This window comes from Stegastes partitus, unplaced genomic scaffold, assembly GCF_000690725.1.
Source record: "Stegastes partitus isolate 25-593 unplaced genomic scaffold, Stegastes_partitus-1.0.2 Scaffold550, whole genome shotgun sequence".
In the NCBI taxonomy this organism is placed as follows: Eukaryota; Metazoa; Chordata; class Actinopteri; family Pomacentridae; genus Stegastes; species Stegastes partitus.
Genome location: NW_007578281.1, coordinates 246080 through 318168, shown reverse-complemented (window position 1 = coordinate 318168; position 72089 = coordinate 246080). Strand labels below are relative to the sequence as shown.

The following is a 72089-nucleotide window of genomic DNA, read 5'->3' as shown; positions in this document are numbered from 1 at the left end:
TGTTGTATAACTAATGTAAAGATTTTAAGATAAGAGTAATGTTTGCTCTCTGTTTACTTTCCATCAGAACAAGTGCTCCCTCATTCTGTATGAGCTGTAACTGTCCACTAGCTTTCTACGTTACACACACTAGACAGGTTGTAATAGTCCAACCTGCTTGAGATAAAAGCGTTTATGACTTTATTGTTTCTGCCAAGGAGAGAAATGGTCAGACTGGTAATAATTCTTAAATGACTGAAGGACATTCACATATAGTAATGTTTATTTTAAAGTTTAGGTCAGATTCAATGATAATGTCACCACTTTTTACCATTCCTTTTGTGTTAAACGCAAATTATTTGAGGTGGTCAGACAGTTCTTTTTTAGTTTAGCAATATAACGGCATTCATTAACTTTGGTCAGAAATACATTTAGTCAAGTAGTTCAAGAGCTTTTAGAGATATATATATATAACTGTGTGTTGTCTGCATAAATATGGAAAATAATGTTCCATTGCCAAAATAAGGATATACAGACTAAAAGGAATTGGCAGAGGCCTGTGAGATACCACATATCAGGCTTGTTTTTTCAGAGTAGTTATTGTTGGTCAGTGAACCTTTAGGGTTCTACAAACAGTAAACAGGGAGTTATTCAGCAGCAAACTCTCCTAATTTGAATCAGGTGGTTCTTTGTTACAATTTGAGTGCAGCTGAATTTGTAGAGATATATTTTTTTTAAATAAAGCATTAATTTTCATGTTTAACATTAGCAGCCTGTGTCGTGAGACTCACACTGACCGATGCTCTTAAATATTTGTTATATTACAAACTGTACACATCTCTTTGTATGATCTGTGTGTGTGTGTGTGTGTGTGTGTGTGTGTGTTTACATGTGTGTGTCTGAGTTCATGTGTATATGTTCCCATAACTTTTATCTACATGCATTCCTGTGTGTGTATATATATGTCTATATCTATATATATATATATACATGCTGCTTACACATAAAAGATGTGTGTGTGTGTGTGTGTGTGTGTGTGTGTGTGTGTGTGTGTGTGTGTTGATGTGTGATGGTCAGAGGGGATGACTGTTTATCTGAGTGGGGTCCCACACTGAAAGCCTTGTCTGAGAGCTGATGGATGCTTCTTGCCACGGTTCAGGTCACTAATACACTCTGATCCGACAGAGCATTTCTGCAGGAGAGTCAGCAGACAGACTTGAATTTAATTTGTTCTTTGTCATATTTAATGTTTTGGTTTTTTTTTTTACAAGTATTTTCTGTAAGAACTATATTTCCTTCTTTGCATTGCACGTAGGCCCGCAGTATTTATGTGATTAAGTAATGCGTATCAGTTTGGATTGCTGATTAACTGTTTCACTGTGATTTTAGCCTCTAAAATGCGAACATTTACTAATATATGAGGCTTTTGTCACAGTATACTGAATACGTTTAGGTTATCGATTGTTGTACTGACAAAACAAGCAGCTTAGCGAAATCACCTCGGTATTGTTGATTTTCTTGTAGCTTTTAAACTTCTAAACGATTCTTCCATTGTTATTATTAGTTTATTAGTGATTTGTTTGAAAATAGATTGAAGTGATTATTCAACCTGTAAACAGTTTCTCAGTTTTATTTAACGAGAAATCTGCCGTATCACGTTGAACAATTTAGATTTATTTTTATTGTGACAGAATATTTTACCAATATATGGCCACTGTGAGTGGACTAGAGAGCAGAAGTATTTCTAGTGAATGTATTGTCAAAGTTCCTAGTAGATTTTTTTTACTGATAGGAGATTCTGAAGGGCAACAATAATGTAATGTCGCTGTAACATTCATGTAAGTCACTTTCTAACAAGCCCAGTCCATAAACTACTGGTATTTCTATCAGCCTTTAAAGAAAAACAAAATACATTTGTCGTACCCTGTTGCAAAGCAGAGCAGCATCATGGCGCTCTGTGTTTACTTCTGTCCCATTAGCTAGTGCCGGCCGGTGCCCCGCCACTTCCAAACACTGCAGGATTGATGAGGGCCGTGGCGCTAAAACCTTCCCGTAGTCATCAGTCTCCTTCGGGGGGGGAGATCTGAAGAGAGATGCCTGTTGCGTACACAGACAAAGTGCCGTGAACACACAATCGCAGCCACATGAGGCACTAAAGCCTGTAAGCTAGAGGCGACTGTATTTGCGACTCCATGCAGCAGTTCTGAGATGCGATTGGAGGTTTACATCTGCAATAGCAACAGAGGAAAAGCTGTTGTTTTACCTCAGAGAATTCAGTGAAGGTGAGACTTAATAAGGTTTTTATTTGTTTGTTTGTTTATTTATTTATCAGGGACAGTGCATTCATACATAGTACCAAAACCTTCCAGTGGGTTTTAGTATGATAGCATCTTTTAAAAAATCTCCCACATTCTGCCATTTATGAGAGACAGAAACTGGAAAAGTCCTTGGATTTTCAATTTTCTAATGGTCCCTGAACTACTGATTCATGGCATGTTGTTCCATCAATAAAATGAACCAAATCAAAGCAAAAAATCACAATATTTAATGAATATTACATTATTATGCATGTTTCATTGAAAAAAAATTACAAAATACAGTGTGCACCACCAGATTCTGTAAAACCTGAGAATTACACTGAATTATTAGCTATCAGTGATTCATCTGCGACCAACTCCACCGTCGAAAACTCAAGGACCTTTCGGCTGAATTGCAGGCTGTGTACTACTACGAGTATTACTTTGTATTGCGTAGAAGCCATTTTTTAGTTCTGTGTACTTCTAGCCACTCTTAAGCTGTTTTGATAGATGTTGCAGGACTTTATTTTATGGAGAAAAATGAGCCCACAGTGAGTAGAAATGTGACGGGAACAAAAAAATGCCCAGAAACTGATGGACTGATTTACTGATGGACTGATGGACAGATGGTTAAACTAAGAGGTGTTTGTGGAAAAGAGTGATATTTTCTTTTACAATGTATCCTGCATAAAGAATCGACGTAATGACGTATTATATATAGTGTAAAAACAAAAAATTCATACACATGGCACATACTTTGACAACAAAGAGTCTGTTTATACATGACTGATAATGTTGTTTGCTAAAGGGCTTAATCAAATGAACTGGCCTTTTGGCAAACCCCTGTTAAACGTTTGTCCTAGCACAGTTCAAAATGTCTGTATTAACTGTGGCAGACACTTGAAACAATGGGTCCTTGATTTCAGACAGAAGTCTGTATTTCGTAAGCACACCGTGCCATTGGCTCAAATGACGGCTATCTGATTTACATGTGGATGTTGGGCTGTTATGTGCAGGTCGCTTTCATAGCTTGTTTGTTGGTGGTTGCTAAGGAATTATCAACCGTTGCTGACGTGTTAGTAGGTTGGAGCTAGGTGATTACGGGTGTTTGCCAAGGTACCACAAAATTTTGGGTGATCACCAGTAGCTGCTAAGGTGTTAGCTGATGGTTGCTTCACAGAATAACATCAAGTTTTTTGCAACAGAAAAGTGTGTTCCTATTTATTTATTTATTTATTTATTTTGGGTCTTCCGCATGACATTCTTGCTTTTTGGAAGGTGTGTGTGTATATAATTATTGACATAAATCAGGGCCTTCTGTTTTGTATTTTGGCTTTCTTTTTTCTTCTTTTTTTTTTTTACAAATTCAAAAACATAAGGAGCACTTGTTGTGGCAGTGCTAGTTAGTTTCTTATTAGGTTGTTGAAATGGATTTGGAATGTACTAATAAAATGATTATGCTGGTATTCATAGGTCTTTGCTGGGGTTTTGTCAGGTGCCTCTAGGCTGTCTTTGATGGTTGCTGGTGTTTATTAAGAGGTTGTGTAGTAGTTGTGAGGAAGTACAACTTCCAAAAAATTGTATCAGCACTTCTCTGACACTTTGTCAACACAAAATGGCCATTGTAAGTGTGAGGAAGATAAGATTTAACATTTTTTTGGTTTGCATTAGATTGTCAAGTAATAGTTTGTGCACCACCTACGCACATTTTCAGAGCTTCCTACATCTTTACACACTTCCTCAGGTTAGACCCTCCCTGAGTACATAGTCATAATCACTGAGTTGATAACAGAATTTTAATTAAAGGTGTGTCTCCTGCGGAGGAAATATACTCGAGTATGATGAAATAAAACATGGTATCAGGTCTTGTGCAAATATTGTCAGTCTTTGGCTTGTGTGTGCGTTTGCGTACACTCATGAATCTGGTTCTGCTGTTTGTAATCTAATCCTAAAATGTGTTAGTTCTCAAGGGCTTTTGTCAAGATCAGCACACACTTTAAGGGTGTGTTCTACACAGTCAGAGAGGACAGTGTGTGTTGTCGTCTCATGAATGCAGATGTGGTAACCATTGGTAACGGACCAAACAGAGTAGTTTGTCAGCGGTGCCTATCACCGTGAGGTGTCTGCATCACACATGGAAACACATCCTCATGTTCTAGTGGCACTCATCACAGCTGTAGATGGGGTTTAACATGGTGCCATCCATCTTAGTGGTCAGAGAGGAGGCCTCGCCACACACAGACACACGCAAGCGTGTATTTCCATCTTGGTCACATTAGCCACTTACGCTAACCTTCTTCATCACAGCTCAATGCCGGACACCACCCCCCAAACTAAACCTAACTCTACTCTCAACATCCCTTTGACGTTTTGTTCACACTGTCCTCACTACAGTAGGTTTAAAAAAAAAAAAAGAAAGATGCACACATTTCATCAGAGCTCTCCATTCTGTGTTTTGTATCATAATATTTTGAGAAACTAGTAAGCTTATGCTTCTTGGATGAATGTTATTACTTTGTTTAGCACCATAGATTAAAAGCTGGATGTTGAAACATTAAATATGCTCATAATGTACCAATAGCATGTAACCATTTTTTCTTAGATATATGCTCGTATGAATAAGATTGTTATTTGAAAACTGGCCTCAACAGAAGCTATTTGGAGTCAGATTGGGCTTCAACGTGGATTCAGTTTGGGCTTCCAGTTTGCATGTAGGCAGTCAATCACCCAGCTCAGTTAGGTAAGGACATTAGTTTATATACATCTCAGCAGTGTTGTCTAGAAGATGCTTTTGCGGTGGTATAAGATATAAATGTGTGCAACACAAAAAAGCTTTTTTTTGTTTTGTTTTGTTTTGTTTTTTTGTTTGTTTTTTTTAAAATTATAATTCTTACAAGTAACAGGCAAGAACATTTCAAATATGGTCAAATAATCAAAGCTGACAGTCAGTATCACTCAAGTGAGAAAAAAAAAAACAGCTTTCTTTGATAATGTTATATAAAGACAAATGCGGCATGTCTCTCATTTTGTGAACGTGCGCATTAAAAAGCATTGTTTTTTTTCCCCCAGTGGGCCTTTATGATAAGAGCTGGCAAAATATTCCAGTTATTCCACTAAAACACAGACTTGATCTTTGCAGTTAAGTGGGGGGGAAAATGGCTATTTATTGGTAATCAGCTAAAACAAGTTGTTGTATCCAGCAGCATACTGGATATCAGCAAAACTAAAATCTTGTGAACCTTAAATGCAGTTTTTGTTCATCATATGAAGAAGACAATACTCGCTTTCATGTGTGAAATTGTGCTTGATTAGCATTTATTACACTATATAGTAATATATCATCTATCTGATGAGCACCAATATAATATCTCTGTCACTTTACCTTTGTTTGTACCAGTTTGTTTTTTCATAGACATTTATGTTCTGAACTGTTTACATCATGGCTCTGAAGTATTGTATTTTCTCATCTTTATTATACTAAATATTTTGTGTAGAAACAATGACAATAAAAGACAATACATGTTATCTTGCTGCTGGAAGATGCAATGTTGTGAATTAAGATAATATGGTGAATGTTCAAATAGTGTTTCTCTTAATTGTCATTATATTTAGAAAAAGATGAATTTAAAAAGACACTCCTGCAGTCTTTCTTTCTCATGTAAGGTGAAGCCTCGGAGCATTTCATCAGCATCTTTTTTCTGATTGTTTGAATGATGCTGTAAACGTCTTGTGTGTTTCCTTCTTGTGTGTCTTTACAGGATTTTCCCCAGGGAATACCTGCTACAGCACATTCACCTGTACTCCATGGCTGATCTGCAGCAGGTACACACACATTATGACACACATGCCTAGGCCACTTCCCACTTCTTCAGATTATCTGTTTTAATTAGGAGGAGTTTGGGTAAAGATTTATGGTTTGATATAAGAGAAAGGCTAGGTTAAGGCAAACAATGTCTGGTGTTGTGCTGCCATCTTCATAGTAGCAGATGTTGTCGGGAGAACCGTTTAATACACATTTCGTAGGGCAGGTATTGTGCTGTCTTCAGTTTTCCCTTTCTTTGTTTCTCTTCCTATTGTCACCACGTACTTGCTCAAAGGCACCCCAAAAGAAACTTCAGTTTTGTTGGGTTTCTCTGTATAAATTTTGTACGGTCTTCTACTGAACTTAGTGTATTGCATAGCTTTTTTGTGCATGTTAAAGGGCTGCAAAATTGCAAAACCCAAAATCCACACTAAAGGGAGTTATTCCTTCCCGTAGAAAATTCCTTACCTGCCTGAAACGCCTCGTTCTCCGTTATTTATCTACGTTGTATTACATTTAAATTACATTTTCACATTTCAAACAGAGGGTGAGAAGAGTTGCTGCAACAGTGTACAGTATGAGGAAAAATAATGTGTTTATTAAACATTAAAGCACGCAAACATTTTCTTGTAGACACCAAAAATATAAATATAAACCTGCAAATGTGCACAATATGGACTCTTTAACCTCATTCACTTTACTGGTAAGAGTGAAGAGCTTACGTTGCATATTTGAAGACATTTGCTAGCATAAGTGGCCAGAATCCTTGTTTTGTTACAGTGATCTCTCATTGTTATTCCATGTAAGAAAACATTAGAAACATGAGAAAATAGACAGTAGTAGACAGTAGCTCTTCTAATTTACGTATCTAGCTCAGCCATAGGCACCTCTGTTGTCTAAAAACTATGAATGAGCCACACAAGTGCACAGGGTTACATGCCCTTTCATTACCGAAAACACACACATTGCAGTTCATTTTGACTCAGGCTGCAGGGAAATTAGCGAAAGCACCAAATGTGTCTTAATCCACCACTAAAACTAGTCCCCAACAAATGCTACAAATGCTAGCAGTTTAAAATGAGCTGTGTTTGTGCTTTTGAACCAGTGTGGTTGCAGCTGAGAGCAACAAACAGGGCAGTAAAGACGACTAACACAACTGTTAGTTTTGGTCTTTTCATGGAATTTGTTGACAAAAAGCAACCTATAGAATAATGCCGGCCTTATCCTTAATGGTAAACACAACCTCTCCTTTGTTTCTTTGGCAACTGTCCATGTCATAACAGTGATAAGAGTGGGTAATACCCTCTAACAGCTCATTTGAAACAGGGTTTAGCACTTTCAAGTGTCCTGATCCAGGAAAACAATGGATACAGTGGAAAGAATTTATATCTTGCATTGTGAAAACTCTGCCTTGTCTATTATATTCTGATATCAGGACACCTCAGTGTTGTTTAATCTGCAAATTTCCTTATCAAATTACAAACTGTCGTATCTCTAAATGCGTGCCTGCGATTAATACTCCACCCACCTCTGTTTTAATTCATTTTAAATGTTTTTAGTTTCGCGTTTTTTAGCAGAGATCATAAGAAAAAGAAACACTCTCCAGCCTTTCAGCGGTTCAGTGTCGAGTCGTCGCAGTGAGTTGGGGGGTCACAGGAAAGCGACCACAAATGGCTGAAAAGTTCTTTTGTTTGTCATTATGTTCATTATGTTGTACTCTGCCCCATTTTTTTTTTCCCTCTTTCATCCCGCTCTGACTCAGAGCTCGGCCACAGACTCTCACGGTGAAAGAGACTGAACCCCCGTCTTCTCCTCCTCCTCCACTCCCACACTGTGTCTCTCTGCTTCACTAATTGGTCACATTCAGAATCAACAGGCAGAAAAACAAAGCGTGACATCCCTCCATTCTTCCCAACATCCCCTCGGCCTCACACACGCTCAGCGCACATGTGTGTCATGCATGTGTGTGTGTTATTCCCGGCTGAAACTCTACCATTTACTCACAAAACCTCCAAACTGGTGGTTTCGGTACTGATTTCAACAATAGCAGTCTTTTGGTAGAGTCTGCACAGCTTCCCCCCGCCTCTCTCGGAGGTTCTCAAGCACTCTGCCTCTTAATTGGTTTTCCATATTAACAAGCTTGTTTCTTTTGATTCGCCTCCTGAATAAAATGACGCTCTTAATCAACATGGCTTTTTTTGTTCCAGCTCAGAGGTCAGTGAAGGCTAAACTCCCCCGGCTAAAGCCTGGACCACACTAGTCTTTTCACCTCACGACAAATAGCCTCCACCCATATCCCCTATTAGTCCCCGGTTCGTTTTTTAGAAGCCATATGTGTTTGTCTAAGGACGCTCTGCCCTTTTTCCTCTCGCTGGCCTTAAGGATGGTTTCTGGGGTTTTGTGTGAGCGCTGAAGGAGTAGCAAAGTGTTTGTGTGTGCGCATGCAGCAGGCTTCCCACACTGACACCCTGGCATTCCCTGTATGCCTGGCATGCCTCTCCACTCACACTTGTCCAGACACACAGAGGCCTCTTAAGTAAATGTTGGATGTTCTCAGAAAGATTTGCAGTTTCTCCTCATGGCTTTGAGTGCAGGAGGAGTTTTAAATGCCGAACACTGTATTATATGATAAGAAACAAACAATATATATATTAATGAGCTAAAAAATGTATCGAAACTCATTTGTTTTTTGTGTTTAAGGGTCACACCATGCCATTGGAGGCCACAGTTGTAGATTCTCAATAGAGCTAGCAATTGCCTGTTAATTGTTTCCCAATTATTTGATTAGTTGTTCAATCTATAAAATGGTGGAAAACATCAAAGGCCAAGATGATCCTCAAATGTCTTGTTTTGACCTCAATTGATAGAGAGTCCATTTGCTTATTCACCCTACCGAGTCAATCGATGGGACTTTGAAGTTAGCTGAACCCAAATGATGTTGGAGAACGCTGGGTTTAAATGTGTTTTACCCTTGATAGAGTTGTGTGCATATTTCGATTGTTTGTTCGCCATTTGTTTAATTGTTTTCTGAGCTGTCTTTAAGAAGCAAAGAAACCAGAAAATATCCCGATTTGAGAAGTAGGAATCACAGAATTTTTTTTGATACATAAGAAATATTTTAACTCAGTATTCAATTATCAAAATAGTCTGTGATTTATTTAATAGTTGACACTTCGTCAACTATTAAATAATAATTCGCAGCTCCAATTCTGACATGCAAGGCCTTTAAAATGTAACATGAGGCCTCCTTATAAGTCAGTGTTAGATCTTCATAGAAAGATTTACAGTTTCTCCTCATGACTTTGAGTGCAGGTGGAGCTTTCAATGCTAAACACTAAATATGATAAAGAACAAACACAGTGCTGCATAATAACCAACTAAAAGGTATCAAGATGAGTTTATATTTTTGTTTTAATGGGTTGCACTGTGCCAGTAGAGTTGTAGATTCTGACCTAGACTGTTTTCGTTTCATTGTTGATTGTTTTCTCAATGATCTAAATGGTTGTTTGGTCTATAAAATGGTAAAAAAAAATATCCATCAGTGTTTTCCAAAGCTGGAAGATGTTGATTTGTCTTGATGATGTGTGTGTCTTGATTTGTCCCCAAGTGAAAGATAGTCAGTTTACAGTCATAGAGGACGAAAGGAAATTATTAAAAAATCTTCAAGTATAAGAAACTGGAATCAGAGATGGTTAATCAATGAGTTGACAACTATCAGTTATCATTGCAGCACTAATTCTGACATGCAAGGCCTTAAAAATGTAACATTAGACTCTGGCTGCTTGTGTTTCCTCCCACATCTATGATGCTGATAGAGAGCATCGAATGTAAAGATGGCAAAAAGCACATTAAAAAAAAGATGCATAATTAAGACAACATTTCTATCAGATTAATGTTTGAGACTCTGAGCTGCTAGTCAGAATCAACCTCATAGATATCTGCAACTGAACTACTAAACTCTCAATTCAACCATAAGTCTGACTTTAACTGGTTAATATCCCTTTTAAATAAAACTAAACCACATAAACGTAATGTCCAGATACATCAGTGTGCATGTTGGCTGAGAAGTAGAAAGAAACTGTAGTGCAGGAAAGCCAAATAAACTCAAAAGTAGTAAAGAAATTACATCATGTTTGTCCACCAGAGAGCAGAAGTTAATTTATCAACTGTAAATGTCATCAAGTTTAGTGTGTCTCTTGGTCAAAATATTTAAAAAAAAAAGGGACACATCTAAGACAAAAACAAATTGTTCATTTAACTGTCTTTAAAGTGCTTCAGATATAGATGTAGTGCAGATTTTGTGTTCAGAAAAGCTGAGGTTGGATGAAATGAAGAAATATTTAATGTTAATAACTGCTTTCAGAATTCATCCATCCATCCATCAATTATCTATACACCACTTAATCCTCATTAGGGTCGCGGGGGGCGCCAGTCTATCACAGGGCTACACTTAGAGACAGACAACCAAGCACACTCACATTCACACCTACGGACAATTTAGAATCACCAATTAACCTCAACATGTTTTTGGACTGTGTGGGAGGAAGCCGGAGAACCCGGAGAGAACCCACTAGACATGCAAACTCCACGCACAAAGATCCCAGTGCCCCCACCAGGATGCGAACTGGTGACCTTCTTGCTATGAGACAACAGTGCTATTAACTGCGCCACCTTGCAGCCCCCTTTCAGGATTCATATTTGGTTAAATGTGTGTACTTCTGTTATGAGACACGTTTAAGTAAAATTGTGCAAAATGCCATAGTTCTTTACAAACCTGACGCACAACCAATCAGTGAAGGTTCACTCACAGCAGCATCCCAACTACACAACAACATCGGCGTTAATAGAAAACATTTAATCAGAGTGAGGCAGCAAAACATGTCACAAACCAGTTGGACTTCATGTCTGTTTAGGGGGTTAATAGTTACTAAAAGCATCACAGCCAAAAATAAGAAAAGGCACCTAGTTTAGAAAGTATTACCTTGTGTTATAAAAGCTTTATAAAGAAGCAAGTCAGATTTTTCCAGGTGAATTTTGATAAATTGGTGGATGTTTGTTGTATTGTTTACATGTTTTATGTATTCAGATTTTTATATTTAGTAGGTGTTGTCTCAGAACTATTCTTATGGTACTTTTCTTACCTTGCAGGTCTTTTGTTTTGATTTCTTTTCTGTAACGAGGCCTTAGTAGAAGAACATTTGTAGTATTAGTGTATTTTCCAGATTTTGTCTTTAGGTCGACCTCTTTTTCCAAAACACACCAAGTTTGAATTGTTTTTGTTGCTTTTTTTTTGCGAGAATCCCTAATCATACTGAGCTGTTTTGATCATATATCATAAAGTATAGTTTCATCCTAATATCATGAGCTACTAATTTTAATATTGGCCTGAACCTTTTAAATATTTTAAACCACATGTCTAATTTATATGCATAAGTGTAGCTCCTCTTCAAGCTATTTGATATATTCAACTTTAACCATGTCAATATAACGCAGAAATTCATGGCAAGGATTGTAGTTTTGGCTCCTTATAACTATTTGTGTTTCATATTTGTTCCAAAGTTCACACGTTTCTAGCCAACATTGTTGACATGTAACCATATTTGTTGGTTTTTGGGTTTATACAGTGACACCGGTTGTGTAGTTCACCATCAGATCTGCCTGTCTGCAAAAGAAAAAAGGAACAACGCAAATCTTTTTATTAATCTCAAACGAGGATGTGCCTCAGAGTCGTTTCAGGCAGCAGGGACAACAGCGTATCATTACTGCGCCTTTATTTTGTCTTGCACGGAGTTTCAGTATTAAAAGGGATTTTATGGCTTTTCGTTTTGGAATTTCCAAAGCAGACAGTTTAATTAAATTTCGCTTCTTTTATCTCGTCCCCCTTTATTGATGTACACAACGTCCAGATTTCGTGGGACTCTTTGTTTGACTTCTGCATTTATCACTTGTCAGGGACGCGTGTTTTAAGGTTTATTTGTTAATCTGCAAAGAAAAGAAAAGCGTGTCTCTGCTGCGTACATGTGCTCACCTGGTAGGTGGCTGCGAAATTTGGGGAACCCCCCTGAGAAGGCAGACTTCACCGTGGAAATACTGACATCCAACATACATCAGGTTTTCTGTGTGTCTAAGAGAGAGACAGTGTTATCCAAACAGAGCTCACCCTGGTCTTTCCAGCCATGTAATCCCAGCTGGCTTTCTAGTTTCTCAATGGAGCCGTGTGTGTGTGTGTGTGTGTGCACGTGGGTGTGTGTGTGTGCGTGTGTGTGTGTGCGTGTGTGCGTGTGTGTGTCGGAGAAAGGCAGGCAGGCGAGCGGCTGTTAAACAGCAGTTTTAGGGGATTAGGAGGTTTTGGAGCACAAAGACTCTGCGTGGAGCAGAGAGGGAGGCTGAGCTGGAGGGGAGGAGTTTAGGAGGATGGATGGAGGGAAGTGTGTAAAGTGTGTATATGTTTTGGGAGGGTTTTTGGAGGGAAAGAGGGTCAAATAGGTGAACTTATCTGGAGGGTTGTACTGCAGGCTCAAATGAATACATTCTACTTGCACTGTGCAAATTCTATTTTGTTTCTGGGTCTTTAAACTGATACTGCTGTTGTGCTGGAATATTTAGATTTTCTTTTTTGTGTTATATGTAGTACAGTGTTTCTGAAGTTACAGTAAGAAGGACACTAGCTTTGTTTTCATCTCAAGCGAATTTAAAGCAAACTTTTGGAAACAGAGCAAAAAATAATAATAATAAAAGATTATGTTTGTTTATATTTACTGCTTTGGAGCAAATAAACCAGACTTTGTACTTTTGTCAGAAGATGGCGTGACGAAAATAGAAAAAGTGTAACGCAAAACCAATTATTTAACAGCTGCTGAAAAAACCTAAAAGAAGAAGAAAGAAACAAAACAGAAAAGTTAAGAGAAAGGTGTATTTATTATTTCGTATCAGCTGGTTTTAGTTTCATGCTGTCTGGAGGTGAAGACAACAAGAGAAGCAGAAACAGCTGATCAGACAACGAGTTAAATGTTCGCAAAGTCAGAACTTTTTCGTAAAGGGCGTTCCATCTCTATTATGTATTTTAACAGTTTTTCAAAAAAGTTAAAAAAAACAAGCAAGCGTGAAAGTTTTATTTGTAGAATTAGGAATCTGTGTGGAATTTTGCTGTTGACGTTAACTTTTTGTAGTGCACTACTATAAAACGTGTGTTATGGGAACACGCCTACTGTTCTCACTAGTAATCCCAATGTGATTAGTAGCAAAAAATGTGTACTTGTCGCAGATCTCGTTTTTCTTACCTCCATTTTTCATGATTGTGGCAGGGCAGCTAAAAGCAGATACTGAAATGTGTAGTTTATAAAGCAGTTGTTCTGTTAAAGTTTCACTGTGAAATGTTCAGAAACCCCTTGTTTTTAATGACACAAGTGGCAGTTAAATGAACTGCAGTCAACATGCTGTGGCTCACATTAGATCTTTATTGCTCAGACTATAGATTATTCAATTTTACAGCACTGGCACAGCACTAAAACAAAGTATAGAGGTAGTCCTGGCATTGGCTATAGTTTTACTAATGTTTTTTTTCGTTTTCTGTTTTGTCCCTCCAAGGGTCGAATGCTCTACAGATGTTGACCCTAGTTTTCTTCAGTCGTACTCCTGTTTCGTGGAAGTTTCCCTTTCTAAACTAACGTTAGCTAGTTTTGCATACTGTTGATGCTGTTGGGAAGAGGAAGAGAAGGATTAAGAAAAGGTACTCCTGAGTGAGAATACACACTACATCATTCAGATTTTCCCCAAAAATGTGTCCTGAATTCGTTAGAAATCTGTTTAGAAGCAGTTATAGGCAACCCAGAAAGTCAGCAAAGACAACATTTTTTAAGTTGCGTGAAAATTGCTTCACATTCCTACGCATATTACAGTCGTCCTCAAATTTATTCATATCTCCCATTGAAGAAAGAAAAAAACAGCTGTCACTGAAATACGTTGAAATTGACAAAAGTAATAATGAATAAAAATGTAATGAAAGTCATGACATTGCTTTTAAATTGTGGTTCAACAGAAATATTAAAAATCAACAATAACAACAACAAAAACCCAAGCAAACAAGCATGATGGGACCCGTATACTAATATTTTGTTGAACAACCCTTTGAGCCAATCACTGCAATCAAGTGTTTTCTGTAACTCTCAATCAGACTTCTGCACCTGTTGACAGGTATTTAGATTTTGGCCCACTGCTCATCAGCAAAGTGCTCTCATTTGTCAGAGACAGTTTTGTTTGTTTGTTTTTTAATTATTCTTTTCAACCACAATTCAAAAGCAATATCTTATTTCACTAAATTATAGTTTAGCAAATTTTTGTTTATTATGCTTTTTTACAGTTTCTAGTTATTTGAGTGACTATTTTAAAATTTGCCTTTTCTTTAAGGGAAGGGTATGAACACATTTGAGGGCCGTACCTTTAAAAGGAGCTTTGTCCAATGCAGTCCCTCATTACAGTTTATATTTGTGTCTGATTTGAGAGCTGAACTGATTCAGACTAATTTTACTTTCTCTGGTTGTTTTATTTAAAGATAAGAGATTGTAGGGCGACATATATTTCATATTTGATATCTTTGATGCACTCTGATTATATTAAAATCAGAGTGCCTTTGATAGTTTCTGGACTGCTGACCAGTACTGAGGCCTCCATTCCTTTTTATCTTTACTGACTCCTGGCTCCATCTGTTAACACCTGATATTGTATTTTCTGCGTTTTATTCTACTTATATGACAACAAATTCTTATTCTGGAGTCACTCTCTGACTGACGTACTGTTTGGCCCAGACTCTCAGGACAACCATCAATATGTGGCTGTATTGTTCAGGTTGGAAGTAGTCGACTGAATTATCGTCCCCGTGTGACCCTGCTGGCCTGCACTGCTTCAGTAAAGCTAATAAAATGCTCACTGAATATTTATAGCAAGCAGTAACAGCTGGGATGTAGGAATTTTAAGAAAATGGGGGACATTTATGGAACTAAATGCAATAATATCAGCAGTTTTTCTGAGCAATTCAGTGTTTATAATGAAAATTTGCATCTCAGCTTTAGACACATGAAGGAAGCTGGATTTAATTTACTTGTAGTGTTCTTTATTTGGCCCTGTCCCCCTTTTCACCCATTTACTTCTGTCACTCGCCATCCATCCATCTTCCTCCTACGTTCCCATCGTCCCTCCAGAGAACCAGTCAGCCACCAGAGCTGCACTGCCAGTCGTTTGATTCTGCCCAGTCCAATTATAGCGGGCCTTAATTACTGAGCCTGTCAGCCTCCATCAGCAGAGCCATTCGTCATGTGGACTGGGCTGGACCGGACTGAGCAGGCCTGCTTAGGGTTTGGTGTGGGCTGTTCTGGGCGGAGGGGGACTCGTATATCCGTCTACCTGTCTGTCTGTCTGTCTGGAAACATTTATTATGTCTAACTGGACTCAGGTTGTTCATTCACAGAAGAACATTAAATTAGTGACACTTGTGGGTGCACTGTGGAGTTTTTACAGTTTAGCAGGGGCCTCTTTATTAAATTGTGCATACAACAACTTCAGACACACTGGAAGCGTTTTATTTTTTATATACCACAAACAAAAAAAAGACAAGTTATACAGATGTTAATGTTGCTAGCTGTAAATGTGTGTGTTTGTGTTCTTTGTTCTCAAAATGTACTTTGAATTTTTGTTTTTTTGTACTTTCTCCACTCGTGACTAAACATTTTTTAAGTGGACTCGTAATTTGAGAATAAATTCAATTTTTTTCTTTGTTTACTCAAGTTTGAGCATCTTTAAAGGTCATCAGTGATTCTATTCTAGTACTTCTGTCAAAGACGTGCTGCTGTTTCAGTTTTAAAAGGTGCTACAGAAATAAGAGCCAGAGGGACAGTATCTAAATATGTTAACTAGCTAAATATCAAAGTCTTTCTCCCGACTCCACTTGTAATTTAAGTGGGCTATTCTTTGACTCACTTTGTGCTGCTTAGGTTGAATCCTTCCAGTGTCTTTGCTACTTTTAAAGTCAAAAGTGTTTCAGCTGGGTTTTTAGGGCAACATCTACACTAATGGGTTTTTATTTTGGAATGCATAACTTCTGCTGCTTATACAGTCAAGCCTGAAATTATTCATACACCTGGCAATTTTTGACTTATAGTTACTTTTATTCAACCAGCAAGTTTCTTTGTCAATGACACAGGCGTCTCCCAAAAGATAATAAGACGATGTACAAGAGGCATCATTGTGGAGAAAAAAAAATCTTAGCTTTCATTTACATTTGGACAAAAAGTGGCATTTCCTTCAATAATAAAAAAGCCTTTATTGGCTATTATAGCAATCAAACACTTCCTATAATTACTGACCAGTTTTTAGTAGTACACTAATGTAACTCTATTTTAGTTTGACAACTGTTGGGGTTACGTTTTAGTCTGAACAGGCAGAAATAGAGACTTTTGGTAATGATGGCGCAGACGTCCATGTTCACTTTCTTATTGGACCTTACTGTCACCAGCTTTGTTCCCTGATTTGTCAAATTCTTATATAATGTTTTCCAGAAGAAAATAACAATATCAGCCTTTGCTACAGTGGTTAATTCATACACAGATAACGAAGTAGGTTGTACACGCTGCCAAACTTTTTGTTAGCGGCTGTGGTGCAGTGTTCATCAGTGTGTCTTTGATCTTACTTGTGGCTACAGCCGTTCATCTTCTGTAGTGTTTACAGAAGATGTATGCTATCTGAAGGTCATTAAGCCTCACAGAAGACTTTGTCACCGTGCCTACCTGCTCTGTTCACTAAAGTAAGAGTTGAGACAGGAGGAGATATTGTCCCATTGTTATTTAACTTCACTGCCCATTTAACGGCTCATTTGCTTTGGCCTAAATTGTATTTTTAGGCTTTAAGTGTGTTTTTCTCATGTATTGGCATCTAAGCACTTCACCTGTATTCAGCCTTGTACTTGCAGGCCTCTTGTTTAGACACATAGGCAGAGCATTTGCTGTTGTTTGTGCTAAGCTTTCTGTGTAGACATGCTGGGTTTTCACTGGTTAAGAACGGACCTTTGAGGGGTCTGTATTGCCTTATTTGACAGAAATCTATGCATTTTCCTGTCATTTCTGATCATTTCTAAACCAAAATATCTGTTGATTAAATGAAACCCCAATTAACAATCTTTAATTTACCTTGAGAAATCTTATTTAGGAGCTTCTGGAGAGGTTCTGTAGAATGTGATGAAGTGTTTCAAGAATGCTGACTTGTTTTTCTGAGTGTACCAAAAAGCACCTGCATAAATAAACATGTGGTACTTTTATAGTGTCTGACGGCACTGACTAGAATAGATCCTGTTATTAGTGAGACGTTGGTCCAGAACACCAGCCTCTTGTTGGTCTGAAACTGATCATATGGTATCATATCGTGTACATAAGTGCCCAGTATGGTTGATAATTAACCCATCCATCTCAGTGTGAAGTGCAGCACTGTTTGGATCTGCTGTATGACTGCAAACAGTATAGCTCAGTGTTTCCTCTGTGTCTGTGTGTGTGTGGTTTCTTCCTCCTCTCTCCATCTCACGTCCTCTTGTCCTCTCGTCCTCATCGTCTAACAAACAGCATGAAGGAGGTTATAATTGGGAGGTCCAGAGCTCTGCCAGGTGGAACCACTTGTATCTGAATACAGGCTCTCGCTCTCTCTCAAGATCTCTCTTGTTTATTGTATCTCTGCCACTCTTTCTCTTACTTTCTACCATGTCTTTCTCTCTTACTTTCTCTCTCTCCGTCTTTTCGAGCTCGTAGCTCCATTCGCGTTTTTTAACTCGATGCCACGAAGCTCCGCAGCCATATCGCGTTTTAACATCTGTACGATTCTGCGCAGCTTTTCTGTGCAGTCATCCACCGTCTATTCACAATGCAGCTCCACCCCTGGTTGCCAGAACCCCCCAACCCTCAGTCTTAAAGGAGCTCGCTGAGCGTTACCATCAGATGACGTCAGTTACCGTCTTCCTTCCTTCCTGTCTTTCCTCAAAGCCGCAGAAAATTCTACTTTAGGTCATTTTCAAGCATTTATTTCTTGATCCTTCAATGTCCTCTAATTTCTTTTTACACTTTTGTGGTGTTTTCTACAGTTTCAGTCTTTGCATTGATTAACAAAGTGAATCTATGCGTTTACAGAGAGAACCAACATCATCACACTAGATTGTACTTACCGTCTTAAACTGGCTGCTTGAATGTCAGATCTTTCTCTTGCCTTGCAGACAGCTGCAGTGGTGTGTTGGTCACAAATTTTGCTCATAGATGCTGGTTTTCTGTATTGGCTACCCGTTAGCAATGTTATATGAGACCATGGGGTCTTCTTGCAAGCCTTGTGTGTGTTGTTGATATGTTTGGTGTGTGCTGTCTTTTAGTGTAGTCTTTCCAGGTTGGTTGGAGCTGAGGCAGCTGGCCTCCGTCTCCAGGTTACATATGAGCAGGTAGTCTGGAGGGTCCCTCTCTCCGGTTTGTAACAGGCTATTTTGATAACGCTGACTTTTTACATATAGAAATTCATCCTTGGGGAATAAAATTTTTTTTGCATGCTTCCCCGGTTTGCTGTGATCACAGAGCTGATTCATAACAAACTGTGGGCTTGTTTAATTTGATAATCAGAAATGTTTAATGGAGAACTTTTGTCTTGATAAGTCAGAGGGATTTGTTATAATCTGACACTTTCAATAGATGTCAGCAGGGAGGATGATGGTTCAGGTGTTTGCTTGATTTTAAAATCTAAAAGCAGGCTTGATATAAACTGCTATTAAAGTGGAATTCCATTCAGTAGTTTTTTCAAGCACCAGTTCTCATTACTGGTGTCAAAATTTAGATCAACTCAAGCACCAACACAAAGCTTAATTGAAATGTTTTAGTTTATTTGTGTTTTACTTATTTTTAATTTAAGAGAGCCCTTTTCAACATCGATCCGTCAGTGCTGATTGGCTGTTAGTTGTCATGTGTAATTAATCAGACAACGGTGTGGGTGGGACATTGCTCATTGCAGAGGCAGCTGCATTAGAACCCATGAAGCACATCTATAAATGTATTTATTTTTTGTGAATCTTAAAAAACAAAAACAAACAAACAAACAAAACAGATTATCGGTCGACTCAGATTTTGCATTCTGTGTCACTGTCACGTTTGATAAAATGGCTAAATATTATTTATAGTAAAAATTGTCATTGTTCTTATAATTAGTTGCTTTCTAGATGAATTATATTTAGTTGAATAACGTCACTTAACATGTCAATTATGATCTTTGGTCAAACTGTATCTGGATTTTCTGACCTTGTCATACTTAAGTATCTTGCAGCTTGTAGCATTTAATCGTTACTAATTCTACTGGTCGCCCTCAGGATGGAAAAGTTGCTGTTAAAACTCAGACAAATCTATCAAAATAAATAAATAAATAAATAAAAGAGGAACTAATGTTGCTGTGAAAACACAACAGTTTTCACACAGGTCTCTAATGGAATTGTCACATTTCATCAGTTTGCGTATTAATCTATAACTTTCTTCCTCTCTTTTCGTCCTCTTTCAGGTGATTGATGGAAAACTGGCTCCCTTCCTGTCCAAGGTGATTAAGTTTGCCAGCTCCCACGTTTTCAGCTGCAGTTTGTGTCGAGAGAAAGGCTTCATCTGTGAGCTCTGCCACAACGGACAGGTCATCTACCCCTTCCAGGAGAACGCCACCCGCAGGTACAGAGCCTCACATCTGAACTTTACTCAGCCAAAAAAATCTGAGCCGGTTTTCAATTATACATGTAGCTGATTTAGGTTTTATTTGATCTGATGAGATTTGATTCAGCGGAAAAGATCAAACTAAAGATCTTGTGGCAGCCAGTTAAACCGTCATGTTTCATTTGCTGCTCAGTGGAGGCAGAAGTAGGGGCCTAAATATAGTTCCTCTTTTTCTTTGTATTGAAACAAGAATTTTTAAAAGTCAAATCATGAAATTGGCTGATGTTTTTTCTCCTAATGAGAGCAGTGGAAATCAGTAAATTAACTGTAAAGCTCTGTAAATCTGAGAGAAGCTGAAGGTTCATGTGATTTTCTGTCATGTCTTACACGAGATATCGGCTTCTACAAAGTTATTTTTTTTACAAAAAAAAAAGTCAAATTCTTAGCAAATTTGTAAGAGTCTGGAGGCCTGACCAACTAGAAAAAAATGGAGGAAGTCTGGTGCTGTAGAACCTAGAGTTTTACACCTAACAAAGTAGTACACAAACTAAATTAGAAAACAAAAACCATAAAGACTAGACTGTCAGACCTCCATCCTCGAAAGGAAGAGCAACAGATACACAGAGGACTAAGACCACTTCTGAAGAGATCATGTAAAAGTTAAATTTTGATTGAACTTATTGGTTCCTAAACAAATGTCGCTTGCACTTGTTTATAAAAAGTCCTGCAAACCCCTAATATAGAACCTAAATTTAGCAGATGCTGCTACAAAACAATTTTCAAGGATGAGATTGGATGTCACTGTTGTTACAGTAAATAGCCAAAGTAAACACAATAATCAACCAGCCATTGCCAACAGTAGCACCTGAGAGAGAGAGAGAGAGGGAGGAAAATAAAACAACAGAAGAGTTTCACGTGTTTCTGTCACTCAAAGTACAGAAAAGAAATTGAAATCCGTCAAACGATCTGGTTACTTTGGATAATGCACAGAACAAGCTTTAAACTTTCTTCCAAAGGCAGTGAGGTCAGTGGATTATCAGTGTTGTTGTTTCTGTAAGAAGTTATAACCTAAATCCCATCATCTTTTGTCATATTTGGATGGAGACAGAGGTTTAAGGGCTAATGCTGATGGTTCACAACCTGGACAAATAAAACCAAAACTACCCTCAAGAACAAGCTCTCTCAGTGGCAGCAAGATGAACTGAACCTTCACAATCTGGAAATGAGATACAAAATATGTATGTGATTCTTTAAGCAGCAAAACTGATCCTGCTGTTTGTTAGTGACACTGTTGGCTGAAGAGAATTTCCCAACAAAGTCCAGAGCCTCGACTTCATCACTGAGCTGTGGGCGAACACACCCCGACTTGTTGAGGTGTGTTTTATGACTTGTGAGGGAAGTGTTAAGTGTTAACTGATAACAGCTGTATCTGCTGTACTTACTGGAACTGAGCTGTAAAGATTCACCAAGCCATTGACTCAGACAGTGAAACTGCAGGAAATGAGCAGTAGCCAGACCTGAACAGGCTCCTAATGGATTATTCAGATGCATTCCAGTCAAGTCTGGATGCAGTTCTGACCAGTAATCTTATCAGTTACTAATAATAACTTTGTACTTACCAGCTTATTTGTTGCAAAGACAGGTGAAAACAACCTGTTACTTTATCAAAAACTACTGAAACTACTCAAATTAGAGCTCAAACTGAATGCAAACAACTAAAATGTGAATAATAATCCTTCTTTGAAAAAAAGGCAGGATGTCAGTCTTTGAGCTGTGATATTTAGGTTAAAGCCAATTCATGCTTTGTGCAAAAGGTACACATGAAATAAATGTTGTCATTCAACCAAATCCACAGGAGTTCCTGCTTGCACCTGTTGCATGTAGTTGTTTGTGCGCAATAGGAACACAAATAGAACTTTCTGATTGCACCTTGTAGTGATGGCCAAACCCATGAAACTGGTTCCAATTATTTAGTCCTGAAAGTGAAAGCATGGTTCAAAGCCCTGGAACTTCTTAGTTTGTGTTGCCCTGTCATATGCTTTACTTTCCTTCAGATCCATTTCATCAGTTTGTGTGTTGGTCCAGTTCATTTATAACGCACTACCATGTTCATTTATAAAGCTCTGCAGGTACTACAGAAAGGAGACGTCAAACTGTACATGACACATTTATTGCTCATTATTCCGTTTAAAAGGCCAAACTCCAACAGCATCCAGCTGCTGGTTGTGAACACAGCTGCAGCTGCTCTGCCTGCTGCAATGGTAAAGATGTGGCTGGATATATGGTTATTGTTTGGACTTTGGTTGCTGCTGTGCACATGTCCACCTGTCACTGTTTGAGCCTGTGGTGCAGACTTGTTGAGCTGCCACAGAGGAGGATGCAGACTTAAACCTGTATGGGATGTACACTGATTCAGTATTGTGTAGCCTGTAGAGGGAGAGAGTGCACCCTCAGCTGTGTCTCTCAAGCTTAAGTCTGTACCATTGGATTCAGAAGAAAAAAACTAGAGACGCTGGTTCACCAGATCTCTCACTAAATGCTACCAGAACAAACTTACTGTTCGGATTATGGCTGCGACGTATTTGTTTTTAATTTGTTGGAATTCAAATGGAAGTATTGGTGCAGTTGTAGGTTTTATGGCTGAGCGCTGTTTTCTTAAATAATCTGTCGTAGAAACACTGCATGTTCAAATTGTAACAGCTGGATATATCCAGAGTGCCACAGACTGAACCGAAGCCCAAACAATAACCAGCCTGCATCCTTCACCATCACAGCCAGACAAAGCAGCTGTAGCTGGGCTCACAACCAGCAGATGGATGCTGTCAGAAATCGGCCTTTTGAAATGAATAATGAGCAATAAATGCATTGTGGGAAGCGTCACAACTTATCTTCTGTCTGAAGAGTGTTTCCTTAAGCTTGCAGTACGTTACAGCTGAACTGGACCCACACACCAGCTGCTCATATAGGTCATAATTAACACAAAGAAAACCTCAAGTCGGCTCTGTAGTATCGCAGCTATATCGCAACTGTATTTGGAGTAAATTTGGTTATTTTCTTTTTTGAAGAAAATTAGGTGGGAGCATTGGTTATCACTCTTATATTTAAACAGCAAATATCAATCTACAACCAGCCATTAAATAGAGCAAGCTGAGGTGGACAAATCACATTTTAGTAAAAGATCAGACTGTAAAAAGTATTTCAGAAAGTCACATTACAGGTTGGTTATTTTTTTGAGCAGTGTATAATACTCAGAGTTATTTCTCATCCACAGTGTCAGAAGTTTTAAGAGTCATTGTCTATGTCTTCTTCAGACTCAACAACATCATGACTGCAATTTCTGTATGTAGTGCCTTTACAGATTCTTCAGGCCCAGATGCACGTGACCCCATTCGTCTTGCAGCTGGAGATGTCCATGTACTCATCCATGTCCCCTGCACATGTTTTGTGCAAGGGACATGGATGAGTACATGGACATCTTCCTTGACATAGAAGCCACCAAGGAGGCAGTGATTCAGGCTGGTACTGTGATTTTCCAGCACATTTATCACGGAGCAGATACTACATTGGGTGAAATTTGGTACAACATGTTCTCAAGGAGGGCTGCAAGGTGGCTCGGTAGTTAGTACTGTCGCCCTGCAGCTAGAACGTCGCCGGTTTGCATCCTGGTGAGGACACCCGGGATCTTTCTGTGTGGAGTCTCCATGTTCTCCCCGTGCAGCGTGGGTTTTCTCCAGGTTCTCCGGCTTCCTCCCACAGTCCAAAAACATCCATCCATCCATCCATCCATCCATCCATCCATCCATCCATCCATCCATTGTCTTCCACTTATCCAGGGTCGGGTCGCGGGGGCAGTAGGCGGAGCAGGTCGTCCCAGACCTCCCTCCCCCCGGCAACGCTTTCCAGTTCTCCCTGGGGGATCCCGAGGCATTCCCAGGCCAGCCAAGAGATATAATCCCTCCAGCAGGTTCTGGGTCTGCTCCGGGGTCTCCTCCCAGGTGGATTTGAAACCTCCAGAGGAAGCCTCCCCGGAGGCATCCGAACCAGATGTCCATACCACCTCAACTGGCTCCTTTCGATGCGAAGGAGCAGTGGCTCTACTTCGAGCTCCCTCCGGATGTCCGAGCTCCTCACCCTATCTCTAAGGCTGAGCCCAGCCACCCTGCAGAGGAAGCTCATTTCGGCCGCTTGTATCCGCGATCTCGTTCTTTCGGTCACGACCCAAAGCTCGTGACCATAGGTGAGGGTTGGGATGGAGCTGGACTGGTAAATCTCTTCACCACGACGGTCAGGTACAACACCCACATTACTGCTGACACTGCACCGAGCCGCCTGTCCATCTCACGCTCCACTTTCCCATCACTTGTGAACAAGATCCCGAAATACTTAAACTCACTCGTTTGAGGAAGCAACTCCCCCCCCGGAGGTGGCAATCCACCGGTTTGCGGCCGAGAACCATGGCCTTGGACTTGGAGGTACTGATCCGCATCCCTGCCGCGTCTCACTCGGCTGCAAACCGCTCCAGTGAGTGCTGAAGGTCACGGTCTGATGGAGCCAACAGTACCACGTCATCTGCAAAAAGCAGCCTCCTCTCCCTGACTGCGCCTTGAGATCCTGTCCATGAAAACCACAAACAGGATCAGTGACAAGGGGCAGCCCTGGCGGAGTCCAACACCCACTGGGAACGTGTCCGACTTATTGCCGAGAATGCGGACACAGCTCGCACTTTGGTTGTACAGGGACCGTATGGCTCCTAGCAGCGAGCCTGGTACCCCATACTCCCTCAGTACCCCCCACAGAGTGCCTCGGGGGACACGGTCATAGGCCTTCTCCAGATCCACAAAGCACATGTGGACTGGCAGGTCGAATTCCCATGCCCCCCTCAGCAGCTCCGCAGGGGTAAAGAGCTGTTCCACGACCAGGACGGAATCTGCATTGCTCCTCCTGAATCTGAGGTTCGACAATCGGCCGAAGCCTCCTTTCCAACAACCTAGAGTAAACTTTCCTAGGGAGGCTGAGAAGTGTGATACCTCGATAATTGGCATACACTCTCCGGTCCCCCTTTTTTAAAAATGGGAACCACCACCCCGGTCTGCCACTCCACAGGCACTGTACCCGGTGCTCACGCGACATTGAAGAGACGTGTCAGCCATGACAGTCCGACAATGTCCAGAACCTTCAGCATCTCAGGGCGAATCTCGTCCACACCTGGTGCTTTGGAACCGAGGGGCTTCTTAGCTACCTCAGCGACCTTTACCACGGATATGGACGCAGAAGCCCCCGAGTCTTCAGGCTTTGCCCCTTCAGCTGAGGACGTGTTTACCGGGTTCAGGAGTTCCTCGAAGTGCTCCTTCCACCACTCAATGAGATCCCCAGTCTGGGTCAGCAGTTCTCCTCCCGGACTGTACACAGCCTGGGCGAATCCCTGCCTCCCCTTTCTGAGGCGTCGGACGGTTTGCCAGAGCTTCCACGGGGCCGACCGAAAATCCTTCTTCATAGCCTCCCCGAACTCCTCCCACACCTGAGTTTTAGCTTCCACGACCAGGTCTGTCCAGCAGCCTTCCCCGCCATTGGATCCAACTCACCCCCAGGTGGTGATCAGTTGACAGCTCTGCTCCTCTCTTCACCCGAGTTTCCAAAACATATGGCCGCAGATCTGATGATACGACTACAAAGTCGATCATCGACCTTTGGCCTAAGGTACTCTGGTACCAAGTACACTTATGAGCAACCTTATGTTCGAACATGGTTTTGTTATGGCCAATCCATGGCTAGCACAGAAGTCCAAAAACAAAACACCAGTCCCGTTCAGATCAGGCAGGCCGTTCCTCCCAATCACGCCCCTCCAGGTTTCACCATCATTGCCCACGTGAGCATTGAAGTCCCCCAGGAGAGCTATGGAGTCCCCAGGCGGCACCCCTTCCAGGACACCACCCAGTGACTCCAAGAAGGCCGAATACTCTGAACTGCCGTTTGGTACATAAGCACAAACAACAGTCAGAGTTTTCCCCTCTGCAACACGCAGTCACAGAGAGGCGACCCTCTCGTTCTCCGGGGAGAACTCCAACAAGGCGGCGCTCAGCCGGGGGCTTGTGAGTATCCACACACCCCCCCGGCGCCTCTCACCATGGGCAACTCTGGAAAAGGAGAGAGTCCGACCCCCCTCCAGGAGTATGTTTCCAGAGCCCTTGCTGTGCGTGGAGGTGAGCCCAACTATATTTAGCCGGTAGCGCTCCACCTCGCGCACCAGCTCAGGCTCCTTCCCCGCCAGTGAGGTGACATTCCATGTCCCCAGAGCTAGTCTACGCCACCAGGGGGCGGTAGCCAGGACGCCCACTCCTGCCTACCACCCGGTGGGCATAGCACCCGACCCCGCTCCTCTTCCCTGAGGGTGGTGGGTCCTCTGGGAAGTCCAAAAACATGTTTAGCTTAATTGGTGATTCTAAATTGTCAGTAGGTGTGAATATGAGTGTGCTTGGTTGTCTGTCTCTAAGTGTAGTCCTGTGATAGACTGGTTACCTGTCCAGGGTGTCCCCTGCCTTCACCCTGAGTCAGCTGGGATAGACTCCAGCCCCCTGTGACCCTAGTGAGATAATGGATGGATGTTCTCAAACCAGAGACTCTACCTCTAACAGAGGGTGCACCTGCACAGCATTCACTCTGCAGACCCGGGACTGGATCCTTCTACAGAGCATGTCTCTGAAGCCCAGTGACTATGGATGGACATTTGGTGTGCATGGGTATGAGCCAGTTTCAACAGTAGACCCCATGACTCCTGAGGAGCTACTGAAGTTCACGAGCTGTAATTGTCATGGATATTGCAGCAACCAGCGGTGCAGCTGCAAGACGAATGGGGTCACCAGCATCTCAACCTGTGGAGTTTGTAAAGGCACTACACGTAGAAACTGCAGTCATGAATTTGTTGAGTCTGAAGAAGACATCGACAATGAGTCTTGAAGCTTCTGACACTGTGAATGAGAAATAACTCTGAGTATTATATAAGTATGTGAAATAAAAGCTGCTGTAAATGTAAATGTAAAAGTGAGTGTGGCCTTTTTCAACAATGGAGTGTTTGTGGTGAAATATAAACGTTAACAATCAACTCAGAATCATGAAAAAACCCAGATTTGACCCTCATAAATTACTGAAGGCCCAATTTTTTAAAAATATATTTTTAAAAAATCGTTTATCGGTACCCTAGCTTGAGTAAATTTTTTTCAGGGTTTCCCACGGGAGTTGAACTTCAATATTTTAAGGCATGTTATTACACACCTTTACAAACATATTGGTGAAGAAATTGTTTGGTAACGATTTAGCTGGCAGATTTATGAAAAATCTCATGAAATGCCCTTACTATAATAAATAAAAATGTGCTAAAATATAATTTAGTGAAACAACATGTTGCTTTTGAATTGTGGTCAAAAAGAATAATTAAAAAAAAAAAAAAAATAAATAAATAAATAAAACTGTCCCTGACAAATTAGAGCACTTTGCTGCTGAGCAGTGGGCCAAAATCTAAATACCTGTCAACAGGTGCAGAAGTCTGATTGAGAGCTACAGAAAACACTTGATTGCAGTGATTGACTCAAAGGGTTGTTCAACAAAATATTAGTTTACAGGTCCCATTATGCTTATTTGCGTGTATTTTTCATTTATTCATTATTAATATTTATGTTTTAACCACAATTCAAAAGCAATGTCATGATTTTCATTAAATTTTTATTTATAATTACTTTTGTCAATTTCAACTTATTTCAGTGACAGCTGTTTTTTGCCTTCTTTAATGGGAGTGTATGAATACATTTGAGGACGACTGAATGTCTTTATGAATATCCATATTTTTTCCTATAAAATTTAGGGCAAATCAGACATGTTTCAGCAGAAATAGTTTTTAAAATGTAATGATTTGAGATGGAATGACCCGAAATGGTGTCATGTTCATTGCAATCAATTTGTGTTGTCAATCAAAAAATTGTTTAAAAATTCAATTCAGTTTTATTTATATAGCACAATTCACAACATATGTCATCTCACAGTGCTTTACATCGTAACATGAAGATGAATTTTGAACAGAGAAGCCAACAATCTAGTGTTGCCTGTTGACTCCATCTGACCAAGCAGTCAGCAACGGAGCCTAAAAAAAAACACCCAAATGGAAGGGGGGAAAAAATGGTCCTCCTTACTTCTAAACCTGCTTGGAGTTGCTTATAATCTGGAACCATGACTTCCTGACTGTCTTCTCATTCCAACGGAGAAACTTGATAACGCACCGTATCCTCGTCTTTCGCAGGTGCGATGGCTGCGGCGCCGTTTTTCATGCCGAGTGTCGTCAGAAAGCTCAGCCGTGTCCTCGCTGCGTTCGCCGAGAACTCCACCACAAGAGGCCGTCGTCCTTCTGGTCGCCTGACGACGACAGTCCCGGCTGCTTCCACCTGCCCTACCAAGACACCTGAGACACACACAGACACACACTCAGAGCGCAGGCACCACGAGAGCACCACACCGGACAAAGCGCCTGTCTTTTCTGACTTGTGTGTGTCTGCGGGATGGACCTTGTGACAGTTTCAACCAGAAGACGAACGCACAGCATTTGGTGCGTCGTCAGGTTTGTGTTTTTGTGTGTGTGTGTGTTTGTGTGTGTGTATCTGCCAACACACACTCACCTGAGCTGAGCCCCCCTTCGTCCTACTGTAAAGAGCAGGGAGGAAAAACCGACTGAAGAACTGCTGCATCAGGCTTTACACACCGAACTACTCTTTTTGTAGTCAAATGTCTTCACACACAGGTCGTCCTCTGCCATGTTCATCCCTGCAACACATCACCACCTTCACTTATTCCAGGAGTTAAACGTGTTAAATCACAGCTGATGAACTGGAGAATTCTGGTGGTTTATTCCAACCACCAGCTCTCAGAGTCATGCATAAGTTTAGCAATGAAGTTAGAAAATTTGTGAAAATATTTCAGCAGCTGATTCATCCAAAAAAATTAAATAAACAACAACAAAAAACAAACAAACAAACAAAAAAACTTAAAGATTTGCTGCTTTTCTTTTTGGACTGTTGAGATAAGCAAACCTAAAATGCCTCCTTGGCCTCTGGGAACTTGCAATGGTTTTGTTGTCTTTGTTTACAAACTAAATTACACAATAATTGAGAAAAAACTTGATTAATCTGTAATGAAATAATCATTAGTTGCAACCCTACTCATGTTAAAGTGATAGTTTAACCATTTGAATATGAAGGTCTCACACTGTGGACTTGAAGTTTGGCTGTAAAAAGTTTGTTTTGTTCTTCACAGAGTAACAGCTGATCACATTCATGTCAGTTACAACAAACTCTAATATTAAAGAGCAGGTTTACACTGTTGCTGTGTCTTGAAACAAGTCAGGTGCTGCTTTGAATAATGAAGCAGGTTTTGCTGTAATATTTCTGCCTGTTCTAACTGACCATTCATTGTCTTTTTAAAATTAATTGAAACATTTGAGATGCAGAACAAACTCTACAGTCTTTGTTCTGTGTGAAACAGAAATCCAGAGTCTATCTGATGTTACAGAGGCTTCAGCAAAAAGGGACGTCTTCATCTATTCAGAAAGTAAACTGTATCGAGGGAGACAAAAAAGGGATATTCGTTCTGATTTGAAATATATGTTTGTACGGAACAAGGACTTCAGATTTTGTTTGTCCATCATATGCATCAGAAAAGAAACTTTTCATGATCAGAACGAACTTAAAGAGAAATTACAGCAGCAATAAATGATGTACACATGATCAGCTCAATATAGTTTTAAAACAAACAGGAGAAAGTGTGAATCTATTCTTAACTTCTCAAAACACTCCTGCAGCACAATACGCTATTCTGCTCAGTCACGTTCCAAAAAGGTCAGTATATTTGTTATAATGTAGATGAAAACACTTCCCTGATAAACCCAGGAATACCTTGTTGTCCTCACAGCTGTTGATGTACTGAAAAAATGTAATCAAATTAAAAAAAAAAAAAAAAAAAAGGTTTAAACACTGCAGCATAGTTTAGAAAACAATTAGGCAGAATTTTAAAATGTATACTTTTTTCCCCATTTGAAATCAAATCCTTAAACTTAATAAAGCTTTAAGGAGCATCTTGATCTATTTTCTGAAGATTTTGAGACAAAGCAAATAATCTAGTTTATTTAGAAAGAAAAAGAACTAATCATGAAAATAATCATTAGCTAAAGCCACATAAAATTATTATTTTGTAGTCATTTTTGTACATCAAACCACAAAACCACACTCTGATTCTGATAGTTTTTAGTGTTTGGAACAAAAGCATCACCAGAGGAAAGTGGATTCTGCTGCAGGAGCGGTTTTCCAAGGATGTTTTGATACATTTGTTTTATCGGTCAACATTGAAATTCATTTTTGTTGCTGCTGCTGTATGTGAAGAAGCAGAATTCAGATTTTTTACAGTCAAATTTACGTCTTCAGGGAGAGAATTTGATTAGATTTTGGGTTCACTTGTAACTACAGTTATTAGATTGGGATTTTTTTTACCAAATATAATAATAATAATAACTAAAATAATAGCTGTGACAGAAGTATAGAAACCCCCACATCCTTTATCACGTCTCTTTCTCCTTTTTTCTCAAACTAAATTATTTAACGTGTCGATGTGGAATGAAAGATGATTTCAAACTCACTGGTTTTCATTAATTTTATCAGCGTTCCTTTAATGTAAATGTAAAATGCAAACACTTTAATTTAAAAGGGACTCAGTCTGAGCACATTGACTCTCCATCAGTGTGACTGTAAAATAAAAAGGGGCAATAACCTACTGTAACTTATTCTTTCATTGTTGCCTTTTTCTCCTCCTCCTCCTCCTCTGTGGTTCTACTTCTCGTGCTTTATTCATGCAAACTCTATCGAACATGATAGTAGCTTTAGCTTTTAGTATCTCTATGCAACCTAGATGGCCTTTATAATCCACCCACTGCTTTCATGTGTAAAGGTCTGAATACACTTTAGTTTGTCTTCATGCTGCTGCACCGGCTGCGTTTCCATCCAGTCTGAGGGAAAAGTTTACAGAAATTTCACAAAAATTTTCAGCTGGTTGTAGCTGATAAAACTGAAAATAAAACTGAAAATAATATTCAATATTTGACTAAATTCTGCATTTTTGTGTCTCAACATCAGCTAATGTTTTTAGTATAATTTGAAGTTTTTTGTTTATGCTCAAAATTAAACAGTACATTTTCAACTTAAATACAGTTTTTTCTTTCCTGTACAAAATTGAATGCTGCTTCAATCAGCAAAGTTAATTTAGCCACCAGTAACCATTTAAAGCTGCACTCTTTGATTATTTTTTTGTTTTGTTTTGTTTTGTTTTTTCAATGTATGGAAAGTTTAAGTCTTTAACCCGCCTCCAGATTCATGAGTTACAGCTTTAAACTTTGAATCCCAGAATTTATACTGTGGATGGAAACGCAGCTGCTGTTTCTTCCTGCTACATGTTTTCTTTTTTTCTAAGAAACTCAAATGTCAGTGTGGCCGGATGGCTTTTTAACTTAATTTCAGTGTTAACTTTTTTCTCATCTGTCCAGTTTTATCGTCTCCTTTCAGCTTGTTTGAGCCATAAAAAAACACTTTGAGCAGATTTATGTGACAAAACGCTGCCGTAATCAGCACCTGACTGACGAGCCGCTGTTCTGGTTTTTATTCAGGAATGTGTTATTTGTTATTTAGTTATTTGTGTTTACGAAACGTGCAGGAAACTGTAGGCTGAAGCTAGATGTAGTTAAAGAAATGGCAAGAAAAGTGCACTGAATAAATGAATTGAAGCTGTTTAAGCTTTGAAGGTTGAACCTGAAACCATGTCGGTGATATTAAAAAATGTAGTGTCGTTGTCGACTGATTGTGCCTGCTGCGTAAAAACTAAAGGAAAAGGATGTGAACCTTTGGTTGGAAGTATTTCTGAGTGTGTATTTTGACTTTTTTTTTAATTGTTTTTTTTATGCTGTTATTTTGTGCACTGTGGAGCTCAGCAGGTATAAGGAATCTTTTTTTCTTTTTGTCATAGCTTTTATTCATCTTACAAATTCCGCACACCCTGGATCAGCCATCATCAGACCTGAAGCTTTAGTTTTGCTTTTCATTCAACTGACCATTACAGAAAAACCTCAACTCGGGATGTCCAATATTGGCATAAAAATGTAATATCTGTCAAAATTGTTGTATTTTTTATTTTTTTTTTGCCTATAATGAAACCTGATAAAATAATGCCTAGATTTCACAGACATCTACCAGCGCACTAATGATGACGACATCAAACTGCATTATGAAGCGTGTATACAAGTGTGGCTGCAGTAACAAACGTATTTCGGTATCGGTTGATATCGGAATCGGAAATTGAGAGTTGGACAATATCGGATATTGGCAAGAAAGCCAATATAAGACATCCCTAACCTCAATTGACCCAAACATTTATGCGACAAAAACAGCTACAACTCGATGTTTGCAGTCAAAGAGATAGGTTTTTGGTAGCGTACTATTGTCACAGGTACAAGTGTGAATAGAATCTTAAATATAAGAATAGAACAGATCTTCAAACTAACTGTCAGCTTTGTAACGTGTGTGTTTAAGGGATGTTTAATACTATTTAAAGGGCAAAATCTGCATCTGCATCAAATTTACCTATAGAAATAAACTGGTTTAGGTCATCTGAAAGTTTTTGCACCTTTAAAACTTCGTAATGTTGCTTGAGGTTGCTTTGGTGTGACTTTACTGTATTTTTGTACTTTATATGATGTAACTTAGAAAACATAGACCCACTGAGATCATAGTAAGCCAATTCATGTATGATTGTTTGGTTTACAGGGTGTGCAAAACTGAAGCAAGTTTCATAAAGAATCAGAAATAGTTCAATTGGTTCACTGTATTGTTTCATATTAGAAAAAGCAAGTTACTGATCATCATGCACACATTACAAATAAGTCAATTATTTCTAATTTCCTGCTGGGCTCCACAGTTCGTCTCTTTAAAGAAGCTGGATTTGTGCATCTGATCTTTGTTACTTTCTTTGCTTGTTTTATGCTGTTTGTTCATTCATATCAGTTGTGTAGTTTTATGTTTCGTTTTCTATTTTTTACTGCACTGTTTTTACAGTTTTCTTGATTTGATTTGAACGTACAACCTGTTACATGTGACGTTCCAGCTGTTTTTCAGGTCACTCTGGAGCTGCTTGTCCTGCTAACCTCCATGTTGAGTTTAAGACCATTTTATGTTTGGAAACTAGCACCAACAAACATCTGGAAATGTTCCTTATGTCTCCGGCACATTCTGATCATCGCAGTATGTTTTCAGTTTAGAATCTATTGTACAGTATTTAAGCCGAGTAACTGGACTGAAACTCATCACTTTTGCACTTTTTAAGTTATTGTTTTTTGAACCATTGTTTACTTTTCATCGCAGCCAAACTCTTATGCAAGTACAGGGAGTTGATTTGATTTATTTTTGATTTAAATCAGCCCTTCCTCCCTCCTGTCTGGTTTTGTTCAGATTTGTCCGCTAGCCACTGATGCCAATAAAGACAAACTTCTTAATAGTGAAAGTGTTTGAATCTTGTTTTGGAAAATGATGCTGGTTGTCTGAGAAAATGTGACTTCCTTTAACTTCTGCTGTTTTGAAAATACTTGTTAGGGTCCGAGGACCCCTACTTGCTGCAGCAAGCAGGGGTCCTTGCCCGCAGGGTTAGGGTTAGGGTTGTTCCCGCTTCGTTTTGTTAGCTAAATAGTTGGGAAGCTAAAAATGTTGACTACAAATGTCCATATCCGAGCAAATGTTATCATAGCGTCAGTAGATTTTACTGCAAGAGTGACTTGAAAACGTCTCTGTTTGTTAAATTTTACAGACCAGTGGAGTATACTACAAAGCAAGTTTGACATAGCCAGGCTTTCTTTGTGTGAGTTGGCTCGACAAAAACGAAATCCCTAGCCAGAGGTTACGGGTATCATGGAAGTGGCTAATAATTTTCTTTGTCAACTCAGACTTTCTGCTTCAAACTCTGTGTTTGTTCACATAAAAAGGGGCGTTTAACGCGTCACATGACTCTTCTGCACTAAATGCAACAATCGTGCGCGACTGCTTCCGTCAACATGTTGTTTTAACAGAGAACAATGAGGAATATATTTTTAAAAATATGATGGTAAAAAGTGCCGCTGCTGCAAAAAACAGGAATGCTGGTAGAAAACTGTTAAACATGTTATAATATGATATTTTACTGATGCAGCCGCTTATTTCCAACTGGCACGTTAAAGTTAAACTTTAAATCGAATATATTTAGACATGATGTTGTATTGAAGAGCATTTAGGTCTGACACTGTCCCATAATGCAGGATATCGCTTTCATTTTTAGCCCATTTAAAGCAGATTTAATGTTATTGATTGAATATTCTCTGTAATAGCTACCAGTAGAATAATCCATTTTCTAATCTGTTCTATCAGCTGCAGTAGCAGCAGTGTAAACGGACTTGACAGCAGATCAGAGCCAAACATAAAAACATATTTGTGTGATTTCTGCATCGCCAACTAAATAGATGTCGGGTTCCCATGGCAACACGATATTTACAGTGTGTGATACTGTAACTACACGGCTTCATTCAGTGATATTAGTAACACACAACTCAGTATGTTTGCAGATAGAACACATTCCCTCAGCTGAGAATCTGTATCACTCATAAATAATAGTCAGGAAACGATCTGGTTAAAGGGAGATGCGCTTTCCAGCCAATTTAAATCCAAAACTCTGAACATAACCTGCTCCCCATCAGGTTATCTCCACAGCATCAGTTACCATGGAGATCTAGCCAGGTAAAAGAGAACCACTTTTGTGACCCTGAAAACTCTGACTTTAAGCTCAATATACCTCGCTAACCCAATAATCTCACTTCATAGTACAGTCCTCTGATGTGTCATTCTGAGGTAGAAGAACAGCAGATATCCACCAAATCTGAAACAGTGTTTATCTCCATGTTTACTGGTAAAACTCCAAACATGTCGGCATCCAGGTCAGCCAGCAGCACGGAACAGTGAAGTTTTGAATCCATTTTGCATCCTTTGCCCTGGAAAGAAGTACACAGATGTTTTATTACTAAAATGCACCAAAAGTAAAAGCACTCCCTGTAGAAACCTGTCCTCTGTGACTGATGTATTATCTTCTATATACAGTGTCATGATTTTTTCTGAAGAGAGGAATATTTAGCAGCCCCCCAAAAGAGGTTTTGGTCAGCACCAAAAGAAACTCACCAACATTAAATGATTGACAATGTTTTAACCAGTTTTGTTTCATTAACTTACAAATAACAGACATTTTTGTTTATCAAATGGTCACCAGTCAATAAAACTCTGCTATTTGACATTATTAGATCAAAACTGATGCTGCATTTTACTGCTGGAGCTGTTTGTGTTGAAGCTACTTCATATACAGTTAGTTTAGTGTTTTCCAATCTAGGGGTCACGTCCCTCCAAAGGGTCACAAGATAAATGATGAGAGTAAAAAAAAAAGAAGAAGTTGATCCCCAAATCGGTTTTCATGTTTTGGTCTTTGCTTTGGATTTTTATGACAATTCAAATAACATTTTAATTTGAAAGTAACCACAGCTGTAAAATATATGATGTGAAATGCAGTGAAGTAAAAGTAATAACACGAAACAGAAACATTTACTTGAGTACCTCTGAACTCTGCACCTTGATACCTCTGCTCACATCTCAAAGGGAAAATTTTATACATGTTACTCTGATAATTGCAATTATTTGTAGGATTTTTGATACAATGAAGTGTCAAATATTAAACCAGTGTTTCCTCAATGTTTTACAGAAACAAGATCAAAATCAGTTGCACTGAAAATGATTGGGACACAGCTGCCTCCTTGAGAATGTATAGATCCTGTAGTCACTGCAGCTCAAGCACACCAGCTCAGTTTTGACTCTACACATATTTACTAAAAGCTATCATTAAATAGAATTAATAGAATTTCATTTTTCACTTCTTTTTTACGTTAAAGAAGTGTCTTAAAGGCAAGATTTGTAACTTTTTGCGTTGTTGTGTTGGTATTTATGTTTCGCACAAGGCCTGACTACTGTGTCGCACATAAACAGCTGAACTGTTAAAGGAAAACACAGAAATTCAACATCTCCATGCGATTTAACAAAAGCTCCACGAAACGGACCTTGTGCTGAGATTTTGGTTCCAAGGTCAAAAATGAACTTCCAGATGAGTTCACGGTTTGCTGAGGTGACAAACGATAACGTGTCAGTTTGCAGTCGGTTGTCGGCATCAAACTGAGCCAAGAGAGAACAGATTTATGTGAGTAAAGGTGCACGAAAACCTGCCCGAGTGAACGTGGATGTTGTCTGGGAGAGCCAGGAGCTCGGAGGCTTAATCATTTGCCTGTGATGTGTGTCGAGCAGCGGGCAAATTGAAGCTGAGTGTCGACCGCGCTTAATTGTCATCGCCAATTAGTGCATTGTGGGACGCCCACAATGGATCAACTGTAGCGAGTAGAACGAAGTCCTTTGTGCTTCTCCAGTGGCCTGCGAGCCAGTCAAGACTCATTTAGGGCCTGAACAACGACGGAGCAGAAATGCCAACGAAAATGAAAACAAAAGACAGTTTAAGGAGGAAAAGGGGACAGAGGGAAGAAAGGGAGAGGACGAGGAGGGGGGATGTGGACAACGGTCACAGAGGAGGGTAGGACCAGGCCTCTGCTCCCCCAACATGAGAGGGGACTGGACCCCCACCTCACCATTTAGTGAGCTGCTACACAAAAGCTGGCAGGGCCCCAGAGTTCCCAGTGACCTGGTTGTTCAGAGGCTCGTTTGGCCACATTCAAGCTTTCAGCAGGTCTCAGAAATCTGTGTGCTTTGACCAATGTTAAAGGGTAGAGCCGCCGTTTCTGCACTTAAAACCGTATTAAATTCTGTTTTTCTGTCAGTTGCAATTAGGCATAAAACATCTCTCTCACTGCTCTTTAACACAGTTTGAATAGAGAATCACTGCAGCATGCAAAACCTGAAGATATTGGATTAGCTGCCAACCAAACTCTCATACCTCCATGTTGCATTTGCCGATTTAAAAGCTCATTTGTCTCAGGTGTACAGTGGCCGACAGGGGCAAATGAAGTGCATATACACAAACAAGCTGCATATACATGAATGCGTTGCATAAACAGAAACGCGCTGCAAAAAGAAAACGCTGCTTTCAGTCACACAACAGAGGTGCCACAGGCCTCTAGAGACAGAAGTGAGCTTTTCACCTGAGAAGTATACAACAGTGAGACAAGTAACGTCAGTTGGGGATAAGCTGTATGAAAAGGTATGTATTCTTTCGTCTCCATGGAGACTGAGAAGCTAAAGACTTAACCCCCGACCCCCCCAAAAACCTGTGGCACTTCCTGTTGTGTGACTGGATATGCAGCATTTTCCTTTTGCAGCGCATTTCTGTCCATGCAACCATTCATGTATGTGCAGCTTGTTTGTGTATATGCACTTCATTTGCAGGTGTAATTTTACTTCCAATCCAGGCTCTTCTCCGTTGGTAAGCAGAGATCATTAGGGTGGTTTAGGTAGTAAAGAAGCACCGTGACAGAGACTTGCATAATTCAATTCAATTCAATTCAATTTTATTTGTATAGCGCATATTTACAACAACAAGTCATCACATAGCGCTTCACAAAGGCAGAGACAGAAACACCCAACAATCCAAAACATTTGGATTCCCTATAAGCTTCAGCAGTCCGCAAGCAGTCCACAACAGTGGGAAGGAACCGAAAACCCCCGCAGGGGAAAAAAACTTCTGACAGAACCAGGCTCAGGGAGGGACGGCCATCTGCCTCGACCGGTTGGGTGGATGTAGGATGAATTATAAAATTTAGTTTACAGTTAAACAAGTTAAACATAAGGCTGAGTGAAGTGAGGCCAGCACAAATATGTTAAAATAAAGCCAGGATGAAATAGGAGAGTGATTTTATGCCTCAATAGCACATCTGAATGTCTGTCGTGTAGCTTCTTTTTCCCTTTTTCTTTTCTTTTTTCTTTTTTTTCTGAGATGAAAACTGTAAACAAAGACAGGCATAGGTTTGGTCTTGCACTGAGCTGGTCTACAGATCAGTATCAGCTGAGATCAGGCCTGGGTTGGGGCTGATTATGGGAATGCGTTGTGTTCGTATATGAATCAACTATAACTCCAATTTTTCCTATGAGAACCTGTTATCGCCGATATACTTGTGAAGCTCCTTCTTCCATGTTTTTCTGCCTCAAAGGACATTGAAAATTTTTCAAAGGACTAGCTAAAAGGTCTGCATTCATATAGGCACCTTTCTAGCTTAGCTAGATTCTACAAAGTGCTTTACAATCTGTTTTTCATTCACACATCAACGGCACCTGAGCTGCCATGTACGACGCTCCAATACTCAGACAAGTAACAGAATATGAATCACCAGTAACTTTGATGACAGGTTGCTTAGCCGATCATTTGCTGCTTTGCTTTCGCTTCTCTTCTTTACAGCATAAAATCAATTTATTTTAGCTGAGGTTGTCTGTTGCTGCTTCTTCTCAAACGGCCATTTTAGGTCGCTCACAACAACCAAAAAACTTGTGTCCACTATAAATATTGTTGTGCTGTTTTGAAACTCGGCTCATAGAACCTCAACATTCTTTTGTTTTCTGCACTAAGCAGATGTTGTCGACACCATGACTGAGCATTTCAGCCTTTTAAAACCAAAATGTACAAATGATAGCCTCAAAAACACGGATTCAGATAAACAAAGATAAAGAAACCATCCTATCAAATTGCAGGAAGGAGCGTTACGAATGATTATTCTTCTGGAATCTCTTTCCGGCTTAAACTTGTATGGCTGCATTCCTCCAATATTACAACTTGCTATTGTACAACGCCAAGAGCAGTGTTGGAGCAGAGCCGAGAGCAAGCTGGTGTGCTCAAGCTGCAGTGAATGTGAAGGCAGCGACTTGAGCACATTTTAGAGGAAGCAGCAGTGTACATTCAGGTCATTTGTAGGCAGGAAAGGAAAAATTAAGAGGAAAAACCTTCTAAATGTGTAACTTTGATACAAAGATGAGCTTTTAGGGGATAAATCAACGACTGCAGAGAGACTGTAATAAAAATGTTTTTAAAAATACTACATTCATTACTATGGTGTAGTTTTGAAAAAGCTTTGACTGGTTTTTCAAGTTCCATTTCTTTTTTGTTTTTCTTTTATGTAAGCTCAGTATCATCACTCGACAAAATTAACAAGAAAATAACCCAATGCAAAAATATACACCCCTTAGCTTGAGCTATTAAAAGTACTTTCATTTACTATGAATCAGTTATATTTTGTCACTTGCTGTAGTTTTCCAAACATCTATTTGATCATGTGTTTGGTTTCCATTGTTTTCACTATGACATTTAAAATCAGTTTGCAGAGAATCACTGGAGCCAGACACAAACGCAAATTCGTGAAAAAAAAAGAAAAAAAGTCAGTAACCGACAACAGCAGCAGACGAGAAGTTTGTTCTCTGTGACAAATCGCCTCCTTCAAAGAAGCTCCAAGTCTCTGCATGTTGACTTTTGTGCAGCGCTGACATGAAAGTGGAAAAACACAATCTTCGGTAAACTTTGGAATCATGTTCTGTAGTGAAGCTTGCATCATTTGTAACTAAACGGCCCAGAAGGTGTGTTTTGATCAAAGTTTTATGATTGCATAAAGTCAACAGAAAGTCAAACGTGGAAACTAACAGACACAGATTTATCTCTAATATTTCCACTCTGTCTCTGCTGTCAAGTACAGAGCAGTGCTGGAACACGGGTACAAGTGCCATTTTAAAGGCACTTGTACTGTACTAGAACATTTATACTATTTTATACTTGTCAAATGGCCACATTGTCCTCATGTTACTGGACAACTGGAGTCCCTTGGTACGTTTGAAAATATGAGCAGTGCATATATTATACACACATCTCTGCAAACAACTTTTATTTTGGTTTGAGAGGTAAAGCTCCAACATTTCACATAAAAAACAAGATGTGTTAAAAACAGAAAGAAAACGGATGTAGCAATTTGATTTGCAACATTTTTTCAGTTCAATATTCTCTGTGTAATCAATTTAAAACATGATGGAGCATTACCCCATCATCTCGGGTAATTAAAAAGGTAACAAATAAAAAGAAATAAGGGATTTACCCTACATAAAGTATTGAAAATACTCCTGTACTTGACTGTAATACATATTGATTTGAGACCCTACAGTCTGATTAATCCACTTGAATAACTTGAATAATCCATGGTATGTCAAATGAGATTTTTTACATCCTAATACGGTCACACGTTGGATGTAAATTTGAATATTTGACATAAACATACAGAAATATTAATCAATAATTGATTTATAAACAACATAAATGCAACACACTTTCTGTTGGTCCCGCTGTTATTACTGCTAATCCTGCAAATTCATGATACTGACTGCAAGAGCTGCTTTTGCGTCATGCTATTGGATCATAAAACTGACGTCCTATTCCCAGTTTGATCCAAAATATGTATGCTGATCGCAGGTCATTAACCCTTTATCGGGCAAGGAATCATATATGGTAACTTCCACAGGCTTTAAAAATGGCAGGGGCAGGATCATGTGACTTCATCCAGCCAATCAATGAAGTCACTACGGCCTCTGACCATCCAGAGTGATAGTTTCACACAAGTGTCATAAGTTGCTTAAGTCTGACTGGTGATTTAGAAATAAATGTTCCTTCACCTTTATATGTGTATTTTTTTCCATTAATTTTTCGGCCTTTTTTTTATTTATTTATTTTTTTGTGGTAACTGCTTTGACTTTGACTTGCAGCCTAAATCTAAAACTTTTTTTAAAAGTCGAAAAAGAAAAAAAAAAAGTCTTCCTATATCCACCAGAAACATTCCAGGGTTGAAATTTTAAATGTCCAAGTATTTCAGTGAGTGCTGATAAAGGGTTGAGCCTCACAGAACACTTTGTAATGATGCCTGCTCTGGTTGCTACAGTATTAAACAGTAACAGTACAGCTGTGTACTACAGCTAATACCCAAGTGGAAGATGGTTTTGGGTATTGGTAGATACTACTTGTATTCCAATATCCGTACCACCATACTATGAAGTTTGCCAGAAAAAATGCACATGTATAGTGCGTTAAAAGCGGTATGCCCAAATGTTCTACTACATCCACTTAGATTTTGCAGTACACAGCCCAGCATACTTTTCTGGCCATTCTGATCTACAATCCTTTTAAAGGTCTCAACAAGTATAAACAAGCTTAACCAGCCGAGAATACACAAACAAATAACAGCTTGTTTTGTTTTATAGACTGTGACATTCAACATTAAGACGCATTACTTTGATAAAGCAGTCCGTCCCAATTGTGTTCATGTTGCAAGAAACATTAGGTACATTGCCAGAGCAGCTGTAGTAGGTATTTAAAGTATGTATTTTGAAATTTAGTCTTTGTTTTTTACGGCGCTTTCTTTCTTTTTTTTACAATTATGTTTATTGGGGAAATATGACAGGTTAAAAGAAACTGAAATGAATCTTTAAGGTTGAAGCAGCTTGGGTCAATAAGGGTTTGGACTGGGGGATGCATTATGCCAATGAGGGTCCTCACAGGTATGTCAAGTATACGTGTGTGTTTCCTGTGGTTACCCGATCAGCCGGTGATGCAGGTCACGTCTGCTTGTGTTCTTATTCAAACACGACTGGCACCTGGGAAAATCACCACGCATGTATTTCGGTGCACACGAGAGACTGATGCCCTGCAGGCTCCACACGTGAACTCTTCACTGTTTGCTTGAATCTATCAGAGTAAGCAGAGCGACGGGCAAAATCACACCGAGAAAGACCGGCTGATACGCTGAGCACACACACCCTCACCACTAAACACACACACAAACACACCTTTGGAGACCTTTGTTCCTGAGACACACTGTGACCTTTGTCCGACGAGGCTCAGAGAGAGAGAGAGAAGGTAGTGAGCTCCACAGATTGTTTTATTAGTTTCACTTGTCAATTATTATCTGGCAACCCTAAACTGCCTCACACACTCGCACGCGCTGGAAACACGACTGAGTGTTAAACCTGAGTAGTGTGTTGGTAACAACTGAACAGCTGTAGCTTCAGGTGTCAAACCCTCTCAGGTATTCAGTGTTGACATCAAACTCTGGGTCAGATTCATCAGGTTGTTCAGATTTCAATCAAAACCAGCCAATTTGAGATTATTTTCCATTTACGACAGTTCTTGCGATTGTGACTGGATGTCAATAACAATGGTTTTTTTTTTGTAGATTATCATCGTGTCAAAAATATTTAAAACAATGTGACTTAGTAGTTGACTGTCTGAATCTTTCTCTTTTCTCCAAACTTCACTCTGTACTTTTATTTTAAAACACATTACATTCATAAAGGGATTGACTAGATCCAGTGAATGACCAGATGATAAGCAGCAAACACAACAGCTGCCTGTGCAACTGCAGAAACACCGGCAACAATGAGAGCAAATATTGTTGCAAGTTATCTGCTCTTAAATGGCAGCGGCTTGGCTAAAAGAGGAGTCACCTGACTTTTGTATGAATGTAAAATACACTGACCACAGAGAGTTTAGAAGAAGAGCAAATGATGTTGTTTTGATACAAGGACTAAACTGTGTTAAGCTCTGATTGTGGTGTCGCTGAAACGTTTTGTTTACTTTGAGGTGGTAATGTGATTACATTGCAAACTTTGGATGCCATTAAGCGATTTAAAGATGAAACATTGGATTCCTAGATAAGCTAAAGTGATCAGGTGACCAGTGAGAGCTGTAGATCAGTTTGACTGTGACATCATAAAATGAAAAAAACACCAGAGATAAATTCACAAATCATGCAAACAAACAGTAAATTTTACATTTTACCGGCTTTCCTGATTGGTGTCTGCTCATGTTTCTCCTCTTAACAGTTTAATATTTGCATTTTATCGAGTGTTTGCATTTTCCAAACTGCATGTCTGTGGCAGTGGTAGACAAATAGCGACACGTGGACCAAATCTGGCTATCAAGCAAGAATACCAAGACCCAAATGAAAGCACAGGATTGTACTTGAATAGCTAAAATCAAAACCTACAGATGTAGTCTTCTTCATAAGTCTAGCATAGGTCTCAGTGCAGTGAATGCAAGGTTCAGCTAATGACACTGAATTCCCAGAATAACAAATCCTCACTGCAGGATCAATGAACTTAATCTACTTATCTGCCTTCAAGATACTGAGTTATCCCTTAAGTTAAATTTACAACATAAATAAAATAAGTCAATGTTACAATTTGGAGCATTGGCCAAGTTTGGAAAATTACACCTCAGGGCTTGACATAATCTGCTGCAACTGGAATTATGACATATGCTCTCAGATACACCTAAATGCCTTATATATTACTATATATTAGTTGTATTCTTTAATTTATCCAAAGAAATGAATAAACAAAATGTGTGACCCCCCTCCAGTAAACAACTAAACTACAATATAGATGGTTATGGTTGTACAGTTTAGCAAATTCTTTGAGGTGAATTTGTAGAATAAAGTTGACTTGACACCAACTTTGACCCAAGGATCTGACAGAGGAAGGTAAAGCTGATGACGAACTGTGATGCTCTACCATGGCAACTGAAATACAGTGAGCAGGCTGTAAATAAAAGGCTAATCATTAGCATTTAATGAGAAGTTCAGTGTAAGCAAAGGAAACTGACTGTGTGTGTGTGTGTGTGTGTGTGTGTGTGTGTATGTGTGTGTGAACAAAGTGCATGTTAATATTTCATTAATACACTTGAGCAACAACCAGATTACAGATAAAACTTTGAATCGGTTCTCCTGGGTGTGAGATAAGACCGAGTTCAGAGTGAAGACAGAACTAATACGTCACATAAAATAGACGTATCGGAGAAAGGGAAAAGTGTTAGAGCAATGTTAGAATCAGAAAAATGAAATAATGAGCAAATTATAGTCACAAAATCTGAAATGTTCCAAAACTTTAATATACAGCAAGTATTCTTTTTTAAAGAAGAAAAATAGTATGAATTCTGTAGTTATTAAAATTCTGCACAGGATTTAAAACAACTCTATCAAAACACTCCTTTGTTTTGTGTGTGTGGTCTACTGCTGGAGGTGTCAATGGGTGGAGAGAAGTCATCCATCATCTGATACCTTCAGTTTGGTGAACTCCTACCTCCTCATGCAGGAAGTCATAAATACACTCAGTGGTGCGTTCGGGTGCTGCTGGAATATTGAGGACAACGCAAACGTGGACTGTGTGTCAACAGCGGCTTCATGCTTTTAATCATCAGGCTTCACTGAGCTGCAGAATGAGGAAACAAAAAAAAAAACAAACCCTCAGCGAGTTCAACCTGTGTGGGTTCTGCACAAAGTACATTTATAAATACCAAATCCAGATTAGTAGCAAGAGCTTTTAGGATTATACTGGAGACCAAAAGTTGGACTGAAATTCAAAGTTTACTTAGTAAAAGCAGAAAAAAACACCACAGCATTAAGTTATTTAACAGCAAAATGCATTAACAGACTCAAACAGGTATCATGAAGAAGAGCGACATGTTCTTTTATACATGATTCTATTAAAAGCTGATAGAGAATTATTACTGGGGATGCATTAACCTGCACACAGTATTTTAATGGAACAAATTTTAACTGCATTCTGTTAAAAACTAGTATTACAGTAAGTGGTTGATTAACCAGTTGGTTACTTTACAGAAAATTACAAATTAATGGTCTCACAATGGATCATTTGTTGAAGTCACGTATCAAGACAAACTGTCAATACTGTGACTGCAACGAATGATTTTCTCCAATTCATGATTAATGATTCGATCAGTTGCTCAGCCAACAAAATGTCAGGAAAAGGTAACACATGTCGATCAGTGTTACCCAGAACCCAGGAGAATGTAAACCAAAAAAAAGTTCAGATATAAGAATCTGGAATCAGAGAATTCAGATTTTTTTTTCTCAGAAAACATACACAAACCTATTAATTATTTAACAAGATAGCTGCCGATTAAATTAAAAGTTGACAAGTAATGAATTAATTGTTGCAGTTGTTGTCAAATCTGCACAAAGACACAACATATGGATATTAATAGCACCTCAGAGTTGTCCTTATACTAGAGGAGAGCTGTCTGCAGTCACAATTGTAGTAAAGAAACCAAAGTGCATTAATTTAACTGTACTAACAGCCTTCTTTGTCTACATTTATTTAGTCTGTCCTTTCAAATTTGGCACTACACCTTATTTTTCCTCTCCATCCTATCTTTATTTGTAGTTCTAATGTATTGTTTTGCTTTGTACATATAACTTAACTTCTAGTCGGTGATAAGGGGCTAAAAGCCACAGCCATATTTATGATTTTTCAATTCTCTTCTTAAAACTGTTGATTTGCTTACATTTGCAGTGAGCTCAGTTATTATAAATCAAATGATGCAACCGTATTTGCATAAAACGCGGACAGTGATATCGTTCTGATTTTCTTTTTCTCACTTCACTGGCGGTTTCGTTTCAGAGGTTTGCTCCTGGTTGAATGCCTGACATTTCCGACAGACCTGAACGCAGCAGCCCTTGGTGCGATGAGGAGGTGCTGCAGCTCCAGACGGACTTTATTCCGCCCTCAGTGCGCGCCGCTGTCGCACGCTACCGCAGGCTACCTGACAACCCGGGACAAGTTTCATCTCTGAAGGATTATTCATTATTGCGTTTTGTCTCGTTTGCCAGCAGAAGCAACAGAGAAGAAACTTGTGAAACTTTGAAAATCACGTTTCCAAGTTGCTGATGGAATAAACAGACCCGACAGGAGACAAGTGGATTTTACGCACCAAGCTGCTCCGTGCGCAAAGACACGACTTTTATACTTGTTCACTTTAAAGGTGATTTTTGTGTTTGGTTTTTCTCTCTGGTTTCATGGACAACTTCCACTCTTCCACCGACTTTTCCCCCAATGTGACTCTCATGATGCGACTTTTTCTGGAGACTCGTCGGGAAGAAACGGGGCTGGTAACAATGTTACAGGGTCGTTAAATTTATTGGAACGTGACCGCCGGAGATGAACTTTCTCCGTAATGATTGTGGGAGCCCTGGTGAATGATTGACAGCGCTGGAAGGAGTCTGGAGGTAACTGGATTTCCCATCAGGAGTTCAAGTTGTTTTATTTAGTAGGAGGCTGGAACGTGCAGAATGAAACTCTGATTTATCCAGCAAAAGGAGAAAGTTTTCCATTCAAGACATGAACTCAAATTAAAAGAAGCTCCTGTGCCATCTAATTATTATTTTTCTTCTTTTTTTTTTAATTCTCTAAAGTCTGATTTTTAGTATTATTTCATATATGGCATCTACAGTGGGACACATGTGGCCCCTCATGCTGCTGCTGCTCTTCCGGTGTCCTGGTCTCACATCAGGAGCCTCCAAGGATCTGGTTTGTGAGCCCATAACTGTGCCCATGTGCAGAGGCATCGGCTACAACCTCACATACATGCCCAATCAATTCAACCACGACACACAGGAGGAAGTGGGGCTGGAAGTGCACCAGTTCTGGCCCCTGGTCCGGATCCGCTGCTCCCCAGACCTGCTCTTCTTCCTGTGCAGCATGTACACTCCCATCTGCCTGCCGGACTACAGGAAGCCGCTGCCGCCTTGCCGATCAGTGTGTGAACGGGCCAAACGTGGCTGCTCCCCTCTCATGAGTCAGTACGGCTTCGAGTGGCCTGAGAGAATGAGCTGCGAGGAGCTGCCCCAGCTGGGAGACGAGACCTTGTGCATGGACCAGAACAGCAGCGAGACCACCACCCTGGCGCCCCCATTCCCAAAGCCCACCCCTAAAGGCAGGACCAGACCGCCCAGCCCTCCACAGTGCGACAGGGAGTGTCGCTGCAAAGACTCCCTTGTTCCCATCAAGAGGGAGTCCCACCCTCTGTACGGCCGGGTCCAGACCGGCCCCCTACTCAACTGCGCCCAGCCCTGCCACCAGTCCGACTTCTCTGCCGACGAACGTGCCTTCACCAGCTTCTGGGTGGGACTCTGGTCGGTGTTGTGCTTCATCTCCACCCTGACCACTGTGGCCACCTTCCTCATCGACATGGAGCGCTTCAAGTACCCGGAGAGGCCCATCATCTTCCTGGCTGCCTGCTACCTCTTCGTCTCTTTGGGGTACATCATCCGCCTGGTGGCAGGTCATGAGCGGGTGGCTTGTGGTTCCAGCAGCATCGGTGGCGACCAGCTTCACATCCTGTACGACACCACCGGCCCGGCTCTCTGTACCCTCGTCTTCTTGCTGGTGTACTTCTTCGGCATGGCCAGCTCCATCTGGTGGGTGGTGTTGTCCTTCACCTGGTTTCTAGCTGCAGGGATGAAGTGGGGCAGCGAGGCCATCGCTGGATACTCGCAGTATTTTCATCTGGCTGCCTGGCTCATCCCAAGTGTCAAGACTATTGTGGTTCTGGCTCTCAGCGCCGTGGATGGAGACCCTGTTGCTGGCATCTGCTATGTTGGGAACCAGAGTCTGGAGAACCTGAGGGGATTTGTACTTGCACCTCTGGTGGTTTACCTCTTCACTGGCTCACTTTTCTTACTTGCTGGCTTCGTTTCTCTGTTCCGCATCAGGAGCATCATCAAGCAAGGAGGCACCAAGACGGACAAACTAGAGCGGCTGATGATCCGCATCGGGCTCTTCACGGTGCTGTACACCGTCCCTGCCACCATCGTGGTGGCCTGCCTTGTCTACGAGCAGCACTACCGGCCCAGCTGGGAGCGAGCCTTGGCCTGTTCCTGCCCGTCTGAGCGCCAACGTCTGGGCCTGGGCCCAGACTATGCCGTGTTCATGCTCAAATACTTCATGTGCTTAGTGGTGGGCATCACCTCAGGAGTCTGGATTTGGTCCGGAAAAACCCTGGAGTCCTGGAGGAGGTTTGTGGCTCGATGCTGCCCCTGCTGGCCACAGAAAGCCACTGCTCCGCCCTCCATGTACAGTGAAGCCAGTACAGCTTTAACTGGACACACAGGAACTGGGCTCACATCAGGGATCTACCACAAAGCAGCCCCGTCTCATATATGAGAAAACAGTTTACAGAGTTCACACAGTCTCTCTCCAGCATCCAAACACTGAATGTGATTAACTATCGGGACTGAGTGTTTGTGCATCATTTTACTACAAATAACAGCTCTCATAAAACCTGTGACTATATCAGACATGATGGACCAAAACACTCGGAGAGTAAAAAGGGAAAAACTTAACAAACTGTAATTTGAATGTAAACTAAAGCAAAGTCCAACACGTGGACTTTGGTGTAAACTGCTTTTCTTCACAGTACAGCTGAAACCGTTGACCAAACCAGATATCCACTGAGATAACAATCTTTCCAGAGCTAAATGGATCCATAATGGAGTCCCACATGCTTCTTCCTATCTGCTTATTCTGAGCACTGAGAGAGAAAAACATATTTATTGATGTAAATATTGTACATGATTGTAAAAAAAAGATAATGTGCGATACGTTTGGGTTATAACCAACCAACGCCACAAGCTAAGTGTAAGACACCAGAGAAACAAATCAGATTTGAACTTTACAAACTTGTGCATAAATGTGCTGTTGTGTTTTTGAGTGGTGAGTTTTGTATGATTACAAACTGAAAGTGTATTGACAAATTATGTATATGTTGAGTTCTGCAGACTTAATTCATTTTTTCAGTGTTTCTATTGGGTTCTTAGATGAACTCTCAACTCTGTTATGTCACAAAAGTCTGTATGGAAAGAGAAGTTTTGTCCCTGTTGTTTGAACTAATGCACGGCAAAGATGTGTTAAAGCTGCAGGATCAAACTGAGCTTGGTCTTTACCCCCATCTGCTGGTTCACAGTGGAGCTGCTCACTGTAGGTTCACAAACATGGACCCCAACAGATCAACATTATACCACAGACCCTCTTAACGTGAACTAAAATGACCTAAAAATACAGCACTTACAAAATACTGCCACAGTGACATAGAAATGTGATTCTAATGCAATCTAATTTTTAAAAATTGTTTCAGTTTTGACAGTTCTGCTGCTGACTCCCTGACTTCATTTCCAAGACCTCTAGAGGTCCCTGGACCTTACTTTGAGACACATGCTTTTTGAAAAATTTCATGCCAGAACAGTCAATCAATTAGAAAATCAAACTACCAACAATTTTTTTTAAATCAAGAATTTTAAAAGTGAAATGTTAGCTATTAGAACCTCCAGCTTCTCAAATGTGACAATTTGTAATTTAGATGTTTTTTTTTTTTTTTTTTTAAACTACGATTGAATTTTTTTTAGTTCGGTATTGAAACCAGGTGATTTAAAGTTGTCACTATGGGGTTTTCCACTGTTTTCTAACTTTTTATAGACCAAATGAATAATGGCTGGAATATTCAGTCAAGTAATTTGTAGGGCTGCAGCTAATGATTTTCTTCCCCTCATTTTTAATCAGTATGTTGATTCTCTTTTACAATTATCTGATTAGTTGTTTGATCTATAAAATATCAGAAAATGGTGGAAAATGTTGATCAGTGTTTCCAAAAGATGACGTTCTAAAATGTCCATAATCCAAAGATATTCAGTTCACTGTCATAAAGAAACCAGAAAATGTAACATTTAAAAAAATCTGGAATCTAAGAATTCTGCCTTTTTCCTTCAAAAACTACTCAAACCAATCAATCAATCATTAAAATAGTTGGCTGTTAATTTAATAGTTGACAATTAATTTGACTAATCTTTATAGCTCTGGTAATTATTAGATAAAAACATCGATAATTACTTCATATTTATCAAGAAGAAACTAAAAATTTGCTGATTCTGGCTACTTAAATATGAAGCTTTAGTTTTTCTTTTGGTTTTTAAACCAATACGTTTGTGGTTTGGACAAAAAAAGGAAAATATTTTGAAAAGTCTATTTCAAACATTGTCCTTATTTTTTGGCAATTTGTGGCAAAGACAAGTTCTTTCGTTTGATGTTAATTCTTCCATTTGATGAACTTTTGAAAGACTGTGCTTCCGTTACAATTGACTATACTCACATTGTTTGAAAATCTATACAACCATGTACAGATTTGTACCAACAAATCTCTTCAGGGTCTGTGGTCGAATGTGGATCTGCTGTTTTTAGAGGCCTGACAACTAAAACTCATAGACTTCCTTCTTTTTACAGAGGTCAGTGTTTGTGTTGGGAGTATATGTGTGTAAATTAACCTGAAATTAAATGGAAGATAGCAAAATAAACAAAAGCAGTACTGGTGCAAACAGACACACTAATACAAGACAGGATTGGTGTCATAAATTAATGAGCTATTGTAAATCTAAAGCTCAATCAGACTCATTGTTTTCTGCTTCCTGCCTCCCTCCTGTGATGTTTGCTGATCTTTTCATTCAGTGTCGTCAGCCCGTTGTGTTTTTTAGTCTGCTGTGCGTCCACATGCGAGATGATATTTCTAATTTATTAGTCTGATGTGAGTGAGTGAATGTGACTGTGTGACTGATGGTGAATTCCAAAAAGTGTTGAGAAAAACTGACATTTAGGTTAATTTGTGTAGATCTGCTTTCACATCGATAGACGTCCTCAAAGGATGTTAAAAAAAAAATGTAGATTTTGATTCATATTGTGGAATTAAAACTGAATGGTTCTTGAGCTTGGTTTCTTTTACGTCTGTGTCAATATCTTCTTATAGTGACGTTTCTCGACATTAGACGACAACGTTTTGTTTTTTTGTTCAACCATCAGTCAGTCCCATTCTTGTGGAGGCAACATTACTTGAACATCTTGAAGAAATGTCTTCAAATTTGGCACAAATGTCCTCTTGGACTTGACAATTAACCACTTAGATTCTGGTGGTCAAAGATCACTGTGACTTCTTAACTACAGCTTCTTAAATGCACTAATTGTGACAGGATTTCACACAAATACCTATCAGGGTAAAATGAAAATCTGGTAATATTTTATATCCACAAGATTGAAGTCATTTTCGTTGAGACACCAATAATATTCTGCAGAAACACTTTTCTGGCCATTATTCAATACCATAACACAAGCAGAAATAGAGATTGTGACCATACTTCCCATTTGGTCTCTTACCGATTTAGTGAAACTAACCCACCTACATTTCAAAGTCTTCGCTATGAGTCTGGACCAGCATAGATGTAAACTGCAACTTCACTGATTCAAGGAGGCACAGAACTGTAAGGTGGTAATTCTAGCTTCTTTTGTTTTTCCAATAGTTAAATTACACAAAAATAAGGATGTTCCTCACAGTCTGTTTATGTACAGACAGGTGACAAATTCAAGCTGAACATCAAATGACTAATTATCTTTTGGAAGAATAATGTTGATCCTCCAGTGGAGTTCCACAGACTTGCAGAATCAATACTAAGGTGCACTGAAGCTGTTCTGGCAGCACGTAACAGCCCACGAAGACATTGAATGCTGGTTTTTGCATAAACTTGTCTTTATATCGGACTTACATTTAAATGTTACCTATAATAAAATAATACTGGTTTGATTTAAAAGTTGAATGTGTGGGGAAAACTTGCAAACTAACCTTTAGTTATAATCACTACGTAGTAGAAGGGTAACTATTTAGTGACCTAAATATGACAATGAAATAAAATACAAACTTCTCTCTACAAAAGGCTCTAAGGTATTAAGGTGCACTGAAAACTTCTTCTTATTCTTCTTATTTGCCAACAAGTCTTACCTTCTTCTTGCAGGTCCTATTTTCCATTAATGTATTGCTGCTGTCTGGACACCATCATCCTCCTTTAAACTGCAATCTGACAGAATGTCACTCGGTAAACCCGAAGAAAATATGACAAGACATTCATTCATTCCTCTTTCATTCACTAACAGCTGCTCATTGGTTTAGCACATCCTATATACATGTATGCATTACAAACTTAAGGATGTTAAACAGAGAGACCACAGTACAAACAGTATGGCATAGGCTCTGACAGTTAAACTAATATTGTTAACAGTACATATTGTCAACATTATTATGGAGAAAACTCTTCTCATTAATCTCAGAGTGCAACTGTTGATTGATTCAAGAACTATTTTGCTCACTTATATTTCTACATTAGCAGCACAGTTTACATATACTTCAAAAACAATCATACATCCATGCTGTACAATCCCTCAATCTTGAACTCAGTATGGATTTGGTTATATTTGAGTTATTTTGTACAAGAGCAAATAAATTTAACTGATAAATATGAGAATTTACACTCATACTGTATTTGACTGTACTTATGCCATGCTGTTTATATGACATGTTCATAAAAGTAAATATAAGGAGTGTAAAGACCAAAACATTGCAAAATAAGCGACTGATAGGTTAATAAGTGAACAACAGTTTGAGGGAGTCTGGTTCCTTTACAATTAGAGATAAGCTTCAATAATGTAAGCACCATTTTGACTTACAGAAGACACCATATGCTCGTCAATAAGGCTGATACCTACAAGTCAGGATTTCTCCCTGGAAAACTATTTAGCCGAGGTAGTAAGACATTCAGATCTATCTGGTCTCATGCTGAACTAGTAGATCTTGGTATTTACCATATTAAAGAAATGTATTTTGTTGCAGATAAAAGAATATAACACTGCTAGAAACTCCCTTCGATGTTAGCTGGTTTAACAAAACCTAAAACCCCAATCGGAAAATAATGAGTCTCACGACGGCCTTCACAACTTTCTGTGCTAAACCAGGTTTTCTTCCCCAGGTTCTGACCATGGTCCCATAAAAAGAGTCATTTGAGGCATCACTTGACTCAAGAGAACCAGGCTGTTATAATGGAGAGCTTTCAATAACAATAAAAAAAAAAAAACTAAAAACAAATATGTTGCAGCAAAAAGTGCTGTTATTGCTGTTATTAGAGGAATGTTAGAAAACAGTTAATAGTCCAAGTTAATTTATGTATTTTATCCCTCAGTGGACTCTCAATGCAGCTGCTTATTTATAAAGTGATCGTTCTACATTAGAGCTCTGACACTTTAAAAATAATTTATTCGAAAATGATATTCAAGAAGTGCATTTCATCTCATAATAAAGAAAATGCAGAAATAATTTCAGTTTTGGCCAAATCAAAGTGAAAATAATGTTATTAATTGAAATGTTTGTGATAAATACCACTTGACTAATCAATTTTCTGTTCTGTTCTCTTAGCTGCAGTGTAAAATAGCCCAAAGATAGGAGCAAACATTAAAACCTTATGTATGCATTGTCTACACCACCAGCTGAATGCACATAGGCTCTAACGGCAACTCCTTGCATACAGCTAGCCTGCAGTAGCTGCATGGTTTTGTTCAGTGGGATTACTAATATGCAGTTAGAATGTATTCCCTCAGCTGAGAATCGGTATCACTCAGAGAATCACCAGGAAAAGAATTTGTAAAAGGGAGACACTTCTTCAAATCTGAAACTCTTCTCCGGAGCAGATTAGCCGTTCAGCATCAGTTACCATGGTGATATAGCAGGTTAAAAGAGAGCCACCTTTGTGACGCTGAACCCGACTTTAAGCTAAATATATCTTGATAACCCATTTTTCGTTCTTTGTAGTTCAGTTCTCTGGTCAGATCGGTTTAATATCCACAACAACTCACATCTCGTGGAACTGACTTGATCATCTGAAGTCACACCGGCATTTGACACAAAACACAGAAGCCACAACGTATCTTTGTTACATGATTAGTGTTTATTTAAAATACTCCATCTGCAAATGTTTTTTTTTTCTTTTCAATTTAAAAACAAGACAAATTTCACAGCTAGTAGCCTACATAGTAAGCAAAAAGGAGGGGAGTGCCCATTCATCTCTTTTTCCCCCCTCAGTATCTATGTAGTGTGTTTGAAAACTCGGGGTGTTCGGGGCCTTGGACAAACACAAGATCAGTAATCTGTTGGTAGGTTCGTAGAGGCGAGGTCAGGATGGCAGGATTTGAGGGGCACAATACTGAGGCTGGACTGTGTGGAACCCCACTTAACCGTTCTATCGGAGCCCTCAGTAGCAGTACTGATCCGTTGTCAGTAAACCGTCCTGATTTGAAACTAGAACGTGACACCAATCGCAATTGGCACTCCTGATTTCTTGACAGACAAGAGCGAGCTGAAGGTTTTCTTACTTCAGCCCACTTCTGTAGAGGAATAATAGCTCAATACCTTGTAATATGAGACATGCTGTATGATCGGTCCACATGGGTAGAAAATTTACTCAGACATAATAAAACACCATTGGTATTAACAGTAAACAAGTCTGACTTACACTTTCCAATGCAACTTTTGGGAATAACTAATATACAAGAAAGACATTTTATATCTGTTCTGCCTATATGAAAGGAGAAATCTGTTCATATTTTTAATATTGTTAATGAACCCCAGGAAAAGATCAAACAGTGATTTAAAAGACTGATCTATCGTATTCCAGATCTCTGCTGTTGCTTCACAAATCTTCAGAAGAAACCAGGGAGCTGCAGTCTGAGTTGAGACGTCAGAGTCCCAATAACATGTTTGGTCTTTTCATGGGATTTGGTGACATTAACAAAAACATAAAACACCCCCAGCTTGGCCTTTAAGTCTGCATAAAGTAATTCAAACATTTTTGCAGGTGTCTACTCCACATTGATCAATTGAGTCATTCCTATTCAACACTTTCTCTTCGAAATGAGGGACAGGTAAACAATAAATATGGGATTTGTAAAAACAATAGCTGTGTGGTAAAGTTTTCTCATTTAGGTAAACACCTGGATTTCAAGTTTAACTCAACAATCACGCACCCCTACAACTGCAATATAATTTACCGTTTGGACAGGTCAGTCAGCGGCGTTTAAAGCCTCAGACCTGCCTGATGTTGCTGAGGTGATGGCGACTCGGCGAGCTGGCCATGTTTGTCCGGGGCTGGCTGTGGGTTAGCTGGGCTTTGGAAATATGAGGGCAGCAGTCTGGTCTATGACAGCACAGCATTGGAGCGTCGTATACCTATCAGGTTGTCTGCACTGAAGGATCGCCTCATCGCAGCGCGATTCAGGTCCTTGTACTTATCTTCACATAGTCTTGAAATGGCCTGAAGCAACAAGCATACAAATATAGTTACTGACAAGCCACAGAGTAAGTGAACACAAAATTATGCTTTATTCTGGGGTGGTTGCATTCAAGAAGTCAGCATGGATAAAGGAATGATGCATCAATTCTCACTGCACATTAATGTAGAGTTCCAGAGCAGAGAAGCCACACAAAGTAGCTTGGTGTTTATTTTATCAAAATAAGAATTAATTTATGGTGTTATTACAATTTCAATTGTTAGTAACGTGTTTATTTCCTCACAATGAACAGCATAAAGTTCCTTTTAAACCTTGAATCAACAAAAACAGCTGCTAAAATAAACAGATATTTTCTTTTCGCTTGAGAACTTGCTGCAGCCACCATCAAGACAACTTCTAATCTGAGGTAAGACCCTGTACAGCTCAAGTGCAGCATGTTTGCTGCAGAGCAGAGACATAAATAAAACCTGCTTCATCTACCAAAAAAAATGTTTCTAAACAACAGAACTGCACTGTTTAGTTAAGTTCTGAGATGGACTGTATTTTCTGCTGGATTATGTTTATTTGTGGCTATCACAAATATGTTTCAAATCTGCATATCCCTAACCATACTATTTTCAAATCTAACCATGTAGTTTTGGTGTCTAAACTTAACCAAACAGCAAGTGAAAACTAAAAGTAAAGAACAATTAAAAGCAAAACTTAATTCTTAGAAGAATGGTTCCACATGGGACATGAGCGCTGGTCTCCTGGGTTAAAGTTCTGTTGCTGACTTGTGCTACCATCCTCCCGTCCTACTTCCTAATGCCAACCTTGTGACTCTTTCAAACTGTAAGTCTTTCCTACTACATCACAGTCTTATCTTTCTGTGAGAACATACATTTGCTTTAAAACAAAATTAGGTTTCTTATAAAGCCCACATGAAAATGCAGCTTAGTTGCATAGAAACATAATATTTGTGAAACAATGTTGATATAACAGGACCATGACTGTCATTTTGTCATCTTGGAACGGCAGCTCACCTCTAGTTTCTGGGCTCGCTGGTTGTTGAGGGGTTCCAGAGGGAAGCTTAGGTTGTTGTCATCGGCCAGCTGCCGCAGGTCGAAGTAGTACTTGGCGTAGACACTGGCGGGCACGTTGATGTTGAACTGGAGAAGTTCTAGAAAGTGGCGCTCCATCTCATTCCTGGAGTGTAGGGAGACAGCTCAGGGTTAATCTGGATCAGAGTCTCAATACATCAGTTATAAGTTATAAAGTAAACTGTATTCAGAGCAACAGAGAACTGAAGCTACAGACATCTAAGAAGGCAACAAAACAGAAGCATGGACAAGTTCAACAGACGTATAAGGCTGTCCAAGCAAACCATTTCTTGCCTTTCAGCTTACCCTTTGCTACTGACAACTAGCTTAGTATTGCCAGACAAAGTTAGTCGGGAACCTCACAGTTCATTTTTGATTTCTACGAGACATTATCAACTGGCGCAGAAAAAAAACAAAAAAAACACCTCTCGACACAATTGGATAAACCTACAACCAATTAGAGCAAAGAAAAAATGTGCAAAAGCACCTCCGTTGTGCTCCTCTGTTTAGTCAGCGGGAGCCACAAGCAGAAAATTAAACAAAAGCTCCCAGATTCATCTGGTTGTCACATTGACAAGAACTACAAAAAATTAATTTCAAATGTGAATCCTGCAGAAAATCTCAGCCTGTAATGGCCATTAAAAAAAAAGAAGCTTTCCTGTATACATTTATAAAAAAGTAGATAAAACATTAAAAAATATCATGCAAAATCCTATGTTGTCTTTGAAAAAGCCACTGTACACAAACAATGCGAAAAGAAAAGCAATCTTGACAGGACATAATTAAATTAAAACTGCACCACGTTGACAGAGGACAAAGCTGACTGTGTTGTTCGCACCTCACAACTCTGATAAAAAGGGACATGAAGGCCTGCGTATGAATTTTGATCAGGCACAGGAACACTGAGAGGAAACGCCTACTCAATAGAGGATGTTTTTATTCTTCAAAGACTAAAAAGAAAAAAACATCTTTACAGCTGAGAAGGAGACCGAATGCGACCAAAGAAACAGTCACACTGTAATAGTCAGTATCTGGAAAAGAAGATAAATTACAAACTCGTACATGAGTTACTTGTGTATTGACAAAAACTTCAACGCAGGAAGTGTGTGTGGAGATGGAAACTAATCTCTTCCATAGAGATCACACACACACACGGGTAATCAGACGTGCATTTCCAAGCACTTATTTTGAGGATCACAGCTCATCTTTTTCCAGACTACAACCTCCATCATCCTTCCTCATCATCATCATCACAGTCACGAGAAAATCTAAAGGAAGGTGGTCGCCAAGGAGACAGCATCCAGGATGCTTTGTTGGTCAGCAGAGGTGGTGAGAGTGAGTGTGTGTGATGTCTGGTCTCCCGGGGCAACTAATGGAGCGGGCGAGAGCTAGGGCCATTATGTAGAAGCAGTGAGAGCACTTGAGACCTTCCCCTCCATTTCTCTCTCCCTCTCTCTCTCTACTCTTCTTCCCATCCCTCCATCCAGACCCGACCGGGCTCACAAAGACACTTCAATAGCAGCAATGAAAACCGAGCAGACAGAGTGTAGGTCAGATGTATACGAGAGGAAAGAGAGCGGGATGGGGGTTCACAGATAGAGAGCACACATGCAGGCGATACACGCATCTTTCTAAATCACAAAAAACAAGAAGGCACTTTCAACCTCTTTTACACACAGACACACACACAGACACGAGAAAAGCAATTGCAGGAAATAAAGCCTGGGTCCTCCAAGTGCAGCCTCTGGCCTCTTCACTGGCTTATAGCCTGAGAGGCAGCAGAGATGCTGTGGCTTCCATCTATCCCAGCACTTCCTCGGTCTGCTTTAAGTGCATCTTTGTTGTTATATTCCTTTTATTATGAGGGCAAAGCTTGTAGAGCTAGAACCCTGTTGTATTTGTTAGGGACCTTCTTTTCAGGCAGCCAAACTATCTGGCGGCCAAAAACTCAAACACACACAAGAACCTCATGCAGAACATCTCAGAAACACAATTAAGGATCAGAATGATTTTTTTTCAGAATTAAATAGCCTAACAATGATTCAGAAACAAGCTCCTAATCCACTGTGTATTGAATTATAGCAATTTGGGTCTGGGTCTTGGTGGCAGCAAGTCTGGATGACCTCCTTTTTGTACACATTCTCCTTCACTTCCTTGAGGATCCCAACGTTTTTCCAGGCCAAGTAGAACATTTAAATGCACCACCATCTTCTAGGACTTCCCTAGAACTTTCTCCCACCTGGACATGCCAACAATACGTATCTTAACTCTTTACAGACTCCTCTCAGCATAAACCCAAACAGTTGGCACAATGCATTTATTTCAGCATGGAAAAATGTAGAGTTCAGGTCGATATGCTGTAATCTGATCAAACTGTGTTACTTTAATAAGAAAAAAAAGTGCTACATCAGTAGTCTTCTTGGATTATTCCCTTATCTGTGGCAGCAGAAGGAAGAGAGATTACCTGTGAACACACCGATGATGACACAACTTTGAACTCAGCCAACCTAATGGGAACTGCTAGGTCTGAAGTATTTACATTTTCTAAACTCAGAATCAGCTTCACACTGACTCCATTTTAAATAAGTGATTAGTGTGGCTGCATTTTGTTTGAATAGAAGGCCAATAAACTTCACACAGCCCAACAACCAACAAGGAGTATCATCTAGAAACAGAAGGCTAACAAATTTTCATTCTGTTCCTCAATGGTTCTTGAACTGGGATCACAAGCTTGTCTAGATTACAGATATACATATGACAATGAGCAGGTGCTTAGTAGTCTGCTCTCAGTCTTTTGTTTTCATTTCAGTACAAAATAAATGATAATGATTAACATGTTGCAAATACTAACATTTTATGCTAATTTAGGCTAACTAGGCTAGTAGTAGAATTGACCCAGTGCACTGTGGCTGGTTTAGTTATTCTAGAGATGATGCGCAGGTAACCAGTCTGTTGAAAATGTACAGTTTCATTTAAACAAGGTTTTCTTTGGTTCACTACATCCACTTCTACAGTCTCATAAGACCCTACGGTAATTAGGACAAGACTGGTAAGTGGGAGCAGCAAACCCAAAGAGGAGGATCAGCTTTGTGCCACGGTTTTAGAGGGGGATGCAAAGGGGGAGACAAAGGGGGAGCTAGGCTCCTTCTGAGCTGCTTGTTGGACGCTTGAATAATGTCCGAAACCTCGATAACCCCACACATTTTTGACATTGATTTAGGGGTGTGTTGATATCTATAGCTTTCTGAAAGTGATTATCTTACTTTCACACCAACCTTGTGCTACGACTGACAAGCTGTGTGCTATTCATCTAACAATTTGTCACTTTTTCAAATGAACATCCAAGTGCAGGACTGTGGATATGGTCCAGGAGTGACCTTCTGAAAATGTGCATCATTTCCCCCCGTATCAAATCAATATCATGTCCCCCTCCTGTCTGTGTGACATTTGGCATTTCACCTTAGCTTCAAGTGTTGCTTCGTATAAACTAGTATTGATTGAGTGGCCTCTGGCCCGAGCTGTCATCTGAATTGCTTCACACAAAGCTGCAAAACACCACCAACACTGCAGAATCAGAGGACGGTTATTGTTGAACTCTGTTTGGTTCCTGAGTCAGCAGCGAGAAAGATTTCATCTAATCAGGACCACTTTTCCTCCAGCAGAGAGAAGACAGTATTTCCCTGATACAGGTGTAGTCTCTTCTTCCACTGAATTGCTCTTATTCTGGCTCCTCACACAAGATTCAACTTTGCATAGATGTTCTGTTAAACACATTAACCTCTTTTTCTTCTTTTGTTTTTGTAAAGTTTGTCAAACTTAGTAAAGATTTCAAAGGTCCATACATTTTAAACATTTATTTATATGGTAAATATAACATATAATTTAATATCAAACATATTACAATGACTCTAAAAAGACATACCACATTCAAAGCTTAAATCTGAAATAAATGAATAAGAAACAATTTAAGTGTGTATAATTTAATATTTTTTCAAAACATAGCACTAAAGTGGTTCCCAATGACCTCCCTCCACAAACACTGACTGGGTTTGATTGATTTAATGCCCTGATTCTGTGTCTTTCCCCATCATTCTCGTGTTACAGTGCATCTTTGTCCCACTCACATGTCCTCCACAGTGATGTCTTTGAGGATCTGGCAGTAGTCGACGTTCCACACGGCCTGGTCGTCCCACACTTTGGAGGCCAACAAGATGGCTCCCAGGACGATGCGCTTCCAGTTGGAGGGACAGATATCCAGCTCAGCGTAGGTCAGCAGGCGCTCCAAGTACACCTTGAAGGAGAATGTTTGAAAGGTCAGTTTTTAACTGAACTGACACGGTTTTGGCAGCTCAATCTTCAATAGTTCCTTTATCAGTTCCTAACATACTATCAGGGACAACAGTCTGGTTGTGTGCATCTGCACCAGCAAATTCCCTATATAAAACTATAAGGTGCACTATTTTATGTGTTATATTCTTGTAATATGGACAGATGTGGACAATATTTTGGCATTTTCCTTAAATTTTTGGTTACTCCTTACAAACAGAAACAGAACAATCAAGCGCAAGTAAAATAGCCCACATGCTGCTAACTGCAAAAATAATTGCTAATAATTGGGCCATTTTGAAAAAAGATTAGCTTTGCCCCTGCAACTCAGCTAGTAAACACACAAACAAAAAAACAGAGAAATTGCACATCCATGTGCAGAGAAATACACACTGTTTTGCACTGCATATTTAAAAAACTCATCCTGAGGCAAACCTGCTGAAGCTGTTGTGTCATGTCACATAAAAGGATGTTACTTATGAGATTACTGTGTTGTAAAATCTCAGTTTTTAATCTAATAAAGAATCCATCTTTGTTTAGCCCTCAGTGTTTTTTAAACCAAGTTGATGCAGAGTCTGTGTTGTTTTATCATCATACAGACATTCAATAGTCAGATACCATTTGCGTTATTTGGGAGAAGTCATTTAACATGAGTTTACTGCCCTCTGGTGGCCAGTTAAAGAAACAGTGTTTAACAGCATCAGCAAATAAGTCCGTTTATGTTTTATAAAGCCACTGTGCACTTTAACTTTAGTAATAATGGTGGTGAGATATTAGGGCTATTCAGGTAATATTCAAGACATGTATTCCTACAAGTGCAATCCGACTGAGATAGCATTCTTAACAAAATTGGATTATTTTATACCATATAGAAGAGGTAAATCATGTTCTCAGACTTAAACTATACAGATATGAACTATACAAAAACAATGGCGTACAGTTGCAGTTGTGAATGCGATACAGTTATCACAACAAGCACTTACAAGTGTGACGATGGCACATTCTGCGGTGAGCTGTGCAGCACTGAAGAGCGTTCTGACGAAGCGGTAGATCAATTTGTGTTCTGGGTCTACATGGGAGTAGTCATCTGGCACTGGCTCTCTCTGTGTGGGATAAACGGATACACAAACGTCTGAGGGAGGCGAGTAAGATGCAGTGATAACGTCTGAAAACCCTCAGTTGTTATGGAGATGCATCAAACCTGATGTGCAAAACCTTCATGGAAAAGAATCACAAACAAGATGCTGTTGGTCAGATGCACTTCCAGTAATAATGCAAGATCTGGAAAACAAACCACATCTAACAGTGCATTCATTTTCCACTAAGCTGGCTGCAAAATAGGAGTGAGATGAGAGTAGCATGTAATCAAGCGTTGCATTAACACATAGGGCCAGATTACCCACTACTTTTTAAAAGGCCTTTCTGATGCGGTCAACGCTGATATTGGCTTTGTCCCAAATCTTCATGTCATCTCCAGCGTGTAACGGCACTTGAAGCTGTGAGGGTGGGCAGTTTCAGTGTGGAGTGAGAACCACTTACGGCATTTTGTCACAAGTCTACAGCTGAATGGAATCCGTTAATACAGACCACAAGAGAGAATGAGGCAGACTTTTTCCTCCTCCTTGTATCTTTTTTTAAACCAGTGAATCACACCACTATTATTGACTACAGGAGGAAGAAGAGGAGGTTCAACTGTTACAACACACAGCACAGTGTTTTTACTGAGACACCACATGGATCACATGGATGTGCAATCAGTCTGCAAAGAAGTGATTGATAACGACAAAAAAAAAAAAGAAAAGAAAGAAAAAGAATGAAAATTTGCATTTATATGCTGCATGTACATTGCAGGAACAACTTGAGGTTTCTCAGACCGACTGTTTGAATAGACACTTGATGAATCCAAACTACTGTCTTGAAGGAGGAACTTTCTATTTTACTGTTACATACCAGATGATGAGACTTCCTGACAAAACTGTCACCATTACAGCTGGAGGAAATTTAATTGACATACTTATTGTAGAGGATCAAGGTCTTTCTACAGGCTACTATTGGAGAGAATGAACTAAAACATCACATGGGGAAAAACCCAAACTACAGTTAGACCTTTCACTTAAGAACTGCTTTAAAGAAGTGAAGTCTTTCAGGCACAAGGATCTGCTGGGCGGCCTACGATCCAGGGTTTATAACTAACAGGCTGGATGCAAATGCCAAAAAATGAATGCTTCAACACTTATTTGAACTTCTTCTTGGAAAAACAATTTTGCAAATGCCGGGCTCAGATTACACAATTTCTAACATCCTGACAAATGTTTAAATTGGGTTGCTTCACACACATAAGGCCAAACTGTAAAGATACAGTCGTCCTAAGATTTATACATACCCTTCCATTGAAGAAAAGGCAAAATTCACAAGTCACTCAGTGAGGAAAAAAAACAAAAAGCATGAGGCTAAAATAATTCTGGATAAGAAAATGTGGTTAACATAGTTTGTCTATTCTTTACTGAGAACTGGAGGTGAGATTGTAACCGTCAGTTTTGAAATCCATGGCTAACATTAGCCTCAAGGGCTGAATGTTTAGAACCGACATGTGCAGCCGTGTGATACCTCACAGACTTTACCTCCTAAATATGAAACCAGTTTGATTCTGAAGTTAAAGGCGTCAGATGAGTCTGCGAGCAGTTTGGGAGACTTAAGACTGGATCTGTAAACCACTTGCATTATTAAACATTCTGGCCAAAACATCAGTTCAGACCAAGATCCCAGACGTGATTTCTCTTCCAATTGTTGGGATCAGTGAGCCAATAACTCCTGCAGTCTGAACCTGGCACTATCTAGCAAAAACACTTCGACTGTTTAGATTTTTACAGCTGGAAAGAAGAAAATTTTAACAATAAGCAATGAATTTAAACGTGCTTTCTTGTAGAGAGTTTAACTGGTAAAAAAAATGCTCAGAGACTTTACAACACCAGCAGTTACACAGTCCAGGGAAGGGCAGGCAAAGTGGTGGAGAGGTCGTGGGACTAAGAGCAAACCGTTACTCTGGGAATTCTCTGGGATTTCCAACTACTGGACTGCAAAACATTTTCAAAATCAAGATTGACATTTGTTTTTAAGTCTTGCAGTTGGACAAAATGCTGCCATAGATCCTTGGCTTCCCTAAAACACACATGCTTGAAATAATGATAGTCATCAGCAAGAAACACAAAAAATGGGTGAGTCAAGCACAACCTACGATAATGTGGTGCATGATAGTTCTGTAATGGAAAAAAAAAAATTTGCTTTGAGACTCAGGACAGCTATACTTGATAAATGTTGGAATGGAAGGATTAAATTTACTAAACCACATAGAAAAGATTTCAGGTTTAAAAAAGAAAGTTACTCTAACACCTCTTGTTCTCTGTTACGTACAGAATGTTGGGGTTTAGTTTTCCACCTTTACCGTCCTTCTGATTTGTTGGTCCAGCTATGTTTTGTTCTGATTTGTAGGATTTTAAAAAGTGTACAAACTAATTTGCTGTTCACCAGTTGATTTTTTAAATGAAAAAGGAAACCATACTCACTGATAAAGGGTGCAACTTCTCATCAAAGATATCCAGTGATCTGTCTGAGTCCCTAAAGAACAAACAATATATCTGTCAATATACTTCACATGGATACTTGTTTAAGCAACCTAATGTGCCAAAAGTGACATAATGATCAAATCAAAGAATCACCTACCTGTTTTTTATGTGGTAGTATATTGCTAAAGTGACACTAGAGAAAGAGAGTTGAAAAATTGGATTAGATTAGTTTTTACTACAACAAAAACAATCTCAATGGGAGGCTAGTAGAATGTGTGTGTGTGTGTGTGTGTGTGTGTGTGTGTGTGTGTGTGTGTATCAAAGCTTGTGGTGTGATAAAACATTTGACACATTCAGGAGGAAGATTTAATTTATAGACTCTAAGATAATCCTGATCAAAAGTGATTATCCAGATTCACTAAAATAATATCATTACAGATTACAGTCCCAGATGAGGTGTAAGAACATCTGTTTCAGTCACGCATCCGTTGAGTATTACTTTAGGATTACCATGTTGTGATGTAACAGGATTTCCTGACTTGAAACGAGTGACTTTCGGACAACACTGCGTTGTGTGTTTGTGTTCCTGTGTGTGTGTGTGTGTGTGTACAAGATAAAATTCTCACCATTTGATTGTGCTTTTGAGGTTTGGCTGGCTGACGGTGCTATCATCTATGAAGATGGTGGAACAGGAGCTGTATTTCTTTGACAGTGGACCAGGAGACACCTGGAGATGTTGGAATCAGTTAACACATTGAACTGATGAAGGGAAGAGGATGTAATCTTTATGATTCTACAGGGTGGCTCCAGATCGGTAAACAGATGCGAACATTTCAAATTTTCACAAAATGTTTGCAGGGCTAGTTTCATGACGAACAGCTGCTGTCACTGCAGTTTGAACCGAGTCAAGTATTTTATTTTTCCTTTGCTAGAAAGGCAAAACAAAGAAATTGATTTTGTTATCAACTTTGCTACTCATATAAACAAGGTTTTCTGCTTTAGCCTTGTTTTTATTTGAGTTAGGTGTGCTAACATTGACAGATTATGGTCCTTATAAACAGCTACTGTTGGTAGAACCTAGACTCTTCTGCTCTGACACAGTGCTTTAGTGTTTCCAGCTCTAATGTTGTTTGAAGGGTCGTACACACCAACATCAACTGACTATTTGTGAGAGATTTGGTATCATCTTTTACGGATACATAAAAGGATGTTAAATACAAACAACTACTATTTCCAACTATGTCTGTTAAAACACAAAATGTATCGCCTTTACAGACCGAGTTCTGGTCAAATTTGAATCTAATTCACCATCAAAAACAAACCAGCTTCGTGGACTTTTTTTTTTTTTTTTTTTTTACATTTTCACTCACAGATGTAAAATTAACACTTAAATATTGACACTTACATGACTGATATGGTTTATGTGGTTGCTTTTCCTCTTGTCTCGTACTGCAAAGAAAGACAAATGCTCAACAAAAGGCAGCGAAAATCACAAGGTTTCTGAAGTCAAATCAAATTTAAGGCTTGCTAAGGCTTTTAACTCTTGCTGCCATATAATACCTTTAACATGGTCACATCGGGGCAAAGACAGAAATATAGCATCCATTATAGCACATTTTTGTTTGTACAGCCATCTCTACATGACAGTAAGTCTTAATTTTGCTAACAAGTGGTGATTTTCACCCACATAAACAGCAAAAAAACAAAAACAACAATACACAGAATAAACAATCAGTAATTCTAAAATCGGGGCTTGCTGAGAGTTTAAGACACACAGTTAAACACACCGCCCTACATGCAATCAGTACTAAATGTTTTGGTGACTGGCAGCTAATTTAAAGCATCTTAGAGTCTTGAGGACCTGCTTACTTGACTTGATTATTAGAGACACTTGTGGCTTCAGGACATGTGATGCACTCCAAACTTAAACAAGCTCTACAGTGAAGCAGGTGACGGACATTTTAACAACACTGCCCTGAGTGCAATAACAATAAAAGCAGGGCCTTATGATTAAAGTTACCCGCCAAAAAAAATAAAAAGAATAACTGAATGAATATTTAGTACAGAACTCACATTACACCCCACCTATAATAGCCCATCATATGTTCGCAGATGTCTTTAAGGTTCCCAGGGTCTTAAGGAAAACAGTTAAAGTGAATCACTGCTGTGTGATGTGTCATGTTATGATTGCTCACCGTCTGTCTGGGACTTGCTAAGGAAGATGGTACTTGCTCGGGCATGGTCCGACGGGTTCGACTCTAAGGCCAGCTCTGAGAAAACAAAAGAAGTGTATAAATGAACCTTGAAAGTTGCTCAGCTCTCTTTTCTCAGTAGAGATAAATCCAAAAGGAGCGAATATGAAGCTGTGAGCCAGCTACAGACTGAAAAGCACCCAGTGTAATTGTGTAAGGTATCAATATCCATCATTAAGAAATAATGCATGAGACCTGGATATATGCATAAATCAATATCACAAACATAGCCCCAGAGACAAGCAAGGACGTGAGCACACTACAGAAGTGGCAGAGAAACATCAGCGAACCTGACAAGGTTGGAGATTTGATGACAAACATGACTTGAGAACAAATCAATACTAACTTTTCTGGTGTGTGTGTATGTACAAATAGGTGCAAATTCTACATTATTCATTAATCTGCTGAAATTATTTACCCTTTTAATGGCCATTTCACTTCAAATCCAATTTGCAAGAGTACCAGCAGTGGAATTGTTGAATTAGTTTCTGAGTTTACCGAACATTTCAGCAGTTACTTGGCATTAGCACGAGAAGCAGAGGGGAAGATCTGCCAGAGGCGCTTATGATTTTTCTATCAATGTTACAATCCTTGAGTGATAAGTTGCCTTCAAAGTACGAACAAACTGACCTGCCTAATGTCCAAAATATAGATTTAGGTATCAAGTGATATAGTAAGATTTTTACTATCACAAACTACATTTACAACTTAAAAATTCTGTTTTCTTTCTGTAGGAGAATTTACACTGTTGATAGCTACTACAGCAGACCGACTGTTTGTGGTCAATAAAAATAGAACTCTAAAAGAAATACAAACAGAAGAAAGCACTTGTTTATGCAGCAGTGTTACTTAAAAAAAAAGAAAGAAAAAAAAAGGGTTCTTTCTCCAAATCCGAGCAGACAGCACATTACATAAAAGATCGGGGATTAGGTGATGGAAGCATTTGTGAAGCGACGACAGCAAGGAATGCAAGAAGGACCGATTTCAACTCACACCCGGTCAACAGCTGGTCTCGCCAAACTGCACTCACACACATGCTGTCCACAACAACATGAATGGAATGAACACCGTGCATGTCTGGGAGTCAATGAAGAGTGGCGACACAAGGACTGATTGTACAAAACTGAGCTTGAGCCTACATCACAGAGAAATATCTGAGATGCTTTCCTGATCCAGGGCCTGTATCACAGCGTGTGATCACAGCATGAGCAAGGAAAGGAAAAACTCTGAGGGGTGTTGGGGCCCAACGGCCAAACTTAGGTTGCACCTTTTAACTCTGTAGCAGTGGGCACAGCCACTGAGGAGTATGTTACAGATGCATTAAGATTAAAAAAAATTAAATAAATCATGTTTGTTCTGACTAAAGTGGTGTTTCTGTTTCATCTGTAGGCCATAGAAATAAAAATTAACTGTAACAATGAAGGGCTTGCTTTATTGCTAATTTCTAAGTGGTTAATGTGGCGCCAAGAAGATGAGAGGGATGTTTTCATTGTTAATGTCCAACTTGGTAATGTGATGCTAGTGTGATCAATATGATGCAGTGGGCTAACTGAATAGTGCCAAGAATGGCTTCATCATCAGTGCAGTGCTGGCAGCAGGACGGCAATAAACACGTCTGGCAACTTGGCAGTAGCCAAAGAGGGTGTCTGTTTGCGTACTTTCCCTGCAGTTGTGAAAGACTAAATTATCAAGTTGTTGAGTGTCGTCACGCCAAAGATTCAACCTGTTTGTGAGTCCTTATTAGCAAAAGTGTCCTTTAAACAAGTCAGCTGTTGTGTGTGTGCACATAAGAGTTTATATGTCTTGGTTATGCTTTACCTCAGCTATCCTGTTCATATGGTTGTCTTCACTTGTGCTCATACTCGAGTTTATAATCAAATGATTGTTGTCACTGCCTCGGTGTAGTTTTATGCACCATTACATACTATTACATTTGTGTCTTTTCTCTCTCCTTAATTTGTGCTTTGCCCTGTGACTCTCTGCAGGTATGTCTGGCTCTGCAGCTGCATTTTCCCGCCACATTGTCCAGTGTTTATATTCTCTTATTTGTTGTCTGTCCCTTTGCCTTCAATACAACTGGTCGAGGCAGATTGACACACTCCCTGAGCCTGGTTGTACTGGAGACCTCGTCATGAGTTCTTCCTCTTCATTGAAGCCAAAGTGTTGGCTCACATGGAATCTATGTATTTGTTGGATTTCCCATGTAGAAATTTTTTTTGAGCAAGCTTTTTGAAAGGTACAAATTCACCTTTACCCAGAAGAAACTTCTGGCAGGACCCGGCTCTGGGGGGGCTGCTATCTGTCTCAACCAGTTTTTTTTTTTTTTTTTTGGGGGGGGGGGTTCAATTATATACCGATGTATGTAACAAATATGCAAGTTTAGTGTCATACAAGCTATAAGCACATTTTAAATATCAAATTAACAGAAATGCATGAGGTAAACACATGCTGTAGAGTTTATGTGTCATTTCTCTTCTGAATAACACTTTGGTTAAATGGCTGTTGTGTTGCATGCACTAAATAAACATCAGTGACTTGACTTTGTGTATCATCCTGGTCAGGTTGTGTGTTTGGAAGTCACATGCAGATCTTTCTGCACCATGTCAGGGACTGGATTAAGATGAACCTCCCTATAAACAAATATGACTGTGATGATTCATGGTTCAAATTTTAGAAAGGAACATCAAGTAAGCTATGCATCAGGTGAACACCTACCATCAGGGACCTCTCTGTCGCTGATATGCTGCAGGTAGGGCACGGTGTTGTCATCGCTCACTTCGGTGCTGGTCTGGAACTCCTCCAGCCGCTCTGCCGGTTGTCTCGAAGGTAGTTTGGGGCTCGACTCGGGAGAGACGCAGCATGACACCGTATTCCCCATTCCAAACCGGGTGTAAGCTTCACACTATTGCAGCCAAGTCTGAGTAGTGCAAATATTTGTAGCTAGCTAAAGTTAGCGTCCACCAGCCTCTTAAACATTACCGGGCTATAGTCAGTGGAAGCACAACACTATCTTTGCGTGCTAATTCGCCGCTGTCCACCAACTCCCAGGAACTGCATTCCTGTCCATTTGTGGATAAGTAGTGTAACAGAACAGGTAGCCGGAAAGGCGCAGCTTGTTGTAGAAAATCAGTGTTCTCTTATTGAATACCCGACGCGGTCTTGCAACAACAATAATCAGTTGTTAGTTAAATGCAGGCAGTCTTCAGTCCATTCATTCATTCATTCAACATGGTAGAGTTTCGCTGCTAGGTAGCTAACTAGCATTTTAGCAGGCTAGCTAACTAGTTAGCTTGTGTGCTTAACTTTTCTCTACTCCACATTAATTCGACTTTCTCCTATCATGTAAACACAACAGACTCGACATAAATAAATGCGTTATAGCCTCAAAATGTCAAATTCCGGCAAATACATTTTACGATACTTTCCAAACAATCCAACAGATGTCTTCCTGCACTCGGCTCGGTGTGTCGTCAAATCTAGCCTGAGGCTTCTTGCGGCCTCCACCAAAAAACAAAGGTAAAAAGCGATTAATCCCACACCGTAGACAAGAAATTATCAATGAAGTCACACAGACCACCCCTTCTCCCGGTTCCTCATGAGAGAACCAACTCTCGAAACTGGTTCCCCGTCAGAGCCTCCACCCTGTCAGATCCGTGTTGTATGTAGGCGCCGCCATCTGTTGCCGGAGCTCACAAACGGCACTACTTGGCAAGGAGGGGATGTTGTAGGCCCGCCTACTTCGGAATTCCATTCAATCCCATTGGCTGATAAATCAAAATAAGGACCCATGGAAGCCTTTGATTGGATAAAGGAGCTGTCAGTTACAGACGATTTAAACCGATAAAATGTTACAAAGCTACTATTTTTGTATCGTCACCGATCCACACCCTTTTTTGACAGTGAAAGCTGAAGCCGGACCGCTATTGGACGATCCACCTGTCAATCACAGCAACACTCATTGAAACAGAGGAGGAGAGCAGTGATGGTTTCATTTTATATTTTCTAAACATCTCCTTGTCCATGAAATATAAAATTAACCTTTATCAGTTTGTTGCATTTATTTCAGTCAAAAAATAAGTAAATTTATGTTATAGCCGTACATTTGACAAGTGGTAAGTCAGTAAAATTAATTTAAATAGCACCTTTCATGGACACAAAATCACAAAGTGCTTTACAACAATAATAAAACAAGGACAAAAACTATAATGATAAATGTATTAAATATAATGGTGCAGCAAAACTACTTAGATTTAGTTCAAACGCTACTTTTAATTCGAAACTTCAAACTTTCATGATGCAATATTGAATTTGTTAATGTTAGTCACTGGTCACTTTCAAAATAATAATAATAAAAAAACACACATAAAATACGTGCATTTATGACACTAGTACGCATAGCTATAGATAAAAAATAAATTTAAAAAAATAGCTTGATCTTGACTCACTGAAACATTAGACTGATTTTTACACATCAATGCATGGTGATATTCCAACATAATAAAATGTCCCTTTTTGTTGTCGTTGTTTTGATGCTTTGTTTCAGATAATACTTACATATTTCTACATGAACAAGACTTTTACTTCTATCACCAGTGGAGATTTATGAAATGTATCTGATCAATCATATCTAAACTACATTTTTCTGTATTAATGTGTAAAATGATAGCCCAGTTCCTCAAACTTATACTTATTAAAACATTTAAAAAAAGATTAAAGTAAATGGATATAAGTCTTTGTCGCACAATAAAAAACTCCATGTGAGTCATAATTATTTAGCTCTTAAAAAACACTGTTAGAATGGGATGCTAGAAACGTATGAGCACATATAACAGCAAATTCCATGCAATTAATCACATTTATGCTTTTTAAATCTTAATTGTGTTAAATCTTTTTTTTAAAAAGTGACCTCTTCATGATTCACCGTGTCACAAATTCAGTGTTCATATATGATCATTACGTAACAAGAAAATACATAACAATCTTCAAGAGCAGTTTATTGTGACATAGCAAGTGTTTACAAAAGAGTGATGTAATGTCAGAGTAACAGCACTTTGAAAGAATGGGCTGGTACAGTTTTATCATGTGACCAATGTTAAAACAAACAGAACGTAACGCACCATTAGGTGACCTTGTCTCTACAAGATACTATACATGGCATTTGAAGTTGATAACTTGTAAAAGTGGCAATATACAAACTGATCACAGTAAAAGTTAGAAAAAATGTCATATTATTACTGTTCTAGAAATTATATATTTATATATACTTTTACACACATGGATATCAATCTGTTACATGCACAAATGTGGCCAGAGGGTACAAACTATTCTGGCACAGAAATCAAAACACTGCTTGTAATTGCTGGAAAGATATTGTGTAATCACATCACAAAGTAGAGTTCACCATATTAAATTAACAGAAAAAAAGATTATTACTCGATTATTAATTTTTCAGCACCAGCACTGGATAGGTGAATGACAAGGGGTAGAAATGATTTTTTTTTTTCTTTCTTTCCAGAATACACTTCATCTCAGATATGTTAATGGCACCGGTATCTAATACGTTTGACTGCTACCAAGCCCTACAGACACTGTTAAAGCCCTGGCACTGATCATACAGTTATTACTAAATACTATCAAATGTAGCCTTTCCTCTCCATTTCATCCCCTGAAACGCAAAAAAACAAAAACAAAAACAACTCCCAAATCTGAACCAAACCAAAGTGAGACAAGAGTTATCATCTCACATCAATGTTATAACACAACTGAACTTCCATACTTGAGTTAATTCAATCTGCTTATGAAGACTGAGATGCATTTAAAGCTCTGGGAAAAGGTAATAAGTGGACCCAACTACCATTTTCAAACAGGATATGATTAAAATTCAGTGTTCAGTTGTCAAACACAAACAGTGAACTAAAGACAAATTCATGGATTTGAAGCTTCCATATTAAAATCACAGAGTATCTTTGCCCCCAAAACATCCCACTTTTGTTGAAAT

At 39.4% G+C, this 72089-nt stretch overlaps 3 protein-coding genes across 3 annotated transcripts in view; 2 read left to right on the top strand and 1 right to left on the bottom strand.

Moving 5' to 3' along the window:
- Window positions 1-33350, top strand: part of plekhm3 (pleckstrin homology domain containing, family M, member 3) — a 67199-nt gene extending 33849 nt beyond the window's left edge. Inside the window, exons 5-7 of the mRNA XM_008288272.1 lie at window positions 6035-6098; window positions 19636-19793; window positions 28063-33350. Coding sequence (XP_008286494.1) covers window positions 6035-6098; window positions 19636-19793; window positions 28063-28225 — 385 coding nt within the window. The 3' untranslated portion in view covers window positions 28226-33350. The remainder of the gene's footprint in view (window positions 1-6034; window positions 6099-19635; window positions 19794-28062) is intronic.
- Window positions 33351-46165: 12815 nt separating this feature from the next.
- Window positions 46166-47890, top strand: fzd5 (frizzled class receptor 5). The gene has a single exon (XM_008288271.1). It carries the CDS (start codon window positions 46166-46168, stop codon window positions 47888-47890), a length of 1725 nt encoding a protein of 574 aa, XP_008286493.1.
- Window positions 47891-53501: 5611 nt separating this feature from the next.
- ccnyl1 (cyclin Y-like 1) lies at window positions 53502-69784 on the bottom strand. Its single transcript, XM_008288270.1, has 10 exons — window positions 68807-69784; window positions 66035-66109; window positions 65245-65288; window positions 64466-64566; window positions 63997-64032; window positions 63840-63891; window positions 61260-61379; window positions 60075-60241; window positions 55894-56056; window positions 53502-54894 (listed from the first exon to the last, which is right to left on the bottom strand). The coding sequence occupies exons 1-10, from the start codon at window positions 68967-68969 to the stop codon at window positions 54778-54780; spliced, it is 1038 nt and encodes a 345-aa protein (XP_008286492.1). The 5' UTR covers window positions 68970-69784; the 3' UTR covers window positions 53502-54777.
- Between the last annotated feature and the right edge of the window lie 2305 nt (window positions 69785-72089).

What these genes read in the sequence shown, in the direction of transcription:
- fzd5 (XM_008288271.1), top strand. Translation starts at nt 46,166, where the DNA reads ATGGCATCTACAGTGGGACACATGTGGCCCCTCATGCTGCTGCTGCTC.
- ccnyl1 (XM_008288270.1), bottom strand. Translation starts at nt 68,969, where the DNA reads ATGGGGAATACGGTGTCATGCTGCGTCTCTCCCGAGTCGAGCCCCAAA. An exon ending in CGACAGAGAGGTCCCTGATG is followed by an intron (nt 66,110 to 68,806) that starts GTAGGTGTTCAC and finishes TTGTTTTCTCAG; the next exon opens with AGCTGGCCTTAGAGTCGAAC. An exon ending in TACTACCACATAAAAAACAG is followed by an intron (nt 63,892 to 63,996) that starts GTAGGTGATTCT and finishes TTTGTTCTTTAG; the next exon opens with GGACTCAGACAGATCACTGG.